The sequence below is a fragment of the Miniopterus natalensis genome, chromosome 2, assembly GCF_054644295.1.
Source record: "Miniopterus natalensis isolate mMinNat1 chromosome 2, mMinNat1.hap1, whole genome shotgun sequence".
NCBI classification, from domain to species: Eukaryota; Metazoa; Chordata; class Mammalia; order Chiroptera; family Miniopteridae; genus Miniopterus; species Miniopterus natalensis.
This window is the reverse complement of record NC_142082.1, coordinates 168,024,893-168,090,653: the sequence shown is the minus strand read 5'-3', so window position 1 is coordinate 168,090,653 and position 65,761 is coordinate 168,024,893. Positions and strand designations below refer to the sequence as shown.

General features: G+C 47.6%; 1 protein-coding gene across 1 annotated transcript; it reads left to right on the top strand.

Moving 5' to 3' along the window:
• Positions 1-34,589: 34,589 nt before the first annotated feature.
• Positions 34,590-64,723, top strand: CD9 (CD9 molecule). Its single transcript, XM_016221882.2, has 8 exons — positions 34,590-34,711; positions 52,617-52,719; positions 59,495-59,592; positions 60,250-60,324; positions 61,965-62,063; positions 62,204-62,293; positions 62,965-63,048; positions 64,186-64,723. Exons 1-8 carry the CDS (start codon positions 34,646-34,648, stop codon positions 64,249-64,251), a joined length of 681 nt encoding a protein of 226 aa, XP_016077368.1. The 5' UTR covers positions 34,590-34,645; the 3' UTR covers positions 64,252-64,723.
• Positions 64,724-65,761: the final 1,038 nt, after the last annotated feature.

The following is a 65,761-nucleotide window of genomic DNA, read 5'->3' as shown; positions in this document are numbered from 1 at the left end:
GGGAATGGGGAAACACAAGGGAGGTGCTTGTGGTTATAAAAGGGCAACAGGAGGGATCTTTGATGGCCACATCTTGATATGGTGGTGGATACACAAACCTACACATATGATAAAATTATACGGAACTAAATGCACACCCACACACACCCACACACACACACAGTGTGTACAAGTAAAACTGGTAAAGTCCAAACAAGACAGGTAATCTTCATCAGCATCGGTTTCATGGTGATGATATTCTGAAACTGTAAAAGATGCAATAGACCTTTCTGTATTGTTTCTTAAAATTGCTTGCAAATTTGTAATTTTCCAAAATTAAAATTTTAATTAAAAATTGCTTTTAAAAAACAATAAGTAAGCTTGATCTGATGTATCTATTTAGAACTCTGCACCTAATAATTAGAGAATGCACATTATTCTCAGGTACATGTAAGATAACAAACAGCCCTGTTTGCTCAGGACTTTCCTGACTTGAGCACTGAAAGCCTTTCATCCCAGGAAATCCCTCAGCCCCAAGCAAGCTGGGCTGGTTACTCACCCTAACATTTATAAAATTGATTATGCACAATTCTCAGCACACTTCAAAGACTAGGTAACATACACACCATATTCAGAGCTATCCCTGCCTACCACTAATAATTGGTGGCTATAACTTGATGTATACAATATATAGGGACATCAGCGTGACATCACAACAGTGGGGCACAGCTTGGCTTAAAGGGAGGGGAAGTAAAGGTGCAAACGCAGGTCTTATTCACAGGGGAGGTTTCCTCATTCTGAGGACCCTAACCCAGGCAGAAGCCTCAGAGCCAGGGTCCTGGAGGTCAGAGTCTCCACCTACTTCATTTTCCACCTCGAGAAAGTAAGTAAACTCTGGCCCTCGCTTTCCCACAAAGTAGTCAGATGTGTGCACATGACTCTGTGTGTGTGTGTGTGTGTGTGTGTGTATTTAAATTTTGAGCCAGTATTAAAAACTTAGGGTATTTTACATTAGAATGTGGATTTCTGGTTTCACTTGGAAGACTGGCAGGTCTTACGTCACTGGGCCACATTCTCACAAAGGAACATCAGCTAGAGATGAGGGTCTTCTGCCTTTGGATGGGCATGTTCTCTCCAATTTGCCAGTCCTTTACACATGTTATTATGTCTCCAACAATGAGGTCCAAAACCTGCTGCCATTTATCATTCTACGTGCCTTGTCATTTTTTTAGGGTACAGAAACATTACTCTGTAGCCACTTCTCTATCTAAAGTGGAAAAAATAAGACACACCAAGAGAGAGCTAAGTTTCAAGAAAAACAAGAGATCATATATTTCTTTGTAGAAGCTGAGAAATTTTCCTTTGCACTTGACTAGCTTCTCTCAGTGGTTCTAACTCAGGGTCTCTCAAATGCTAGCTGGGAACCCAGTCATCTGAAGGCTTGAGTGGGGCTGGAGGCTCTGCTTCCAAGACGTCTCACTCATAGGCTGGTAAGTTGATTCTGCTTGTTGTCAGGAGGTCTTGGTGCCTTGCTGTGTGAACTCTCCATAGGGATACTTGTATGTCCTCATGACATGGTGACCGGCTTCCTCCTGTGCAAGTGATCCAAAAGAAAGCAAAATGAAAGACACAATGTCTTTTATGACTTAGCCTTGGAAGACAAACTCTGTTATTTCCACAATATCCTATTGGTTTCACAAGTTAGCCCTACTCAGCGTTGGAGTAGACTACACAAGGATATGAATCCGGGATACACAACTCATTGGGGTCTATCTTGGAAGCTGGATACTGCATAATTCTATGATGTTTACAGGAGACCTGCCTGAAGTATAAGGACATGGAAATGTTTGAAGTAAAGCTGGGGTGGCTTTACTAATATCAGACAAAATAGATTTTTGAAAAAAAGTATTACTATGGATGGAACATGAGATTAAATAATGATTTCATAATGTTTTATTTACTGAGAAGATATGATTATTATAAACCTTATAAAAAAACTTAATAAAATAGGTCCAAAATATATACAACAAAAGATTAATAGAACTCAGGGAGAAACTGACACATTCATCATTGTACCAGGAGATGTCAACACACCTCTATTATTATTACATCAAGGAGACAAAAAAAATAGAAAAGAGAAAATTTGAACAATACAATTAATAACTTTGATTTATTGGACAGATATAGAATTCATGTAGAAAATCCAAACAATTAAGGATGACACATTTGTAATATTTATAAAAATTGACCAAATACTAAACCATAAAACAAGCCTCAACAAATTTCAAAGGATCAATATCAATGTGTTTCCCAGTATAATGCAATTAATTAGAAGTAAATAACAAAATATAATTATTTTTTAACTCCCATATGCCTGGAAAAATTTAAGTACACTACTTATTAACTCATGGGTCAAAAAAGAAATCATAAAAAATGTAAAATTCAGTCTATTATGTTACAATGCATGTTAAATTTAGAATACCGCTAGTTTAATATGAAAGTCATGTTGGTTCATATGTTTAAGAGCAAGATTTTTACAATTGAAGAAAAAGTCTATATATCTTTTTTAAAGCTGAAAGTGTTTCATATTGACGTCCTTTTGTGCAAAAAGTGGCTGGTTTAGTGACTTCAAGAATTGACTTTTTTTTTCCACTAAGTTAAGGTATCCAGAGAAGCCATAAATGTAGGTCAAAAAGCAATAAAGATACTTCTCTAATCCTATCTCAATGTATAAAAATATATATATTAAGATGTCTATAGGCTCTGGCAGGGTAGCTCAGCTGATTACAGCATCATCCTGATACCCCAAGGTTTTGGGTTCAATCCCTGGTCACAGCACATACAAAAATCAACCAATGAATGCATAGTGAGTGGGACAAGTCAAAATTTCTCTCTCTCTCTGTTTTCCTCTTCCCTTCTATCTCTAAAATCAACCAATCAATAAACAGTCTATATACTAGATCATATTTTTTAGTTTAACGAAACTAGTCACTAGTAGAAACAAATGCTTTCAAGGACCTGTTTCTCAAAGCAGGACTTATAACTCTCAGGATTCAGAGCTGTAAAGAACTGACTTACTCTGGGGCTGATGAAGGAACACTGGCCAAAACTTAATCACATGGGGGGCTGTCAGTGAGACTGGAAATATAATCCTTACCTACATGTCCAGCTAAAAATTACAGTTCTGTTGTTAAAGAAAGAAGGCCAAAATAACTATTAGAGAAGCCTCAGCAGACTGTCGCAAGAAAATGACCCCTAATTCTGACTACAAACGCAATACGACCTGAATGCCGAAACCAGACATGCACAGTTTCAGAGAAGCAAAGCACTGGCCAGACTTGCTCATGAAGACAGAGTAAAAGGTACAAGTAAAAAGTCCTAAACAAAATGTTAGCAACTGAATCCAACAGCACATAAAAAGATAATACAGTATGACCAAGTTTTGCTTATTCCAGAAAGTTAGGAGGGCTTTAACCTTAGAAAATCTGTCATTATGCTGTACCACACCCAGACACATTAAAGAATAAAAATATAAACATCTCCACAGTGGCTGCACCAACTTACACTCTTTCCAAACATGCACAAGGGCTCCCTTTTCTCCACACCCTCACCAAACTTGTTATTTCTTATCTTTTTTACACTAGCCGTTCCAACAGGTGTGAGGCAATGTCTCACGGTGGTTTTGATTTGCATCTCCCTGATGATTAGCGATGCTGAGCATCTTTTCGTGTACCTGTTGGCCATCGGCATGTCTATCTTTGGAAAAACATCTATTCAGCTATTCTGTAATGTAAATCGGTGCAGCAACTATGAAAGACAGTATGAATATTCCTTAAAAAAATTAAAAATAAAAGTACAGTACCATGTGATCCAATAATTTCAGTTCTGGGTATTTATCTGGAAAAAAAATAATAACTTAAAGAGATGTGTGCACCCCCATGTTCACTGCAGCATTACTTACAGTAGCAAAACTATGAAAACAACCTAAGTGTTTATCAGTGGATGAACGGATGAAGATACTGTAATATATTTATATTTTTATATATAAAAAATACTGTGTATATATGATAGAATATTATTCAGCCATGTAAAAGAATAAAATATTGCCATTTGTGACTACATGGATGCACCTTGAAGGTATTATGCTAAGTGAAATAAGTCAGACAGAAAAAGACAAGCACTAAATGATCTCATTTATAAATAGAATCAAAAAACAAAAACGAAAAAAGCTCATAGATACAGAGAGCAGATGGGTGGTTGCCAGAGGTGGGGAGTAGGGTGCAGATGAAATGGGTAAAGGAGGTCAAAAGGTACAAACTTTCAATTATAAAATAAATAAGTCATGAAAATGTAATGTGCAGCATGGCTACTATAGTTAATAATACTGTATTACGTATTTAAAAATTGCTGAGACAGTAAATCTTAAAAGTTCCCATCACAAGAAAAAAATGTCTGTAACTACATATGGTGATGGATGTTAACTAGACTTATTGTGGTAACCATTTTGCAATATATACAAATGTACGACTGAAACTAATATAATGTTGTATGTCAATTATACCTCAATTTAATAAATAAGAGCCTCTCGATAGATGCAGAAAAAGAATTTGACAACAGTCCAGAGCACTCATCATAAAGACTTTTAGCAAACTGGGAATAGAAGAAAACTCTTTAGTCTATCTAAGATTAACTAACAAAAACCTATAAGATACATTATTCTAATGAGGAAATGTAAGATCATTTCCTTTAAAATAAAAAATAAGATAGGATGCCCACTCTTATCACTTCTGCTTAAACTACATTGGAAATCCTGGCCAATGCATCAAGACAAGAAAAATAAAAGTCATAAAAATAAAAAATAAACAAAACTATCATTAATAACATATGATATAATTGTCCCAAAAGTATCTACAGAATGCAACAGAAATTTTGGCAAGTAATCAAATATAAGATGAATATTTAACAATCTGCATTTACATATGCCAGCAACAGAAAATATAATTATAAAAAAAGAAATTCATTTAACATAACTCAGAACTATAAGTACACAACAGATGAACAAAAAGTGCTCAATACATGTAGGGGAAAATGATAAACTATTATTAGAAGACACTAATTACCACCTAAATAATTTGAGAGTTATATCATAGATATTTACATTCAACATCATAACCATGTAAACTAGCACAATCACTATGAACACCATTTGGAACTGTCTTTTGAACTTAAACATTCACATGCCCTACAATCCATAGGCACCAGAAAATGTGTGTAAGAATCATCATAGCATATTATTTGTAATAGAAAAAAAATCTACGTACAATATGATACCATTTTCATAAGACTCCAAAACAAGCAAAAATAAATAATAAGTAAGGTTCTGTGAGCCATTCTAGCAAATTATCAAACCAGAGAAGGGAGGTCGTGGGAACCTCCAATTTATAGCCCCTTGGTCAGAAATACAGGAGGCCTAGGACTTGCAATTGGCATCTGAAGTAGGGGCAATTTTGTGGGGCTAAGCCTTTAACTTGTGGGATCTGATGCTAACAGAATTAAATTGTAGGGCACTCAGCTGGTGTCAGAGAATTGGTTGATGTGGTGGGGGGAACCCACATATTTGGTGTCAGGGTGTTCTGTGAATAGAAGCAGATCACAGTGCATGTTCTCTCTCATTTTATGATTACTGTGTACATCCACAGATAGCATTCCCTTTGCTAAGCTGTCAGCAGGTTAAAGTTGAGGCTATTTCTAACTTCTTTATATTTCCTATGTTAAACTAAAAAGCTTTAACTTCCATGACTAAAGTCCTTTTTAAGTAAGATTTATTGAGCCAAAAACGTTAGCCAAAAGACCAGTCTAAACCACCAGCAGCATGGCCAGGTAGGAAAGACTGCACGTCCTTCACCCCTGAGTTTTGCAAGCGTTTTTATACATCAAGTAGGGGGAAAGGGGAAGAAAGAGGTAGTCTGAAATAATTTACACGAGCTTTAGGCAAAAGGGTGGGAGGAGGTGAAGGGCAGCCTGCTCTGGGATAGCAGCATCTACATAAAGAAACATCCACTCCTGTGGAGTGGATGGTGCCTGGCTAAAATAATCTGCAGAAACAGCCACCTGGAAATTAATCCGAAATTCCAACAGGCAAAACAGGAATGTGAGAAGTCTTTGTTAGCTGGCCCACAGCCATTAACAGACTAACAGTCCTGTCCTTTCTCTCGCTCTTCAACAACTGTAATTTTATTTAGAACTTCTCATGATTTTTTTCTTATCACCTATCAGTGTCCTTAGAACCTTATGCCTAAATATCTCAATAAACATTGATAAAATTTAAACTTTTAAATCTGAAGAAGGAAGACACTTTGAACTATTCATGTCAGTCTCTAACCCTTTAGTTTAAATTAATTTTCAGGACTTTTTAAAGACAGATTTTTATAAAGGACTTGAAAGTTAGGGGAAATTTTTTTAATTATGAGATTTCTTGAAGCAAAAGGAGGAAATAATATGTGTCCATTCAGAGAGATGATTTTTTAAAATCATGATTTATCCATGCCCTAAAATACTGTGGAGACGTCAAAAATAACTAGATCTCTATAGATGACAGAAAAAGTTATCAGACATATTATTAAGTGGAAAAATAAACATGTAAAACATTTACAATGTGATTCTATTTTTATTAAAAAACAAAGCAAAACAAAAAACTATATGCACTTATATAGAGCAGTGAAACTACTCTGTATGATACTATAATGGTAGATATATGTCATTATAAATGTGTCCAAACTCATAGAATATGTGTCCAAACCCAAGGATGAGTCCTAATGTAAATTAAGGGCTCTGGTGATGACGATGTGTCAATGCAAGTTCATCAATTGTAACCATGGAGGCTGAGCATGTGTGAGGACAGGGAGTCCATGGGAAACCTCTGTGCCTTCTGTTCAATTTTGCTGTGATCCTAAAACTGCTCTAAAAAATAACATTTGTTTTTAAAAATTCTTTAAAGATTAAGCCAGAAAAACACCATAAAATTTATATGCATCTGTGTTGTGAGAAAGGTCTAAAAGATATAAACAAAATAATAAACAGTGGTTACCCTGAGGGCTCCATTTCTCAAACTCTAATTTGCATATAAATTACCTGAGGATATTGTTCAAAGTATTGATTTATATTCTGATCAGTAGCTCTGAAGTGGGGCCAAGGATTTTGCATCTCTGACACGACCCCCCCACCCCACCTGCCGCTGCTTGATAAGCTGGAACCGGCTCATGCCGCCTTGCAGGAGCTGACTGGTACAATTTCAGGAATTTTATGAATCAGTTATTCAAAACAGTCATTATTTAAAATTAAGTTATATCCACCTATAATTAAATAAATTACATTTAAAATGGAAAATAACTACTCAGAATTCATCATTTCTTAATTAATTCGCATTATACTATTATCTACGCTCTGGAGGTTCTACATACAGACTGCCGTGTCTGTGTTGTGGAAATACTACATAATGGTTGCTACTGTGTAACTCTTCCCAATTTTGCATTCAGGAATATCACATGGTAGCGTGAAAATGTTGCCATGTGCAGCCATGGTGGGAGTATTTATACCCTGACATCACTACAGATGAGGAGTTTTTCCAGCGAGCTAGTTGTTCAACATGACCAGCACACCTCTGCTCCCCGGCATGTATCCCCAGCGTAGGGCCTGAGATCAATACAAGAAAAGTTTTAAGAGCAAGAGAGGAAAGAATGCAGAACAGGGAGGCTATGAACAATGAGAGCAAAATTTTGCCACACTAGGTTTTTCTGCATCCCTAGTTTGTTACCGGCATGCAGTGCTTAATAAATGTTTGCCAGCTATGTGAACAAATGAACGCTGTGAAGAACCAAGAAGAGTTTCCACTGGAAAACACAGGATGACCCACTTCGCTCCTCACATGGCTGGGAATGAATGAGCTGGGTGTGCACTCCGGGGGCCCCTGGCAGGGGAAGCCCAGGACTGGGCCTCTGGCTTCCTTCCACCTTTCCTGTATGATTCTGGTTCCCGTATCTGGGAGTCAGTATTTACTTAACTCCTCCTCTGGAGTTCAGCAAGAACTATTCAGCAAGAAAAACCCAAGGCTGCCAAACTACTGGCCAAGTAAACAAACAGCCAGGCCTGGAAGTAGACAGTGGGCGCCCCAGCAGACTCCAGCAGCAAAGTTAGGCAAGGGATGGTGGCGGTAGACCAGGACAGGAGTAGAAGGGGGATGCTGGTTATAGTTTGAAAGTAGATCTGATAGCTTCTTTATGGGGTGTGAGAGATAGAGAAGGTCAAGGACGACCTGAGGTTGTGACTTACGTAGCCTAGGTCTGTATTACATCATGCCGTGAAGGCTGGACCTGTGTCTTCTTCCTCACTGTCCTCCCAGGGGCAGAAAGTGGATACAGTGCCCGGCCGACAATAAAGGAGAGAGGAAGTCAGGGGATAGATAAGTAGAGAAGAGAGTACTCATGCCACTGATATCCCCAAACTCCCGCTTTCCCCATCAAGCCTCCTCAGACTCACCCAGAGAGGGCTGGCGTCTCACTGGGCCCTTCTCGAGAAAATTCTCATAGCCGCCTGCCTTCCTTCCCAGCCCCAACTCTCATTCTTGAGCAAAAGCAAACTAGCCTGTTGAGAACTGGTTTACCACTTTTCCTTCACCTTTGGGTCCGCTGTTGCATGCTTAGGGGGCTGTAGATTTGACTGTTGTTACAGATAACCCAAATGACCATGATTTAAATGAGGCAGAGAGCATTTCTCCCTCAGGTACAACCCTGTACATAAGTAGCCCGGGCTGCTACAGCAGCCCCACATGGTAGAGACCGGGCATCATTTATTTTTGCTCTGACATCCCTGGGTGCTGGCCATATCACAGGGTCTCAGACAGCTTATCACCACATTCATGCTCTGGACAGCCAGGAGGAGGAAGGAAAGGGGAGGGGGTGGGGAGGGGGGAGAGCCCTGCCCTTTAAGGACATGCCCAGAATTGTACCCACCCTTTCATTGGCCAGAACTTGGCCATATGGCCACCCTGGCTGCAAAGGAGCCTAGGAAATAGAGACTTTGTTCTGGGAGGTCATGTCTCCAACTAAAATCCAATGACTGTGGAAGAAGGGAAGGAGAGTGCAGCGGACAAGTAACGGTTCTGCCACATGGGCATCCAACGCAGTTTCGTCTGACCCAAATGTCGAGTTCCTGCTCCCTGTGTGAGCCTCTCAGCATAGGGCCCAGCTCAGTTCTTTCCATTTTATACACAGACGTATCCAACATATGAAGCATGTTCACCCATAAAATTGCACTTATCTTCACAATACCCCATGAAGTGTAGGTAGTTTTATCCGACTTTACCTGTGAGGGAACCAGGGCTTAAAAAGTGGGAGAATCTGTGCAGGGTCACAAGGTGATGAACATCTGGGATTTGACCTCAGACCTTCTCACCAAATTCCTTGCTCTCACTCTTCACTAACAGGGCACTTAATGGATAATTACTGTGATGTGAGGGAATTTTCTAGGAAAGACAGCTGCTACAGATACGTGTGAGTTGGTAGAACACAGACAATGCCCATCATTCTTGTTGAAGAAGGAAACCCACCCACCCCTGCATGTCTGTGTGTGACACGGAGTCAGAGGAGACAGAATCGAGCACCAGGATGGGCTCTGGGACCAGCTGGATTCAGCCAAGATCCCCAGGGCAGACCACCTCTTTATCCACGGCAAATCTGGGATTGGTGTCTGTGCTACAAGGTTCTTAAATATTTTTCATAATCACCCTCGTGAGATCTGTTCTTGGTCAGTCCCAAGGTGTCCTGTCATCTTGGAGAAGCTCTCAGCGTTTCAAGATCCACTTCCACAGAAGAAATGAGCCGATCGTACCCCATGAAGCCACCCCCAGCTGGTGAGGAGACAGCTCTAAAGATGCTGGCACAACCAAGATAGGTGACAGCCAAGCTCTTCCCCAGGCTCCCCAGCATCTCTCGTCCCAGCACGCTCCCTCCCATCCGCACAGCCTGCCCATGCGATTTCCACTCCTGAACTAAGCTCCCCACCCGGCCAGCCTGCAGGCCCAGCCACTACACTGGGGCAGGCTTGGAGGAACTGGCAGAAATCACACACCCTTCCAATGTCAGGGCAGAAGGGACTTTAGAGGCCATTCGATCCCGGGTCACAGTGGCCCTGCATGGCAGGGCCTCGATGATCGCACGCGATGTGTGAGGTGCTGCCTAAGGCTCTCTGCGCGCTGCTTTCACCAATTCAGAGGCAAGCGCCTGGCTGTGATCCCAGCTCTGCCACCTCGAGCTGTGTGGCCTCAAACAAATTAGACATCCTCTCTGTGCCTGTCCTCATCAGTAAAATATAGATGATAATGAGAGCCCCACCTTGTAAGGTAGTTGCGATGACGGAATGAGCTGATACAGTTATTCGCAGCAGTGATGTTCTGTAAAGTCGCTGTGAACACCGACTTAGCAAATATTGAGCCATTGCTCCTCGGGAGATACAGGAGGGTGAGGTTCTTGAGAACGGTCACATTTTCATCAACCAAGCAATGCATCGCCTTGTTTTATGTGTGTTTCTGTTGAAAGACACTTTAATATATATTGTTGATTCATTAATATTCATCTCACAGCCAGTAGCACTGTAACCCGCGCCTAAATGAAACTTATCTAACACTTGTATTTTCTCCCTCAGATGATTCACAGCTTTTGTGCACTTAGGAACACTAGACAGCACGCCGGCGCTACACTTGGGGGCCACGTTGAACACTGCAATCGCCAACAAAAAGCCCAACCATGAGAAAAAACGTGGCACAAATAAACCATAAAAGAACAGTATAAGCACGGAAGCGAGAAGGCAGAGAATCGCCACATTTGCCCTCAGCTGGGAACGTGCACAGCAGGTAACTATATTTTTCAGTGTTCTGCACATGTTCTCCAGTGACCACGAATTAATGTTGGGGTTACAAATAAATTTTAGCGAGTAGGAAAATTCACAAATAACCAACAAATAGTGAGAATCAACTGTATGTAGATAGAAGACCCTTAGAACAGTGTGTGTAGGAAGCATTGGATAGGTAGTGTTACTTTATTAGCTCTACAACACCTGCTGAGATAGGCCCGGCATTCCCATTTTCTAAATGAAGAAACTAGATGTCTGAGAGGTTGAAGAAACGGATCCAGGCCACACACCTGGTCAGTGGTGGTGCCAGGGCTTGAACCCAGTGCAGCCTGGCTTAACTATTTCCTGTGCTGCCTAGAACCCCTGGCCCCTGCTCTGCCCATGCGGCCTCTGCGCAGGTGCTCAGGCACTGGTGTGTATACACACAGGGCAGGCCCCTGCACACAAACAGCACACCCTGTGTTTACACAAGAGCTTCCTTTCCCAAACCTCCTCAGCTCTGAGATGCCTTAGCAACAAGAGGTTTCGCAGCTTCCTGCAAGGCCATGGCCTTCCCCCCTTCCGGAGGCAGCCTTCCCACCCTTTTCTGCCCCTTCTGCTTCGGCACTCCTGCCCCCACCAGCCACCAAGGCAGCCTGGCAAAAAGCCTTGGGGCAAGTAGCTGATTGTGGATCCTCTCAACTGGCCTTACCCGACTGAGAACGCAAGTCCCAGGGGAAAGGAGAGCAAAACAGGTTGGTGAGGAGGTAGAGAGGCCCAGTCCAGTGAGCACTTCTCACAGAGTAGGCTGGGCAGACAGAGAGCAGGTGTGCGGGCATGACTGAGTGCCCATCAGAACAGGCGTTGAGAGAGGCCCTGGTGCCCACATCTACCAGGTCTTCAGTAAAGCCAGCATCTGCCTGGACCAGACAGGTAACCCTGCCACCCTCCAAGACCCAGGATTCCGAGTGGGTTTCATGAGCCCTCTGAAATCTAGGAAGATGTGCCACTGTGCAGAAATTTGCATTTCTGTTTATAAGTTACCAGGGGTCAGTAAACATGGCCTGCAGGCCAAACCCAGCCCGTTTGTACATAGCTCATTAGCTAAGAAAGGTTTTTACATTTTTAAAGGGTTGAAGAAAGAGAGAGCGAGGAAGAAGAGGGCAGAAGCCCATGGGTCACCCACAAAGCCTAAATTGTTCACTTTTTGTAGGAAAAGCCTGCCAGACCCTGACCTAGATGTGGAAGCCCTGCACCCACCAACCTCCGGCCTCTGACACTGGGTGTGTTATTTAACCTCTATAAGGCTCAGTTTCCCCATCTGTAAAGTGGAAGCACTAACAGTGCCTATGTCCCAGGGCTGTGAGAATTAAATCAGGTAGAATCCCTGGGCTTCTGCACGTAACAGTGTGTTAGCTGATGGTGGCAGTAGCAGTAGAAGCACAAAGTGTGTGGCGGGAAGACAAGAAAGAGTCGGTCATTTTGACCAACTGACCACCCCCATGTTACAGAGAAGTGGAGAAACTGAATCATGGGGGATGACTCATCTGAGGTCACCCAGCTATAAAGAGGATGTCACCAGGACAGCTTTCCACAGACTCATGAAGATCCTTGGTGCCTCACTCCCATGGCCCCTGTTCATGTCTCCCCAGCCCCTGCTCCCCACATCCTGCCCACCACCCTCTGCACACTTCTGTCTTGGGTCCCTCTTTCACAGGACATTACTTTTTTCAAAAAGCTGATTGACCCCTTCTGTTGTATCAGTTATTTCATAACCTAGTGGTATTTTCATTTAACAGGTAGTTCCTAGACCTCTGGATACCCAAAGGTATTTATCATTAATTGTTTAATGTCGGCCACAGTGACAGGCATCAGGAGCTGATGAAAATCACAGATGCCACTTTCCTTCATTTTGCCAGGTTACTCCCAACACTGGGACCAAAGCCTCTCAGATCAGCTATCCAAATTCAGTCCCCCCTGTTTTGCTCACACTCTGGGACAGACAGGTAAATCGAAGCTCCTGCCTGGGCCATCGAAGCAGCTCTGGGCCACCTGGCCTTCTGAGCCCTCTCAGGCCTACAGTTCATCCCTCACCAGCCTCCTGGTGCTCGAAGGAGGCAGGATCTCTCGGGGCCTGTGAGAGGGCCCAGGCCACTTCCACCTTTTGAAATTACCAGTACATATGTTATAAAATGAAGAAGTGCCCAAACAGGGTTACAAAACTTGTGATCTATGTCAAATATTTACATTGCAAAATTAACACTTTCAAACCTAAAGTATAATGCAATCGAATGATGCTAATCTACAAAATAATTTCAGGATTTATCACAAATATTCATTTCTCCTGAACTCTTAGGCAACATGACCCCGCGTGAGCTAGATAGGAGTTTAAAATTGAGCATATGCCTTCTTCCAGTCCTGCTGATGTGTCTCTGTGTCTGATTACAGCATCAGTTTATTGGAGATGAAATCCATGAAAATAAGACCCAAGCTAAGTGGCGAAGATTCCCTTGCCTGGCTCTCCAGGGAATGCCTAGATGATTTTCCTACTGCCCGGCCATGCTGAGCGGTTGCTCTTGCCCAAACCTGGACCTGGACTCTCCTCTCCTCCATCAAGCCTGCCTCAAAGGCCACCAGCTTCTCCTCCTAACCAGGTATAAAATTCTTTTTTGTTCCAGCAGACCTGTCATCACCTTGTTCCGCCCTCTCTCCCCTCTCTCTGCTTCTAGGAGAGTCACCAATTTCTTCTCCTCCTAGTGCTCAAAAAATAACTTTTTAAGTACAGTATTAGAAAGGGAGAGTAACTTGACAGTGGACAAACACTACCTCAGCCAGGTGATCAAGGTCAACATCAACAGTCATAAGTCATATTGATACAATGGACCCTTGATATGTAATGATAATGGCACTTGACCTCTGCGGTCTTCCTTCCCCAAACCCATAATCACAGTCTAATTATGAGAAAAACATCACACAAACCCGAATTGAGGAACATTCTACAGAATTACTGACCGGTACTCATCAATATTGTCAAGGCCATCAAAAACAAGGAAAGTCTGATGAATTGTTACAGCCAAGGGAGCCTAAGGGAAAATGACAATTAAATGTAATGTGTTATCCAGCGTAGAATCCTGGGACAGAAAAGGGACAGTAGGTTAAAAAAAAAAAAAAAAGAAATCTGAATAAACTTTGGGCTTTACTTAAGAATGCTATATTGATATTGATTTATTAATGGTGTCATATGTACCATACTAAAATAATATGTCAATAATAGGGGAAACGGGGCATAGTGCATTCGGAAGTTCTCTGTACTATCTCTGCAAAACAATTCTGCAAATCTAAAATTATGCAAAATACAAGGCTTATTATTAAAAAATGACTCACTAACGAATGGCGTTTTCATCCTTACCTGCCTCCAAAGCACACAGTGCCAGGCATACACAGAGGGCAGAGTGGCGGAGCAGCTAAGAACACAGACGTCTGCCTCGGGTACGTGAGCTCTGAGACCTGGGCCTGCCACTTACTGCTCTGTGTCCTTGGGGACACTCCCGGACCCCTCTAAGCTTCAATTTTCTTCATATTAACAGGAGGGGGGTGATAACAGTAGCATCTATTTCATGGAACTGTTGACAAGATTAGTGTGCAAAGCTCTTAAACAGTGCCTAAGTCAGAAAAAATTCACTGTCATATTCACATTCTGTGTGGTCAAGAGATAGCATCTGGAAGGGGGGCTGCCCATCATGGGGAGAGCTGCGTGGTCAGAGGCCTTCCCACACCCCTCAAATCCTACCGCAAAGATAGCCACCTCCTCCTGAAAGGATAAAAGCCCACGAAGGGAGGAAGAAGGGGGTGTCTGGAGACCTTGCTCAAGAGCCTCCTTGGAATGCCCGGGGGAAGTACAGGGTGTTGCTGCGACTACTACAAAAGCATCCTGGTCCCCGTGTCCTGACCGGGGCACTGGCGAACACAATGGGCGGAAGAGCAGCTCACAGCCTCCCCTGGCCACTCAGGAGAGCACCCCCACCCCACCAGGAATGCTGGCCGCGCCACCCCCGAAACAAACCGCTGGGGAGCCTGGGCCTCCTGCGCCCCCAGCAGCCAGGCCACGTCAACACCATCTCAGAGTGGCCGGGACAGCAGCGGCCTTGACAACCTGCTTTCCGCTGAGCCCACCCCTCAGCATTTATGGAGCACCTTCTGTGAGCAAGCCCCCGAGGAGCACTTGCTTTCCCGACAGAGGGAGCAGAGACCGTGCTGGGCCTGAACTGGAAGTTGTAAAACTTGAGTGTGAGCTCTCCCACGGTCTCGCCCATTAGCTGGATGGCCTTGAGCAAGTCAACTTCTCACTGCCTCATCTGCTTCCTCCTTCACTGGGAGAAACGGTGCCTGTCTGAAATATCTCACAGCCTGGGGGAAGTCATGGGGATGACTGTGGTGAGCCCCAAAGCACCACAGTTTCATTACTCACCCTACACCTCCCAAGCAGGACTTGCAAGGAGGGCGGCCTTGCACCTCTGAGTCTCCGCGTGTGACGCAGCAAGTGCCCTCAGAAGGCATTTGCTACTCTTCAAAGTACTTGCACACAGAACCCCCAGGTACTTACAGGAGAGGATCAACCCTCTTTGAATGATGAGGAAACTGAGGCCCAAAGCCACCCAACAGGTTGGTGACAAAGCTGGCCCTGGGGCCAGACTCCTCCAGCGTCTCATCTTCTCGGAGAGACGGAGCCTCACTGTTGGTTTCAGCTGAGTTGTGGGGCACAGGATTCCTGAGTCTGCTCCTGGCTGTGGTCTGATCCTTCACTCCTGTGACTCCACTTTCCTCATCTACAGCATGGGGAGAAAAAGCACAAAGGGCATTCGACAGGACTCAGGTATACCTGTTTTATGGAGTGCCTGCTTTGTGTGAGGGACTTTAGCAATGTCTGATGTACATATAAGAGCAAACAAAAAACACCAGTCCCTACCTTTGAGAAGCGTATAATAGAATAACAATAACTAAAATTTGAAGAGCACTTTGCAGGGTATCTCTCCTTTTCTCAGTTTCCTTCACAATGATAAGCAGGTGTCACTGGCACTATTTTACAAACACGGCCTTGAGGTGGGAGGAGCTGGGCTAAGTGGAGAATTGTGGGGCCGAGTCCCATTACACTTGGCACCTGTGGCACTGTCTCTAAAAAAAAAACAGAATATAAGACAAATTTTGATGATGATGTTTTACTTAGGACTCTCTCAGCTACAAGTAACAACAACAACAAAAACCAGAACCCAAACATGAGCTCACATAAATGAAAAGTCCAGGGGAAGGGCTGGCCTGACTTCCAGTATAGCCCAACTGGGGTTTACACTACCACAAAGACCTGGTTTCTCTCCATTTCTCAGCTCAGCTTGATCTCCTCCCTGAGCTGATGTCTTCTCAGGCCACATGTGATGACAAAACAGAGACCATGGTTCATGGCTGGTTGGTGGTCCAAGCCCATCTAGGAGGAGCCCCTGTCTCTCCCGCAGAAACCTCAGCTGAAGTCTCATTGGCTCTGGTTCTGAAGACAGTGGCTCTGGCCAGTAGGGCTGACTCACAGAGCCGGATCAATCCCACCCAACCACAAGGGCGGGGCGGGGGGGGTTATGTTTCTAAAAGAAATTTGAGGTACTATTTTACTGAAAGAGTGAATGGATGCTAGGTGGCTTGACTATGCACATGTGTAAAAATGAATTAAACTCTGTAATCTGCCTTGTCTGGATCCAGTGGCTTTATCTCTGATTCTCTGAACCTCCCCTTAATGGGTAGCAATTTCGCCCTGTTAGTATCAAAACCACAACCTCTGAGGGTACCTGTTTTCAAAATAAAAGAAAAGTGAAAACATCACAGTCCGAAATATCAGATTTTATGGCTTGTTATGTGGCAATTGTTGACCAATACTTTCTGTCTTCTAAGCAGGGTACTGGGGGGCAGAGGGATCCATCCTTCCCTTCTGCTCACTTCCTCCATCTACCCAATGTCACCCCAACTTGACAGTTCCACTCAGAAATGCCTCTCAGCTCTGGTCCCTCCTCTCCATCCCAACTGCCACTTCTGCGATGCCACCCATCAACAGTTTCTTGACCAGCATCCCTGCCTCCGTCTCTCCTCACTCCAGGCTACACCATTGCCAGGCTGCTTTCCCCACCAAATGCTGACTAAGCCACACCCCTGCTGCATTAGGCAGGCTTCCAGAGAGAAACAGAGGCAACACCCTAAGTGGTTTTCTAAAGAGCTTAATGCAGGGCTAAGTGAACAGACAAGGGGTGGAGAAGCATCCAGGGACTAGGAGGACAGGAAGCTCTACCTCCCTAGGCCTGAGGGGCAAAGAAGAAACCTTGTCACCAGAGCCAAGGAGAGCTAAAGCCACAGGAAGGGGCACCTGGCAGAAGCTGTAGCCACAAAGGGACCACTGGCTGGAATGTGATGGGGGCAGGAAAAGGGAACAAATGTAATCCAACCAGAGGGCCAGAGAGCCTGTGTGAAGCAGTGTATGGAGGTCAGAGGAGGGTAGAGAATGGGTGGGCTCACAGGGAGGGGGAAAACAGAAAATAACCAGCACCCCACATGAAGCCTACATTTACTCCTCTCGCTCTCAGGAGCAAGCCCAAATTCTCAAGCCTGGTATTCCAGGCACTCTGGCCACACTCTCTCCCTGTGGCCTCAGACCCCCTCAGTTGCGTCTCATTGCCCCCATACCCAAGCCCATTACCCCAGACCAATGTAGCCCTTTCACAGCTTCCCACCTTGCCAAGTGCTAGTTCCTCTGCTCCTATTATGCTTTCCCCATTCCCCATCCCCTCCCCTTCTCTACATGTCAAGCTCCTGGTCATCCTCCAAGACCTTTCTCTGATGGCACCTCCTTCATGGAGCTTTCACCATGGCCCACACTCAGACTGTCTTCTCTGTCCCCACTGTCACCTACACAGACCCCATCAGAGCAGCCGTGGCCTTGCTCTGGGACAGTTTACTTGTCTGTCTCCCTGTGCAGACAGCAAGCTCCTTGTGGTTGGGGGATTAGGACTATCACCTCTCCATCCTTGGCCTAACCACAGTATCAGGCACATAGTCAGGACATAAATATTCATTGAATCTCTGAATAAAAGATGAGGAAAGGTCTTTTGTTTTCTTCTAATCTCCCCCTATATTTTTGCTCCCACAACTCCAAAGCAGGATAGGGCAGAAATAAAGAGAAGGAGAAATGTATACCCCAATATCGACCTGGACTTTTCTCTCCCAGTCCAGTTCCAGGCTCTGCCTCACACACTACGGGGAGCCTTTCTTCATGGCCTTTCTATTACTGGACAAAGGCTGGGTTTGAGTTGAGAGGACCTAAGGAAAAGCCCTTATTCACTGGGCCCCTGCCCGCCCCCAGACCATTAGTGATGCCTCAGCAGCTCCGCAGGATTTTCTGCAATAGCGCCCATCCCACCCAGGAGAGGCCCTGGCCAGCTGGCGAGGCCACAAGGGGGACTCTATTGCCCTTGCTTCTTATAAGTACAGGCGTCTTGTCAAAGCATCTCTGGCCAGGCCCAAGGGCTCAAGGCTCATTCCTTCCTCTTTCCTTCATGTATTCATTCATTCCTCCAGCGCCTCCAGAGGGCCAAGCACTGAGGACCCAGCAGTGGATACGCACAGTGGCTTGCTGAACCTATAGTCTTGTGGGGGAGGCAGATACTAAACAAGAAATAACAGTGATGAGACCACAGAGGAGAGAAGGGGAAGGAGGCAAGGGAAGGAAGGAGCAACCGAGAGAACCAATGAGATACAAGAAAGCCCGAGCAGAAGAGTCTCCACGAATCAGCTCCCCTCTTCTAATCTGAATTTCAGAAATGGAGGGACCTGGAGAGGAAGCATTAATGAACCAGGAGAGATATTATACAATAGTCACCCCCACTATTATCCATGGTTTGCCTTCTGTCATTTCTGGTTACCTGCAGTCAATCACGGTACAAAAATATTAAATTTTCCCAACCATTGACATCACTTGCTCTTCGTGTGTGTGTGTGTGTGTGTGTGTGTGTGTGTGTGTGTGTGTGTGTGTGTGTGTTAAAATATACGTAACAAAAAAGTACCATTTTGCCCGGCCGGGCGTGGCTCAGCGGTTGAGCGTCGACCTGGGATCCAGGGGATGGGGTTTGATTCTCGGTCAGGGCACATGCCCGGGTTGCGGGCTCGATCAATGACTCTCTCATCATTGATGTTTCTATCTCTCTCTCTCCCTCTCCTTTCCTCTCTCTGAAATCAATAAAGATATTTTTTTTTAATTTAAAAATTATTATTAAAAAAAAAAAGTACCATTTCAATCGTTTTTAGGCATAGAGTTCAATGGCATTACGCACATTCACAAGGCTGTGCAACCATCACCACTGCCCGTCTCCAGAACTTTTTTATCGCCCCAAACTGAACCTCTGCACCCATTAAACACTAACTCTCGGTTCCCCTCCCCTCCCAGCCTCTGGTAACCAGTGTTCTGCTTTCTGTCTCTGTGGAGTTGACTATTCTAAGTACCTCATAAGTGGAGTCATACAATATGTGTTCTTTTGTGTCTGGCTTATTGCACTTAGCAAATATCCTCAAAATGGATCCATGTTCGCATGCGATCTTTTTATAAAGACACCATCAGACTGGATTAGGAGCCCACTCTGCTCCAGTCTGACCTTATTTTAACTTGACTAATTAGATCTGCAATGACCCGATTTTCAACTGAAATCACATTCTGAGGTATTGGGGGTTATAACTGCAACATATGGGTTTGGGGGACACCGCTCAACCTGTAACAGAAGTGACCAAGACAGAGACGGGAGATACCGAAAAGGCAGCGCTGGTGGACAGGGTGGGAAGGGTGGGGGAGCCAGCCTTGTTTTGTTGACCCCTAACTCTGCTGTACTCCCGGCAGGAACACTTATCTGGTACATTTCCCCAGCCTGGCTGACTCACTGGACAGGAAGGGAAGGGTGGGAAGGGCTGCCGCCGAGCCGGGGACCCCTCACCTCTAGCCAGGCCTCGTATGGCCTCTTGGAGAGCCCCTGCACACCAGCCCTCCCCACTCTTTGTATCCTGCCTGACTAGCAGGTGGCCACTCAGCCCTCAGAGGGAAGTCAAGTGGGCTCCCCTCTCCCCTCTCTCTTGACAATGCCCTTATCGGGCGCCCAGCTGTCCTGGTTGAGAGGCTTCCGCTGCAAGTCATTCATCTGTCCACACATATGAGCACTCACTTCCCTTTCAACAAATAAAAATTAGCACTCACTGTGGGCCCGAGCTATAGGCCCTGGAGATACAACAGCAGACAAAAGGAACAGCCATTGCCCCCATGAAGTGTACATTCAAGTGGAAGGAGACAAAGACCAAAAAAATCAATGTACACTTTGTCAGGTGGTGGTAGTGGCAATGGAGGGAGCCAAGCAGGGGATGGGGCTGGGCTGTGTCATATGTAAAGTCAAGAAGCCATCAGTGAGGGTAGGTGTTTCCACTGGAGCAGAGGTCCCAAACAAGGAAGAATCCTGGGGGAGAGGGACCCAGGCTGAGAACAGCAGGTGCCCAGACCAGAAGGGGAGTCTGCCTGTTGATTTCAAGAAACATCCAAGAGCCCAGGTATGTGTGTTGGGGTAGGAAGCACAGGGGCCTTATATGGTAGACCCTAAGGAATCTGAGTTTTATCCTGAGGAAGTGGGGACAAAAAAGAAATGAGCACAAAATGTCCCATGCCCTCAAGGAACTTCTAATCTAGTTTTAGAAGTAGAGCAGTCCCCAGAAGGAGCTATCAGTGGAATTCATGCTAAAGGTGCTTGGAACCCAGTGGACCTCAGAAATGAATGTACTTTCGCTGCCATGCCCAGGGAAACACTGCAGGTCTCAGTTTAGAAGCCTGGGTTCCTGTGTCACTGTTGGCTTAAGATCCTTTGTCCCAAAAGGAGTTGTTTGTTTACCTTACGTTTAAATTGAGAGGGAAAGTATAGTAATCTCTTGGTTAACCACTTTGGCTTCAGATAACAGGCTGATCGAGCCACAGCCAACCTCATGTCACAGAAGGGAGCATAGTGTGTGTGTGTGTGTGTGTGTGTGTGTGTGTGTGTGTGTGTGTGTGTTGTGCATGCGCACAGAGATGCATAAACACACCCTCCCCCGCAGGCCTTGCAGGCCCAGAAGCCAATAATGTCTCCCTTCCACCATCTTCCCTTGTCCCCTGCAGCTGTTGGTTTTCCTGGAACCGTTGCTCTCTGCTGGAGGGAAGGACAGGGGGTGGGTACAGGAGATGGGAACAGCAAGTACCCACTTGTGAAAAAGGAATGGAAACACCTATCTTTCAGGATCACGGTGGGCCCTTCGGAGAGCGTTTGTGGCAGAAACATGTGTGTACAAGCAAACAGGGTAATGGGAGGGGGTGGAAATGTGGACAGAGCCAATGTAAATGTTGTGAGCTGAGCCATTTCTGCGGCTCTGAGGATTTGAGAAAACAATTTGCAGATCTGGACAAGTTCATGTGGAGAGGGGTGCAGTGTGATGGACGGAGCCAGAGCTAAAAATAAGGCAGCATTTCTATGTGTAGCAAAAGCATTAGCATCTGTGGGTCTGTGTGGTGACAGAGGAGAGTCCCAGCCCACCACCAGGCACTATGAGGCCAGAGAAGCAGGGCGGGGGGCTGTGCCTTGGTCTTCAGCAGTGAGAGGGGATAGTACTTTCCCCACAGAGGAGAGAGTGTGCCCCAGCTGGGAAGCCAAAGTGGAAAGAAGGTCTGAAGTTGGGCAGGGAAAGACCAAAGACTAAGACTGTCCCGTACTCGAGGGGGGGGGGGGCAGCCTCCAAACCTCCTCCCTGAGAAGCAGTAAGGACCTCAGAAAGTGTGGCCCAGAGCAGGAGGGAAGGGAAGTGTTGTGTGTTCACCATGTGTGGGATGCTTTCCCCAGGGTCCCACAAAATCCTGAAAGGTAGGCGTTTTCATTCCTTCTTCACAGATTTTGAAAACAGGGTTCAAAAAAGACACATAATATCTGGGCCACCTAGCCAAGTAAGTGGCAGAGCTGAGACTGGACCCCACGTCTCTGTCCTTCAAGTCTATACTCCTGCCACCCCTCACTCATCTAAAAGGCAGAAGGACTGCCACTGGGAAGGGAAAGCAGACTCATTCCATGTGGCCCCAGAGGGCAGAACAAAGACAGGGGTGGGCTGGGGAGAACCTCTCCAACATCCAGAACTACCCAATGGTAAAGCGTCCGGCCTTAGAAGGGAGTGAGCTCATGCAAAGCTGGCTGTTGGGGACATTGAGGGGATCCTGGAGATCCCCATCACTCTGAGATGCTATGCTGTGTGGGAACAGCACAGGAGCCTGCCAGGGTCCAGCTGCACCCTTGACTCACCCTTAGCACCGCAAGGAGAAACCTCAGCTTTGGAAAGAGTGAGAGAGCAGTCCCTTGACAGCTGCCTGTTAATGGATCAATCACTCGGGCAGTATGAAACCCCAAACACCCGGCGCAAAGACGTCTGAACAGAGCCCTGCCCTCACTCTGCAGACCCTTGCCCAGGGAAGTGGGGCTTGCACACTGAAGGAAACAAGCTCAGAGATGAGAGGGGGTGTTTGCTGCAGAAACAAGGGCTGATGGAAGCTGATGAGACCTACAGAACCCAGGGAAAGCTCCTTGTTATGATAATAATAATGTTAGTGGTATTATTAACAGCTGTCTTTTTTTTTTTTTTAGCATTCACTATATGCCAGGAATGTTTTATATGGATTATATGGTTTAATCCTCAGAGTGACCCTATTAGACAGGTGCTCTTATTGACTTTTTACAGACAAGGAGACAGGCTCAGAGAAGTAACATAACTCACCAAAAATTGCATAGCTAATATGTGGTAGAGCCAGGACTCACGCCCAGATCTGTCAGGCTCCAGGCCCCTAAGGAATTAATGCTTCTGCAGTCTCTGGCCTGGTACAGAAATATATTCAAGATATAACATGGTCAATTTCCATTGCTTCTGTAACAAATTGCCACAAGCTTGAACACACATTTATTATATTACATTTCTATAGTTCAGAGATCTGACATGAGTCTCACAGACTAAAATCAATGTGTCAGCAAGACTGCCTTCCTTTCCCGAGGCTCCAGGGGAAATGCATTTCCTTGCCTTTTTCAGCTTCTAGAAGCTGCCCTCATGCCTTGGCTTGTGATCCCTTCCTTCAGCTTTGAAGCCAGCATGTCTCTCGTCTCTCCAACCTTTAGTCACTCTCGCCTCTGACCACAGCCAGGTAAGATTCTCTGATCTTAAGGATCCACGTGATGAGACTGGTCCTCCTGGATAATTCAGGATAACCTCCCCATGCTAAATCCTTAATCTTAATCACATCTGCAAAGTCCCTTTTGCCACATAAAGCAACAAATTCACAGGGTCCAGGGATTAAGATGTGAACACTGGGGGGAGGGGGGGATTATTCTGCCTACCGTATATAATAAAGGAGGGAAAGCAAGTGCACCAGTAGCAAGGTGCTAAAAAAGGGAGGGAGAAGTAATAATACGTTGGTATTTGCATAGAGGAGGGTATAGTATTGGTTACTGGGGAACTAGACTGACAGGGACAAGGCTTATGGAGATTCTTTTATTGTTATTATGGAAGTGTTCACATACACAATAGTAGAGAGAATAGAATAGTGATCCCTTACGCCTGTCACTCAGTATCAACCGTTACCATCATTTTGCCTTGCCAGTTTTATTTATCTCCTCATATTTGGAAGAGGCTGAGAAATGTAAAACAAATCCCAGACATCATATCATTCTAGCCGTAAAAAAATTCAGTATGTATCTCTAAGAGATAGGTGTTTTTATTCAAAAATGTACCACAATGCCATCATCACACCTAATAAAATTAGCAACAGTTTCTTTTGTTTGTTTGTTTGTTAATCATCACCCAGGGATACTTTTTTCCCATTGCTTTTTAGAGAGAGTGGGAGGGAGAGACAGAGATAGGGACATCGATGTGAGAGAGACACATGGGTTGGTTCCTCCCGCACGCACCTCGACCAGGCCCAGGGACGGAGCCTGCAACCGAGGTGCCCTCAGCAAGAATGGAAATGGAACCTTCAGTCCTCAGGCTGACGCTCTAACCCCGGAGCAACCGGTTCGGGCTAGCAACTGTTTTCTTGATATCACCTAATACTCTGTCCATATTTAAATTTCCCTAACTGCCCGCAAAACTTTTTTTAAACAATTGGTCTATTGGAATTAGGACCCAAACAAGGCCCACATGTTGCACTTTGTTGCTATGTCTCCTAAATCTCTCTTAATCTATAACAATTTCCAGGAGGGACACATTCGCTCTCTACCCTTTCATATCTTTATTCTCAATCATGAAAATGAATGATCTACATAAAAATTAAACTTAGAGGAAAATACATGGAGAGTTAGCCTTCCCAAGGGCCCCAAAGGGTGGTGGGTGAGGGAAAGAACGTCAAGCAGTGGGGACTCAGGAGAGAGGATGGTGGTGGTGGTGGGAGGCCCCACCAAGTTCCAGATAGCGGACAGAGTCAGGGAGCCCAGGGGTTGGCAATCCCGGGGGTTTCCTGGGCTGTGTGGCAGAGGTGAGTGAAAGGGTGGTGGGGATGCCAGCAACAATCTAGCCTGGAGCAGCCTGAGGAAAGTCCCAAAAGCCAAGGATGTTATCGTTCTAAACGTGTAAGGCAGTGAGAACCAAAGGAAATGCACTGCCCACCAAACAGAGCCAAATGTTACACCAAAGCGCACCCACACTGAACAAGAGAAGAAAGTGGGTACAGGTAAAACACAAAGGATGGGGGGAGCCGATGACACTGGAAATTGGGAGGCCTGAGTTCTGGTTCTCACTCTGCCACCAGCCACCTGCACTGTCCCATGAAAGTCACCTGCAGCCACATTCGCTTAAGTAACCATGGCTGGGAGAGGGAGAGTGAGTAATACTGTACATCAGCTTTTGCTTGGATTTGCATAAAGAAGGGTGCATAAAAACCAAAGGACAGGCCTGGCTGGTTCCGTTCAGTGGTTAGAGCATCGGCCCATGGACTGAAGGGTCCCAGGTTCGATTCCAGCCAAGGGCATGTACCTCCGTTGCAGGCTCAATCCCCAGCCTCGGTCGGAGCCCGTGCAAGAGGCAACTAATCAATGTGTCTCTCTCACATCGATGTTTCTCTCCCTCTCTCTCTCTCTCTCTCTCTCTCTCTGTCTCTCCCTCTCTCCCTCCCACTCTCTCTGAAAAAGCAATGGAAAAATATCCTTGGGTGAGAATTAAAAAATAAAATTAAAAAAACAAAAACAAATGATAGTTCAATGAGGTCCTGAGTATGGAAGGGGGAGTGGCAATCCTCCCCACTTAATATTGTTGACAGCCAGATCCTCAAGCCCCACTCCTACCATGTTCCCCACATTACCCCTGACCTAAAAGGCAGTTTGCTGCAGGCTGAATAGGAGTTTGCTGAGAACAGGAAAGTTACTGAAGATAAAGAGAATGACAGGGTCAAAGGCAGAGAGACAGGAACAAGCTAAGTGAGCTCAGAGAATTGAAAGGAACACAAATTGGGATCTTGGGTTGGATTCTGGAACAGGAAAAGGACATTAGTGGAAAAACTGGTGAATTCTGAATACAATCTGCAGTTTAGTTAACAATACTGTGCTATTGTTGCTGCTGGCGGCTTAGTTTTGAAGGTTATATTAGGGGTAAGATGTACTGTCTTTGCAACTTTTCTGTAAAACGAAAATTATTCCAAAATAAAGAAGTTATTAAGGAACAGAGAAAAGGCAAAAAAGAATAGGGCAAAATCGCTACAGCATTTAAGATGCCAGAAGGGGGGAAACAGGTGACAGAAGTCGGCAGAGGTCAGATTACCAGGGGCCTCCTGTGCCGCACAACGCGGTCTGGACTTCATCTATCTGCGGGCAATGTTCTCCCTCTGAATCCTCCCCAGGGGCCCCAGGTAGACATCAGAGACAGGTCCTTACTTTCGGGTTCATCTTAACTATACCTGGCCTGTCGATATCCGCCTGAACCCCCACACTAAGTTCCCAGGTCGCACACGCGCACTTTCCGTCTAGGAGGAGCCTGTGTCCAGCCCGATTCTCCTCCCAAATCCAGAGTCACCACCAGAGCAGAAATCAGTAGCCGCCCCCACTCCACGTGGTGCTTCAGTTTCCCCATTTGAACAACGGAGACAGTAAGACTATCGACCTCATAGGGCTGTTAGCAGGTTAAATGAATTTACAAATAGCAGAACAGCATCCGGCCTGTCATCTGCGCCCACCCAAGTGTTAAGTCCTTGGACTTATGTTTTCATTGTCTCCAGAGTACCTACTACGGATACTACAGGAACTGATCATGTAGTTGGGGAGATTTTTTTTTAAAGGTGCATGAAATGTGAAATTACTCTCTAGGAAAACATCTGATCAGAGTCTAGCGGGTGATTCAGAAAGAAATTGCTACAGGAGTGCTGCGAGGGAGGGTCAGAGGAGACTGGGAGGGCCGAGGGTGCCGGGGATGGTGGGAACGGAGCTGGCCTCAGGGAACAGTAGGCAGCGTACAGGGCAAGGAGAGGACCGTGGGCAGGAGCTGGGGCTGGGGAAAGGGGAGGTGGGAGCCGGGCGTGGACGTGGGGATACATGTAGTATTCCAATGGAGGGAACAACACAAGGGTTGGGGGCGCTGACCTCATGCAGTCAAAAATCCAAGTATAATTTTTGACTCCCTGAAAACTTAACTATAGTTGTCCCTTGGTAGCCAAGGGTGATGGGTTCCAGGATCTTCCACAGATACCAAAACCACAGATGCTCAAGTTCTTGTAAACAGTAACAAACAGAACAACTTTAAAACAGAGGAACTGCCTTGGGCATCTTATACCTCAAATCTTTGGAATGTTAAAGACAGGGCAAAAGCAGCTTTGGACTGGGCCTAAGCAACCTTGTTTTCTGGGAGAGAAAAAAACTATTTGCAAAGACAACAAGAAAGCAGTTATTATGACTACTGGTACTGGACTGAAAGTTAAAAACATTGTTTAAAATCAACATCTGTATATGATGTTATCTGCACCAAGAGGAATGCCTTCCTTCTATTGATGTCACTGTTCCCCTTCCCCTTCTCATAAATACAATAACAGAAACAGAGCAACTTTATGCCTTCGGTGTGGCCCCAATAGCTATTCTTATTGATCTCAATAAATGCCTGTTCCCTCTCACTCTGAAAAGCCTTTTGATTTTTTAGGTTAGCATCCCTTACGCAAAATGACATGGAACAATGCATATGGTTGGCCCTCCACATCTGTGAACTCCCAACCATGGAATGAAAATACTGTTTTTGATCCACAGCTGGTTGAATCCACAGATGTAAAACCCAAGGATATGGAAGGCTGACTATATATTTATTGGAAAGAAAAAATAAATAAAAATGCGCCTGCGCAGTTCAAACCCATGTTCTTCAAGGGTCAACTGTATAGGTTAAGACAAGAGAGCAGAGGGCCCTTAAGATGATCTTAGAATTCGGATGTTGGCTTTCATACATCCCACAAGTACTTGTGCACCTGCTGTGCTTTGGGCACTGCTCAAGGCACTAGGGGCAGGTGACTACTAAGAAAATTTTCCACTCTGTTAGACAGTGATAAGTGCTGTGGTAAACAATGTAGAAGTAAAGGGAGCTGGAAGGATTTTGAGCAGGTGAAATGAGTAGAAAAGAGCTAAGAAAAGCTTTAGGAGTTATGACTAGAGGATGAGGTTGTAGATGTAAAAAGGGGCTCTATGGAAAGTAACCTCACAGGGTGATCTGATCACAAATTCCTAACTGGGAAGGTCATGGTGGGTAGTCACACCCCGGGCATGTAACTTCTTTAGTAAGAGGTTTATCTTCATCTTAAGCAAGTTCCTGTCCATTTTTTCTGTGCATCTAGATTAACACACCTTTGAAATAACCACCCTCAAAAAGCCACACAGCCCTAGCCGGTTTGGCACAGTGGTTAGAGTGTCGACCCTCGAATTGAAGGGGAGCCAACCAATTGATGTATCTCTCTCACATCGATGACTCTCCCTATCTCTCCCCTTTCCACTCTCTCTGAAAAGCAACAGAAAAAAATCCTTGGGTGAGAATTAAAAAAAAAAAAAACACATAATCTTGTATAACTATGTTGTAATCCAATCCCCACCTTGCTTTTTCCCACCCCCATGTAACCTTCCTTACAGTCTCTCTTTAATTTCAAACGCATAAAAGAAGCTGCAAACTATTATTCAAGGGAGACTGTATCTCAGTCTGTTGTGATTTTGCTTCCAGGTATACCCTCTTTTGGGCTCAAATAAATTTTTATTAAAATTCTCTACAGGTTTGAACATTTCTCAGGTCAACAATATAAATATCAGTTATTTACAACATCTCTCTGCTCCCAATCTTCTAAAGAAAACAGATCCTAAGAGAACTATGATTTGTTTTGCTAAGTTGAGGTGGGAGGAGGTGAAGGCTATAAACTGGAAATGCCAAGTGAGGGCTACATTGCTCCACACGGAGAGGAGAGCAGGGGCCAGAGGCTGGCAGGGGCTGGGCTGGGGGCAGGAGACAAGGCAAGAGTGGCTGCGGCAGAATAGAAGTTTGAAAAAAGAGATCCATAAAGGAATGATGTTCTCTGGCATGGAAGCTGTCACACCTCATCCACCTCTCCATGACGTCTTCACAAACCCCACACTGTACATCGGTGGTCTCCACGTTGACTATGTGCATTGAGTGCTGCTAGGGAGAAACCTCAAAAGTCTAAATTCAGGGCCAGTTCCAAAGAACTGACATGTAGCCTCATTCATATTCATAAGAGCTTTAATAGGAGAAACTTATATACACGGGCAAAGCAGCCGCCTGCTCCCAGTGGTGGCTGCTGGGAAGAAATTTATACCCTCCCAAGATAGGGTCTCTTCTTTACAGGGCATTAAAAATAAAAAGCATATGGTAGGGAGTCACATAGACCACCAGAAGGAACAATACATTTCTAAGTTAACAGATAACATCAGGCAGTTATCCACACTGTGAATTCGTTAACCTCCTTTCTGGAGCCTGAGGTTTATCTTTCTGGGCAGTCAGCTAAACCTGAGGCTAGAGAGAGTTTAAACAGTCACAGAAGGTTGAAGAGAAAGGGCAACACTTCCCAGATGCCTTCACCGCTAGAGAAATATTGCATCTCTGAGCTCCCCTTCAAAGGCAATGAAAAGAAGTGATGGGTGAGAGTAGAGCAGCCCAAGTCCAATGCCCTGACGAGATGGTCAGTCTTGTGGTGTGTGCAGGTGAATGACAGGGAGACCAGAGGGAGGGCAGGACAGTTGTTTGAGCTGAGGAAGAGTTTCAAAGACATGGTCCCATCTTGGGTGGAGGCAGGAGGAATGAAAGCTGAGAACCCAACAGGGGGCTGGAATCAGAAGACCTGAGATCTGATCTTTACCCTGCCACTAAATCACTATCTCCTGCTTCTTTGTCTTTAAATTGGACAGCCTCTGTGGTACCTCCCAGCAGTGACAGGAGAGAGATGAGAAAGCAAGAACCACATGCTCTAAGCAGGTGTGGGATCTGAAGAGGAGTCTGATGTGAGGTTTCAGTGCTGACTGATAGGAGAGGGGAAAGGCTAAGCAGAAAGGAAGTCGGCTTCTGGGGTAGAGAGGCTCTCTGAGAAAATAAATTCTGATCTTGACATTTATTTTTAGATAAATATGTTAGTTTCCTATTGCTTCTGTAACAAATGACCACAAATGTGGTGGCTTAAAATAACATATTATTTTATAGCTTCTGAAGGTCAGGGGTCTAAAGTCATCAGGGCACGTTTGTTCCTTCTGGCAGCTATAGGGAGAATCTGTTTCCTTGCCGTTCCCAGCTTCTGGAAGCTGCCTGCATTCCTTGGCATGTGGCCTCACATCACTCCGATCTCTGCTTCCATCCTCACATCTTCTCTGGCTCTGACCCTCCTGCTTCTTCTTATAAGGACGCTTGTAATGACATTGGGCCCACAAGTATGATCCAGGATAACATCCCATCTCAGGATCCTTAACCTGATCACATGTACAAAACCCCTTTTAGTATGTAAGGTAACACTTTCACAGATTTGGGGGATTAGGATGTGGGCATATTTGCAGGGGGGCATTAAAGTAGAAATGCCCAACAGGTCTGCAGATATCATGAAAAGTCTAGGGAGAGGTCAGCTCAAAAGAGAAATGATGGGAGGCAGAGGGGATGAGTGCTCAGTGAGAGAGCTGAGAGGGGGAGGGGCACACAGGACAGAAGACTAGAGCCTGAGGAAGACCCACTCCCTTGCAGTTTTTCTACACACATTTACAGAGGGCCTACTCTGGGCCAGCAAGGGACTGGATGCTATGGAGAACTCAGAAACTAATCAAATGTAGCCCTTGCCGGGTAACTCAGGTGGTTAGACATTGTACCAATGCTCCAAGGTTGCGGGTTCAATCCCTGCCTGGTCAGAGCACATACAAGAATCAAGAATCAACCAATAAATAAGTGGAACAAGAAATCCATGTTTCTCCCTCTCTCTCTCTTCCTCTCTCTCTCTAAAATCAATCAATAAATAAAATTTTAAAAGTGAATCAAATGCAAGTGTAATCTGAAGGAGCTCACCAACAAATTATGCGCACACAAAAGAACACGATGGAGGTCAATGAGTCACGTGTGATAGCGTGAACAAGGTATGGAGGAAAAGACTGGAGTGAAGAAACCCTTCATGAAGTAGTAGCATTTGACTTCAGTAAGAGGAGCAGTAAACAAGTTTCTAGCCCTAGCCAGTTTTGCTCAGTGATTAGAGCCTGTAAACTGAAGGTCCCTTGTTTGATTCCGGCCAGGGGCACATACCTCGATTGCAGGCTGATTCCCAGCCTCAGTTGGGGTGCATATGGGAGGCAACCAATCAGTGTGTCTCTCTCCCATCGATGTTTCTCTCTCTCTCTCCCCCTTCCACTCTCTGAAAAGCAATGGAAAAAATATCCTTGGGTGAGGATTTAAAAAAAGTTTCTAGCCTTAGAGAGGTGGCTCAGTTGGTTGGAGCATCATCCAGTACACCAAAAGGTTTCAGGTTCGACTCCCAGTTGGGGCATGTATGGGAGGCAACCAATCTCTCTCTCTCTCTCTCTCTCTCTCTCTTTCTCTCCATCTCCCTCCCTTCCTCTCACTACAAATCAATATACATTTCCTCAGGTGAAGATTAAAAACAAAAAAGAAGTTTCTAGAAGTAAAGGGAATGAACCAAGGGAGTGCGCCAGAGACACTGAAGGAGAAGTGTCTGGAAAGAAGGGATGGCCAGCAGGGTCAAATGCTATAGCAGCATTAAGGAGAAAACAAGCCTCCAAATGGCCACGGGTGTGGTGGCTGGGAGGGCCTTAGCAACCAGTGAGAGCGTGGGTCCTGCCTGTTGCCTCCCACAGCTTAAGGCATGAGCAATTCCAGGGATGTGGGGGTGAGGGGTCATCAGCTCACCAGGCCCCTGCAATTTCAAATCTTACCACGAGGGGGGGCACAAGAGCCGGCACAAGAGCCAAAGTGGACCCTCATCCTCAACCAGGGTTTTTTCCAGAAACAGGATCCCTGAGGAAAGAGAAAGTTTCCCCACTCCAGCACCACAAAGCCTGGAAGGCCTCATGTCTCCATGTGATCTCTGACTCAGGGGCTTACCCAGATTTTCCCCTTCCAGCTAAAGCAAACCATATTTTTTCCATCTCTCTTTTTCCTGGTTGCCTGTAAAATTAAACAGCCTGTAACAAATAAATACACTTTGGCCCAGAGGCTTACTGCACTGTAGAATGTCAGAATGGAGAGGACATCTGATCCAAAATGCTCATGATACAGGTGAGGAGACTGAGGCCTAGAGAGAGCAAGCGACTTGTCCAAAATAAACAAAAGGGTCAGACCAAGAACAGAGCTTAGAGCTGCTCACCCACACTACATGGACCTCTTTGATTGTATGTCATTTGGCATTTAACTATAACCACCACCACCCCAATCGTTTCTTGAGTGTAAATAATAATAGTAATAGTAACAACAGCCAACATTCCTTCGGCATTTCTGGGGCAGGCACTGTATTAAGCCCTGCTGTGGATTATCTATTCATTACTCAAAATTGCCCTAAGAAGTAGTTTCTATTACAAACTTAAAGGTTTACTAAATTCCTCCTAACTGTGCTTGTTAACGGAGAGGAGTGGTGGAGTAGAATATAAAGAGATAAAATATTTTCTTTCCTTAGACCTGTTCTCCCAAAATGGGTGAACTCTGACTGTCCAGCACAATCGGACATTGTCTGCTTTTTTACTACCCACGTGCCTCACATACTTCCATACCCCAACCATCCTCAGTGAACACTGGATTGGGTAAAGCATTGCCAAAATTCCTCTGCTTGGCTGCTCTTGGCACTGGACAACATTTAAGGGAACCCCATTTTCTCCACACCTTCCTCCTTCTCCTTTGTTCCCAGTGGCACCCACTAATGGTCGCTTCCAGGCACAGCCTGTGGCGCCCGTGGTTTCATGCTCTGTGCCTTTACACAAGTTACCTCTGCCTTGAATTCCCTCCTGGGCTTCTCTGCTGACCTGCCCTCCAGAGTTAGTTGCTACAGTATTCCCTGCACTGGGAAACCTCACTCCAGACTCAGGCAGAGCTGGGGACACAACCTGTGTCTTTACCTGTTCCTAGGCAACATCACCCCAGCAGATTCCAGGGGCTACCCACGTAGGGTAGAGGTCAGTTCGTCTCAGCGTATCCTACAGTAGGTGAAACACAGCAGGCACTCAAGAAACGCTACAATAAGCACCAGTGGACAGAGTTCTCCACAGTCTGCTTCCTGCTGCTCCTACTCCAATGTCCCTTGTCCCCTCTTCTGGTTTTGCCACATTCTCTGGTCTCACCCCATTGCCCCACTTTAGTTCACTTCTCTTTGTTTCTCACCTGAACCATTCAACAGCCTCCTAACTGATCTCCACTCAGTCCTCAGCTCCCCTTTCATCTCCTGCTGCTTCCCTGGAATCACCAGATTGCAGGTCCCCAGGTACAACACCTCAACTTTCAGTCTAATTCACCAAGGCTCTGAGCCGAGGCCAGGACATACAAACAATGGTCCTTCCCCTCAAGGGGACAACCAACTGCCCTCCTGCCCCTCCTGCCCACCCCCACCCAGCTACCTAAGGTATAGGTAGGGATTGAACTAAATCACGCAGCCCCTTAAACCTTTTAATGGCCCCTCACCTCAAAATGCAGAGTCCAGGACCAGGAGGCTCCTCTGCACCCTACCCCTCACTAGGTCCCCAGGCTCACCTCACCATATACCTCCCCACACTGTGAGCTCCAGCCACGACCCCAGACAGCCCCAGCCCAGACCCCAGGCTTCGCCCGAGATTCTCTGGGTCTGCAACAACTTTCCCTGTGGTTCTGCAGCACTGCTTCCAAGTCTGGTTCAGAGGCGTCCTCCTTTTAGCTCCCTTAGCCCCACTCCCACCATCTCCCTGCCTCCCTCCCCCCTTTCTCTCTCTCTTTCTGGCAGATGACATTTTTGCTTGTTGGTATTTTCTGGTGTTTCTGTAACGAGCACGTTTTGCTTTTGTAATTAAAAAAAAAACATTAAAGGAAACTTCATTTTGAAAAAATACAAAGGGGTTTGGGGACTTTAAAAGAAGGAGGAATCTCCTCTCTTTGGTGCAAAAGATGGGGAAAAACTGTTTAAGGAGCCACAGAATTTCTACAAGCGAATAGGGGAGGGACCGTCGGCCTGAAGGTGCAGGCAGAGTGGGGGGCAGGTAGGGCAGAGTGCTCCTTACAGATGCAAGATGAGGAATTTCGACTTAGGTCACTGAATGTGGGGAGCCAGAAGGCTTTTGTGCAGGGCAGATACGTGCTCAGAACTCGGCATCCCGAGCGTGAAAGGGGTAGCACCGGGCAAAGTTCTAAGGGCAGGAGCCCGGGTGACGCGGAGGAGAGGCAGGAGCCGAAGCCCAGCTACAAACTCTCTCTTCCCCTCTGGCGCAGCTAAACCGCAAGGCCAGGAAGCGCCCGACTGCCGGCCCTCTGCCACATCACTCCTCGGCGATGGGCATTTTGAGAATTACTTCCATAGGCCGCCGACCTATCTTCCTACCTGGACTACAAGCTTCTGATCCCTCCCGCTCCACAAGCAGGTGAGGGAAGGTCTGCAGGGAGCCGCGCCTTGGAGAAATAAAGCCTGGCGGCTTCCCCTCCGGATCGAGGACGGAACAAGAAGCGCCCTCGGCGCGCGGGCACCGGCCTCGCGTCAGGGGCGTCTCCCCCGACGGCCTGACCCGGGAAGGTCTCCCAAAGCAGAGGCTGGGGCGGGAAGGCCGAAACCTACGCGGCGAGAGCCGGGGGCGGGGCTTCGGTGTACCCCAGGTGAAGGCCGCAGGGGGTGGCGGGCGGGAAGGCGGCTGGGGAGGAAGAGAGAGGACCGCGGAGGAAGCGGACGGGGTAGCCGGTGGCGAGCGGGCGGCGCGGAGACAACGCCGCGGGGGGGGGTGTGAATCGGCGGGGGGGGGGGGTGTTGCAGGAGCACAGTTGGGGCGGGAATCCCCGGAACCTGGGCGGGGGCGGGCCGCAGGGCGGGGGCGGGGGCGGGGCGGGGGGGCCGGGGCGGGGGGCGGGGGCGGGGGCCGGGCACATGCGCACAGCGGCCGGCCGCGCGCCGAAGGAGTGGTACTTTTATTTAAAAGTGCAGCCCGGAGGCCCGCCCGCAGCCGCAGCGCCTCGGTCCGACCCCGTCCCGCAGCAGCGCAGCCCAGCCTGACTAGCCTTCGCCATGCCGGTCAAAGGAGGCACCAAGTGCATCAAATACCTGCTCTTCGGCTTTAACTTCGTCTTCTGGGTGAGCAGGCGCGGCCGCCGCGCGCTCCTCTTCGGGGCCCCCCGTCGGCCCAGGGGACCCTATCGGTGGTCCAGGCTGTCGGTAGCTGGCACTGCCCGCCGGGCAGACTCGGGGCAGAGGAGAAAGGGCACTGCGGCCACCAGCTGGCTGCTCGGCTGGGTCCGGAGACGGGCGGGGCGGGCACGTTCGTAGGGGGCTCAGCGGAGCCGGGCAGGCGAGGGGACGCGGGGGCCGGGAGCTGGGGCGCGGAGACCGGCCCCCGGCCCTGCTTCGCCAAGGGTGTGGGCTGGGGGTTGTGTCCGCCCCTCCGAGTGCGGGGGGGCGAGTAGCTCAGAGAAACGGAGCACCCCTGTCCTGGGAACTCAAGACCCTGCCCAGCGAAGACCTAGGCGGGCAGTGCGGCTCGCGGCCGGGGTGGGGTCCCACGAGCGGGGGAGTCGCCAGGAGGGGAGGAAGCGCACGCTCTAAGGGTCTTGGGGGCGCGGGGAAGCTCCGCCAAGAGCTCTTGGCACTTTTACGCCGGAGAGGAAGGGGCGCGCCGGCCGTGGGCGCCCGGACCGGGTCGCAGAGTTGGAGCCGAGGCCCCCCCCGCGGAGAGCCGCCCGCAGCCGCCCCACCCCCGCACTCTCTCAAACTTTGGTTCTGAGCCGCCGTGAGAAAGGCCGAGCTCCCTCGAAACTACCTGAAAGACTAGCTTGTCTTGATTTTTTTTTTTTTTCCCCCACGGGCGATAAGTATCTTAACTGGGGAGAATTCTGGGAGAGTTGGGGAGAGAAGGGACAGATGCCCGTGGGCGCTTTTAGTGGGATGAGCCTGCGTTTCTCCATTTCCGGGAGAGAGGAGGTGCTGGCCCCAGGGTCTCCAGCCTCGCCCTCCCCCACCCCACCCCCACCCCCACCCCGCCCGCTGAGCGGCGAGGCGGGGCCGAGAGCACCTTTACCTGCCAGGGACACCCGGTCAGCAGCTGCAGGTGCGGTGCGCTCCGCCTCTGCCACGGGAAGCCTGAGAGAGGCAGCAGAAAAGGGGAGTGTCCCTTCCACACCTTCCCTTGGGGAGTTAAGGGACCACCCAGAGTCAGAGAGAGGAATAGGTCCTGAGGGCCACATCCCCGCACACAGATGAACAGTATTTACTCCTCTGCAGTCAGGAAGGAGTTTGGAAAGGCAGCCCCTCTGCTGCTCTCAAGAGAGATGTCTGTAAATACAAGGGCATGCCACTAGAGGCTTATAACAAAAAATGTACTTATTACCCTGGAGCTGGCCCCTGGGGACCCCACGAACCTGGGAAAAATCTCCTGCGGTTTAATCCTCTCTCTGGAGCTGACCAGGTAAGAGACTGAACTGTCCTTGCAAGAGGCACCACGCCTAACACAGGCACTAGTGTGGATGGCACATAGATGTGCCCTTGCCCAACCCTCACGGGCTGTAAGGAGACCCTCCTGCGGTGGGCACCTCCCCTTCTTGGTGTTCCCTGCAGCCAGCCTGCTCGCTGCCAGGCTTGGCTCCCTCCTCTCACCAACTCCTGGCTTCGGAGAATGTCAAAAGGCGTGCAGGCCTTGCCCCACCCCGCCCTTGTTCTTTCGGCAGTTTCTTGGCCCCTCCCTAGCACAGCCTCTCCCCAGCCCGTCTGCTGCTTAGCCCTCAGCCATCCTAGGCTGCATCAGGGCTTGGCGCTGGGGGGAACCACTGACTACCAGTATGCCTCTGCACCCCCATCTGCCTGATGGGAGGCTCCCAGGGCCAGTTGGGTACCTGCTCAGCCCCCTCCTGTCTCCAACCTGCCACCCCATCCATATTCAGAGCTGCCCCTGCCTGGGCTAGGTGCGGCTGGTCAGCTATGTCCTGAAACAGAAATGACTCGCTCTGGTAATGTTTGGGTTTAGAACTGGGAATGACTTTAGAGATTATCCAGTCCAGCTCTCTTATTCACAGTGAGAAAGCAGAGAACCGGAGACAGGGTGATTTGCCTAGGACCACAGAGACAGAGCCAATACTACAACCCCTGGGTCCCTTATTCTAGTCCTTTCTTTCCTCCAACTCCATCACAAAACCAACAAGGGGGACCTGGTAAGGGGGGAGGGGGGTGCAGCAGCAGTAGCTACATTTTTCTGAATTAATTATTATTCAGTAGTATCAAGGTCCCTGTAGAGATGAAGTCGTCATCCCCTAGGGGATGATGGAATAAAGGAATACTACGATTCATTTGTGAAGCATTTTATAGTCTGCAAGTTCAAGCCGTCATGATATAACCAGAGCAAGAAGCATTAGCCCCATTTTACTGATGAGCAGGAAACTAGTCCCCAGAGAGGTTAAGTGACTTATCCAGGGTCATGTGGCAGGATAGCATCAGAAAGCACATCTGGTTGGCTTCAAATCCAGTGCACTTTCCATCCCAACCTTTCATACCTAACTGAGTGGGAATGGAAGAAGGGTGGGAACAAGCTCCCAAGCATCTTTTACGGGAAGCTTTGATCTAAGGGAACTGCTTGGATTGTTATGATGTCAGCACTTACCTTTCTTTCTTGAGACAAGGAATTTATAAACTTGGAATTGGGAACCTGATGTGGGTCTTGGAAAGCAGGAGTTTTGAGGCTGGGGGCCTCCAGCACGTCCTGGTCAGAGGAGGCTGAGAAGGGTGGTCTAGGAGGGATCCAGAGAGAAGAGCACCTCAGTGGCAGTGGGATGATTGGGGTGGGTAGGCATTGGAGTGTGCCTTTTCCCCGGCTCCTGCTTTCATCCCTGTGGGACCCGCAGTGACTGCTGAGCCTGTGATGCCAGCTCTCCCCCAAGCTGGGCCTCTGATGCACACAGCCAAACTAGCAATTGGTCTGTTCTTCCAATGTCCCCCCAAACCCTAACTTCCCAGCTATGTTTCAGTTGTTTCTAGACCTCCCTGTCTACCTGCCCCACCCCCCAAAAAGGTTGAGAGTGAAAACATTTTACTGGTGTCAGAGTGGTGAACTCTCAAGCTGTAAGTGGGGGACCAAGGCTAGGGACAGGTAAGGGACCTGTCTTCCTGGTCTATTCCCCACCACCTCCCCCCAAATCCTAGGCCTGCACTGAGAGGGCTGAGTTCCTAACTCCCACCTCCCTCTGCCCCTTTGTTCACTGCCTTTTACCCCTTACCCTCAGTCACTGATGGAAATAGCAGGGGACATCTCTTTCCCAAGAAATAGTGTTGCCTTGGACCTAATGGAGGCTTCTTAGAAGCATAGGCAGAGACCTGGATGGAAATTCAGAGACTGGGTGTTAGTCCACCTGTGTCCCCAACACACTTTGAAATCTTGGGCAGGTCGTTTTTGTGCTCCAGACCTCAGTTTCCTCATCTGTAAAACCAATGGGTTGGAGAAAATGGTTTCAAAGGGCCCCTCCAAGCTCAGCCTATGAAACCAGCCCCTTCCCCACTGCCTAAAGCAATAGGACTTTCCCACACAACCCAAAGTGGAGTCAGGAAATGGAGTCTACAATGAGCACCAGGCTTGTCCTCCAAGCTTGGCTTGTCCTCAGAGCTGGGGACCTTTACCTCTGGGGCCTGATTTTTACGTCTCATTCCTGTTAACCTCACAGTTCCCTCTGCTTCCCTCAGTGGGGTCTCTCTGGAGTTCTGTTTTCATTGCCCTCAGCCATTGTGGTAGTACCATCTAGTGGTCAGAGCACCAGCTCTGGATTGGTTTTACCTATCACCAGATAGAGCTGGTGCCTCCCCCAAGGGGGTGGAGGTGAAATGAGAGAGTGTGTGTGATGCTCTTACTAGATGCAGAGTGAACTTCCCGTAGTTATTGTTGCTTGCAGTTGAAAGTAGATTGAGGCTGTGGGGAGGGTGGAAGCAATTCCCTAAAAAGTGTGGAAGTGTAGTCCTGACCTCTGTGGCTCCGTTGGCTGAGCATCATCCCATGCACCGAGAGGTTGATGGTTCGATTCCCCATCAGGGCATGTGCCTGGGTTGCGGGCTAGACCTCTCTCTCCCCCATTCCCTCTAAAAATCAATTTTGAAAAAAATTTTTTTTAAGTGTGGAAGTGTAGACCACGGGTTAGCCAGGAGCACACTCCCAATCCACACGCATTCCTCCAGCTCTGGAATGGTCAATGACTCCATTTCATGTGCGGCTACCTGTTTGGAGGCGGCCCACTTCTGGAAATAAAACTGTATGGCAGAAATTCTGGATCTGGGCAGGGTGTGGATAGTGGGGGGAGGGGGTTGTGGCAAAGCCTGCTGCTTTTCCCAGAAACTTGCCTTCGGTGTTGGGCCGAGCAAGCAGCTGGGCTGCTGAGTAAAATGGCTTCTTGATTTTGGCACCCAGACAGCCCGGAGCTCGGGAAAGCCGGCTGTTTGTACTAAGGCTGGCAGCTTTGGGGAGAGGAGAGGTGAGGCGAGGCCAGGTGTGTGCATGTGCTAAAGAAAATCAGACTTCTCCCCTGCCCAGGATCTTGCTGGCTTCCCCCACTTTTTCACAATGGTTGCGAACAACAAATAATCTGACTCCTGACTTTTAGGGGGGTGTTGGAGAGGATTCTTCTACACACACTCTACCCTTTTCTAAGCAGCCCATGGGCACCGTTCCAGGCTTTATTCTTTTGTACTCAAAGGAAGCAGCTGCTATTTAAGGTCCGAATTTGGAACTGCTCTGATAGCAACCCTATGGAGGGCCGCCCTTGCCAGAGCACCTACTGTGCTAACTGACTCTTCTGTGGCCATAGACCTCACAAATGAGCCTTCTAACGTGCGCAGACCTTACAAATGAGCCTTCTCCTTTGCGCTGGATGTGAATCTTCTCTCTCACTCGCGGAGTGGTGTGTCCCGGGCTTGATTTGTCTCTTTGTTTTCATGTTCCATTTCATTTCATGAGGAGGAGTGGCTTTTGGAATTGGTAGCGCAGTCCCGAACTTAATAATACCTTGGACTTACAAAAGCACCTTTTTTCTAAAGAGCACAAACTTTGACAGCCTTTTTCAGGTGTGTCTGGCTGTGACGGTAAGGGAACTGAGGCCACCATTCCCATGGCTTCTGTGGTCCTGTTGCCTGCTTGGTGGCTGCTTGTTCTAGATCCACCTGTGTTGAGTTGGGGAAAGGAGAGTGGAGCAGTTTCAGGAGGTTGCGTATTTATGTTCTGTGCTCCTCCTCCTGGGTTGGGGTCAATGGGACTTTATGAGGACCTGCCACTGGTCTTTTCAACCAAAGCCGTCACAGAAGAGGAATGACTGTATTGTTTTGGGGTTGAAAATCTGGGTAAGGGCCTATTGTACCCATCTTCTCAACTACCCAGAGCTGTCCTTTGCAACTGAGAGAACTCAGGAGACAAAAAGGGCTAATCTTAATACACTTTTTAAATTTATGGTTTTGAAGTCTGACTGCAGATCACTTGCCTGTTTCGTTCCGTGGAAAAAGTAATGCTGGTCCAGGGACATTTTCAGTTTCCACCAAGTGATGGCATACAGCTGTGGAAAGCAGCATCCTGTCTCCAGATGAGATAATTTTATGATAATTACATCCATCCAGTAATTCCTCTTCTCCCCACAAAAAATACTTAGTTCTGGATTTTTAAGTACTGTATGCTGTCATCCTAGACTGGTGGACCTTACCCTTTTTAGGGAATTCCATGCAATCAATGGGAGCTGCCTCCAGAAACATGTTATGCCCATTTCATTTTTTTTTTTGCTTTTTTTCTGGAGGCTCGTGGACCTCAGATTATACACACCCTGTATTAGGTTTTCTCCCTTGGTGTCCAGACAACCCCTGCTCTGCTTGAATCCCATGTTTCTGCCATGAGAAGCCTGTTGCTTCACCACTCTCTGGGGACTGCATGGGGGCCTCATGGGAGGACTTTGAGAAACACATTAGAGAGTCCTGAGTGCCCCTGGTGATGAAGGGCAGCCCAGACTGGAGAGCCAGCCTCCGCACCCATCTTTGCGCTGACTCTCAGCTTAATCATTGCCCAAGGAGTGGCTTTGACTCTCGATTAATTTAACGAGTGTTTTGCATTTCTGTCCACATGAAGAATCCAACTTTATGAGCTTCCAGCCAGGTTTTGCTTCTTGGGTTAGGGTTTCCCATAGTGTGGGTGATTTGTTTTGTTTGGGAAGAGTGGAGTTCTCTTTCCCTCCTCCTTCCCACCAAATGGAGACTAGAAGAAGCCTCTGCCGTCCTTCCCTGACCTTGCCCCTGAGGATGTTGGAAAGAAAGAAGTGTCTCCAGGGGGTCGTTTGGGGACTTGGACTCCTGAGGAGATAACAGGGGCCAGATTTATATGATTCCAGAAAGGTTTAAAGACTGTTGGCTTGGAGAAAAATCAGAAACCTGGGTTTTTAGGGTCCTTCTTGTTCAGTCTTCTTGCTAAACATTGTGCAGAGGAGCAGGAACACTGGCTCTCGTTGGCTCTGTTAGGAAAGTAACCCTACAAAGCTTACCCAGCGTACGTCAAGATTGCAGTGAACACCTCAGGCCCAGGCAGGCCGATGGCCTGTGACTTCTACCAAGCCCCTGCCTCCTAACTGCTCAGGAGGCAGCCCCTTGCTTGCCCTCTAGTCTGAGCTACATGTCAGTGGCCGCTTCATGGACCACAGCCTCATCTGTGGCATGGTGGCCAGTGGGCAGCTACAACAGTGTCTGCACTTGCCAGGCCTGCAGTAGCAGCGAAGCTAGAATGAGAAGAAAATGTGCCGAGTTACTCCAGAGAATCTGTTTCCCAGACCAGTGCTTTTGTCCATGATGATTTTCTGGCCAGTGCTACAAGGGTGTGGCGAAGCTCCCAGGCCAGAGGCCAACAATAGAAAGTGCAGGCTTGCCCTGGCTGGTTTTCTCAGTGGTTAGAGTGTTGGCCCTTAGGCTAAACGGTCATGGGTTCGATACTCAGTCAAGGACACATACCTGGGTTGCAGGTTTGATACCCGGCCCTGTACTGAGTCCGGGCAAGAGGCAGCCAATCGATGTATCTCTCTCACATTAATGTTTCTTTCTCTCCCTCCCCCCCCCCATTTCCCTCCTTACCTTCTACTCTCTCTAAAAATCAGTGGAAAAAATATCCTTGGGTAAGGATTAACAAAAGAAAGTGCAGGCTTTCTCTCTCGATTCTGTCCACCTGCGGCTCCCGCAGAGAGAGACCAGGCTCTGTAAGCATCTGCAGGCCACATGGCGTTTGCAGGTGCCTTCCTGTTGGTGAGAAAGTAGAGCCCTCTGTTCTTGCAGGTGGGCTATCATAGGGCCTTTAAGGATAGAAGATGGCACTCTTGATATGGGATCAGGTGGGGCTGTGAGGGAGAAAGGACAAAAGTGAAAAAAATCTGGCTCTCAAAATTCACAAAACAGATCAAAAAGACAAACAGTTTAGCAAAATGATTGAAAATTTGGGTTTTGCACTCAGGCTATTTGAGGTTCAAGTTTTAACTCAGCCACTTATTTGCCATGTGATCTCAGACAAGCTACCTAACTTCTGTGCTCAAGTTTTTCTCATCTAAAAAGTGGAAGTTAATATTACCAACCTGGTGGGTCTATGCAGAAATTAATATAAGAGAAGCACTTTGAGTGGGATGTGGGACATAGCAAATTTTGGGGTGCTTGCTATCTCATAATTAAGAGACCTAGAATGAAGACAGGGACCATGGCAGAGCAATAAGGCAGGTAACAGGTTAGACACAGCAGTTTAGGAACCTTGACTCTTGTCCCCTTGCTCACTTGGTACTCAGAATGTCCTAGGATGTGAGAGGAGGGCCATTTGCCAACATTGCCAATCCATGCACCATGTGGCATTGCTTGGAATGTATAAAGGAAGGGGCATTTTCCACTACTCAGGGCTATGCAAGCAACTGGTAACCGGTTCCAGGGGTGGAATGAGAGCTGGTTGGTCCACATGGCTAAGGTGCATAAGAGAGAGAGAGAGAGAGAGAGAGAGAGAGAGTGATTGACAGACATCTTAGTGAAGTGTGTGCAATGGAGAACAAATGAGTGGTGTTCTGGGATTTAAAGCAAAACATCCCCCAAACAGTCCCCCACATCAGATCATTTTGGTTAAGACCAGAATGCATGCTTTCAGCAGAAAATGGATTTATGGGCTGGCTAGTGTATACTACACGTCTGGCAAGCAGGCAGTGGAAACTTGAAATGAGATTTCTTGTTTAGAAAGAGGTTACCTTGAGCACAGGCCTTACCTCCCAATCCCTCAGCCCCAAGCTACTTAACACCATCACTTCATATTAGCTGAGGATTTTCTCCTCTCTCAGGCAGAATAAGGGCTCTGGTTTTTAAATCAGGCTGACTTTGTTCTTGGAATGGAGAATTTCTCAACACTTGAACTTATTTAGACCAGATCTCTCCCTAATTTCCATAAAAGTGTGCTGAGAAAAAGTTTACAAGGCCCATCATCCTCTGCCACACCCCAGAGAGGAGATCAAGCTACCTCCTTTCCACCAGGGATGAGGCACACAGAAGGAGAGAGCTGACAGCTAAATCGCTGCAGACCTGCTCTGTGACCCTGGGCAAGTTACTTTACCTCTCTGAGCCTCTTTTCCTCATCTCAAACTGGCATGATCATAACTACCTCAAAGGGTATCAGGCAGTCCCACCACCACTCTTAGGTTCCAAAGGGGTTGTCACAGCCTTACAGTAGAACTCGTCTTCTAGTATTCCTCTTTTCCCTGGGAAATCTCTCACTTGCTCCTACTGGGAATGTGCCCATTATTCCTGTACTAGCCTGAGCCCAGGCTTAAATGTTCAAACACAGTTGCCCAAAAGAGTGAGGCATAGGGAGAGAATGACACCCACAGGCTGTAGCTATTAAGCCACCATCACCCCTCCCTCAACACCCCACCAAGTGCACTAGAATCCCCAGAGAGGGAGGCCGTGGGGTCAGGGGCAGGCTGAGGGTGTGCTTAGGACTCCAGCAGTGCAGGCAAGCCCAAGGAATTGGGGGGCAAGTACGTACTTTTTTGAATTTGTGTATACTAATTTTATAATTTTTTTTAATGTTGAATTATCTAGGTGGTAAGGTAGGTGCCATAATCTTCTCAAGGGTTCAGGGCACTGATCTGGACACAAGAGACAGAGGTTGGTTTCCCCAAGGACCTGGCTTCTGGCTTCTGGGGAATGATTGGACTTTTTATTGTTGCTGACCTCCCAACCTGCCATGATGTGTAAAGGAGCAACACATAGTCACACACACACACACGCGCTGGTTGTTGGGGAAGGAGAAAGCTGACTTGTTAGAAATGAAGATTCCTGGAAGCAAATTGGTGACTCCTGCAGCTATACTTTCCTCATTTGCACAATGAAGGTACTAGTACAACCAAAGTTTTAGGATCATCAGGAGGAGTAATGGGGTATTTCATGTAAAGCTGTTATCGTTTGATGCCTGGCTCATAACAAGAGCTCAGATGTCAGCTTCTGCAGCTGTTGTGGAGTTACTATCATAATACCTCTCAAAACTTTTCAGAGATTGAGGTTGTCCTAAAGTTTAGGGCCTCAACATTCACACTCACCCATAGCTTATTGCTCCAGTCCTGTAAAGCCGCACCGCACAGGATTGCTCAACGCTGAAATTTTACCACTAGGTTTCATTCTTTTCAGAAGACAAATTAGAGGATTTGTCGTTCTGTCTACAAAATGCCCATTTCAGAGATTTCCCAGTCTGGGAAAGGTAGGTGAGGAGAGGTTCCAGGTTTGCACTTTGCTGGAAATGGCCCCATAAGGCTGCCCAGTGGGTAGTGGCTCCCCTTTGGAGTCTAACTGGGAATTTAACAACAGGAATCAAAAGAAGAAATCTATTCTGCTTCCAGACCAAGAAAAGTGGCCTCAGCACCTTTCCTTCAATTCATTGGTGCTTCCCAAAGGGGATGGATCCCTCTTATCTAGAACTTTCTTGACCCTTGAAGCAGGTGTCAAGATATCAACCAGGATATTACTAACTTTAGTTTTATTGAGTTGAAAAGCCCCAGAAATCACGATTCTGGGGCAGAGCCAGTTACCATTGCTTCTATGTGGACACCATAGGAAGAAAATAGAAGAAGGGAGAGCTGGCCCGAAAGGGTGCATTGTCCTTGGCACCCAGTGACTGTGGGCTTGAAACCACCACCTCCCAGACTCAACAGAGGGAGAAAGGGAAACCCAATAGAGAAGTTAGTGGTTGGGACCCCCTCTGCCTCTTGCCTGCCCCTCGGCTGGGGTTGACGCCCTGAATCTGAATCACCTCACTGCAGCAGGCAGATTAAGGATTAGGTCAGCATTTTGCCAAATTCAGAACGTCCGGACCACTCTCTTTTTTCTCAAGAAAAGTTCTTAGGATTTCCCATTCTTCCCCTTCACCTGGCAGCACAGTGCCCAGAAGAGTAGCTGAGCTGTCCACATGGTCCACTGTGAGGCTCTGGCTCCTGCTGGCTGGGTCTTTTTCAGTGAATTGTTGTTGAACCTCTCAGAGCCTGTTTCATCTATAAAATAAGAGTGATTAGAGGATTAGATAAGATAATATATGTAAATCACCTCCTATTATGTGGGACACACACAGATAATAATTGCTACTATTATTATATTGTTTATTTCCCTTTCCCTAGAGTCTGGAGGGGTTGCTAATGGACAGAAAAGCTTGCCAGAAGTTAGGTTAACACTAAAACTAAATAACCTACAAAGTCATTTACCATCAGCCTCTGCGTGTAGTCTTTAAATTTTTTTTCTTTAGAATTTAGGATGGTTTGGGGAAGAGGCCACTCCCATACATGACCTGGCATAGGGAGAACACAGGCTGCAGAAATCAGGGCAAAGTTTTTACCAAGGGGTCCTGCGTCAGACGTTGCAGGAGTCATTTTGGCTTCTTGGAGAGGAGCATTTGCAGGACTGAACCTGTGTGATGAATGTACTTTTAGAAGCCAAATGCAGGTTCTAACTTGAACCATTTACTATGACTTCCCAGACTCAGTGGGTTCAAGGTGGAGTTGTCCACCCAGTGTCTGTCTTGCTTCCTCCCTGCTTAACTGTCCTGTATCCTCCCCCTTCACTGTCACCGTGCAGCAGTTCAAGGTGGGCCTTAGTCTGAGTCATGGCTTTATAGTGCTAGGCAGGGCCTTTGAGCCACACTCTCCAGATTCCCCAGTGTAAAGTGGGATGGTGAAATTCTGCTTCCTGCTGGCCTGAGCCTGTGAGCTCTCCCTGACACACACAGGACCCTTGAGCCCAGAGAAAGCTCACACCCCCACCCCAGGGCCGCCTGCCCTTCTGCACTGGCACTTAGAAAGCTGGTCTCTGGGTTCAGAACCCCCAGAGAGAGCTTTTTCATGTCTTCCCAATTGTTCTGTGTTTATATGAAGACCTAGAGCAGTGGTTGTCAAACTTGAGCAAGCATCAGGATCATCCGGGGGTATTTGTTAAAACAGATTGATGCCCCCCCACACACACTCAACTTTCTCCTTGAATAAGTCTGGGATGGGGACAGCTAATTTGCATGTCTAACAAGTTCCCAGGTGCTGCTGCTGCAGCTGGTCTGGAGACCACACTAGAGGACCACTGGCCTACAAAAAAGTTCCCCAGTGGCCTTTGAGGATTCTAGTTTCTGTAGATTTGCACCCTGCCCTAAAGTGGGGAGCTCAGTAGAAGCCCCAAGAGCAGAAGTTGCCTAGAGGGACAAAATGACCCAGGAAGATCATACTCACTGGGGGACTTGTTCTCCAGAATCGTGATTTCTGGGGCTTTTCAACTCAATAAAACTAAAGTTAGTAGTATTCCTGGTTGATATCTTCAAATGTTGCTGTGAACTAACAGTTTACTTGTGATCCTTGATGAAAGCAAACCATGGCAGTTTTGCTACTGAATAGAGTGGAGTTTGGTTTTTGTGGTTGCTTTACTGTGTGGTAGGACTGGATAAGGGAGGACTCTGAGGACTCCTGCCCAAGTGGCTTTGCCCTTCCTAAGACGACCGCTCCTGCCTTCATTTGGGGGAGGAGTTGGGGGAGGATATGGGAGGGAATTAGAAGAGGCGGTGGGGCTTGGGCGCCTGGGCGCCTGTTTGTTCTTGCTGGCAGTGCCGGGCCCAGCCTCCTGACAGTGAATCAGCCCATCCAAGGCTTGGCATTCAGTGGTGAGCCAGGGTTGCCATGGAGATGGGTGAGGCCCGGAGCCCACAGGTCTGGGTGGCCTGACTTGTTTTTAACTGTTGAAGCCTGTGTGAACATAGAGGCCCTCGTCTCCGCTTCTGAGGCTTTCTTAGAGCTTGACTGGTATTTTGGGCCCAGAAAAGGCTGGTAAGGGAAACTTACATCCTCGTAATTCAGTCTCTTGCTGACTTCTGGGCACTGTGGGCAACCACGCTGAGAGGTCTCCTAAGTCCAGTACATTAAAAACAAGCAAACAAAACAAAAAAAACCCGAGGCTGATACCTATCTTACTGAAGGAAGTAAAGAGGTAAAATCCCCTCCCTCTCTGTGACCTGCTCCTTTAATAACTCCTTTCTGTAGGGTCCATTCAGCCACAGAAAGCAGTCCATGATCCAAGGAAGGACAGAGGCCTCTAGTCTTAGCCAACAATCTCTCTTTAACCTCCCTTCCCCACTTTCCTTTGGCCGTTCCCATCTGATCCTTGCAGAGCTCTGGAGACCACGTCTGGGTGTGAAGAAAGTAAATTTATCTACCTCCCCCACCACACAACACTCACTGGCTCTCACAGAAACCAGAAAATAGAACCCCAGTGTCCTAAATTGCCTCGTTCCCGCCCAGCCACCTCCTCAGATCACAGGAGGACACACAACTGACGTCCGCCAAGTGCCATGAATTGCCTCACTGTCGTCTCGTGTCTTTCTCAAGGGTCATTATGATCGTTGTCATCATTTTTTCTCCCAGAATCCGGCTGGCTATAGCACTTCCCAGTTTTCAGAGTGTTTGGTATGCATTGCCTCGTTGAATCCTCACCTTCAGCCTAGGTCAAAGGCAGGACAGATATCCTACAATATATTTTTTTAATAAATGAGAATGCTAAGGTTCAAAGAAGCTAAGGAAAGTGTTTAGTGACATACATGTGGCAGTGCCAGAATTAGCCCCGAGTCCACACCCTTTGACTAGCACAGCTCCTCTCGACAGGCTTGTGCAGCAGAGTCACCTGAATCACCTGGGAACCTAGACTCCCTGGGATGGAGCTGAGGTGGGTGCGTGTTAGACTTCCCCCGTGTGATTCTGACATTCACCCTGTGTAAACCAGGCCCTGGGTGACACAGGCATGCAAGTGACAGGTAATGGAGTCAAGGTCACCTGCCCCTTACTGAAAAATTTTGCAGCATCTCTTTGACCACAGGTTCACCAAATAGCCATGGCTTTTTCAGGAGGACAATGGGACATAAAAAAGAAAGTGCTCCCATCTTCCCGACCCCATACTGTCACCACTGCCCACCTCCGACCCCTCCCAAAGTGGCAGCTGTGACCACAAGTCTGAAGCCGGCCTCACAGAGAAACCACTGTGGAGAAGGAGCTGCTCTCCACTCGCTGAGCTTTCTGAGACAGCTGGAGAGAGAGCGCGTAATGAGTATTTTGTCCTTTTAAAAAAAAAAATTGTGACCAGTCAGGTCATATTACAGAGGAAAGAAGGGACCTAGAGGGAAGGGTGGGGTTCTCACCAAGACCACCCAATTCATTTGCCACGAGAGGAATTTTCGCTGAAGTGGGATTTGCCTTGCAGGCAGACACGCTTCTTTCCGCCTGAGGCGCGGGATACAGACACACACGCACACAGAAACATCTCATCGGCCAGCTGCTCTCCGCCTTGTCACCCCCTCATCGTTCTGCACGTTTGCTTTAAGCGTTTCCATCAGTAGGGCCACCTCTTTGTAAATAGCTCCTCAGGTTCTAACTGGAACCAGTTTTGCAGACTTGGGCGTGGGGTCCACAGCAGCCAGGTGCCCCTAAGCGGCATTACTCTTTGATTTGTTTTCAACCCTCCTTTGGAACTGGAGGCGTTTCCTCTAACTCCAGGTGTGTTTTAACGTGCGATTTCTGGGCCTGTCGCTGTAGCGAGATTGTGGTGTGACTCACTGAGATCCTGGTCTTTGCGTGGGTGCCGTCAGCGCACTGTTTACGGTGGCAAGAGAGGAGACCAGGAAACTGCTCACTGTGGGCCTGCCCTTGGGGAAGTGCTGAGTTTCCTGCTTCCGGAAGCTGCCATGGGCCCCAGGCAACAGGGTTACCTGTGTTTCATGATCATCTAACTGGGGTCTTGCGAGGGGGAGTGGGGAACAGCAGGTCAGGGACTTTTTATAAACCCTCACTTTCAAAAGACTTTATGTGGACTTGCCCCTAAATCTCGTTGTGACATTCACCACCTACCCTTGTGGATTTTCCTCAGTGTTCTCTCCGGGCAAGCTATTGTTCTTTGTAGTTTCTGGCCTTTCTTGTGAGATATTAGAAGGCAAGTCTGTATGAAAAGCCAGATGAGAAAGGAGGCTTGTCCAAGGGGAGAGGACCAGGATAGGAAATTCCAGTAGTTTTCAGAGATTCTCTTTCATCGAAGTGATTGTTTATTTGTGGAATAATTATTTACTAATGACTGTTTTGTCCAAAGGATGGGGCAGGGGAGCTACGGAAATGAGTAAGTGGCCCTGCCCTCAAGGAGCATAAGCTCTTAGTTAGAGACGTGAAACCAGCACTCGCATGAGAAGGGAGAGTTTGGGGTGCTGCAGAGAACAAATATGGAACTTGAAGGATTGCACTTACCTTGAGAGGAGACCAAGGACATCTTGGTGGAGAAACAACAGGCCTAGGTGGTCAGGAGGAGGGACTTGCATGAGCAGAGGCAGGAGCACACGAGACGTGTTTGGGAAACTGAGTGATCCTATCCACGGAGCAGGTGAGGAGGAGGCAGAGGTGTGAAGGCTATCGTGCTGCTGAGAGATCAGACAGTGTGAAGACAGAGCAAAAGCCTTCAGAGCTGTCCGCAGCCTTTCAGAGTGAGGTTGAAGGAAGAGAGGCTTTGTTTTCTGTTTTAGGATAGGCAGACATCTGTGTTGGCAAAAGATGAAACAGGGGCAGAGACAGAGTGCAGAGGCAGGAAAAAGGTGGATTAATGGAGCAGGTTTTTGAAGGAGACAGGAAGCCTTGAAAGAGGCTCCACCTTTTTTTTTTTTTTTTTTTTTAGAGAGGGGAAGAGAGAGAGAGAAACATCATTGTGAGAGAGAAACATGGGTCTGCTGCCTCCTGCACACCCCCTACTAGGGATCAAGCCCACAAGCCAGGCATGTACCCTGACTGGGAATCAAACCAGTGACCTTTTGGTACATGGGATGATGCTCATCCAAGTGAGCCACACTGTCCAGGGCAAGGCCCCCCTTGTTTATATCAGATATATATACACTTTTAGTTCCAGGATCCTCTCCACAATAACACATGACAGTTGTCATGTCTCTCATCTCTAGTCTATGCCAGTTTCTGCCTTTCCTTATTTTTCATGACTTTGACTATGTTAAGAAGTTCTGGTCAAGTATTTCATAGAATGTCGTCAATTTGGTTTGTGTCGTGTTTTTCTCATGGCCCATCTCCTAAGAAGAAAATGAATTCTTTGAAGAAATGAAGAAACTTTCCAGTAAAACAATAGGGAAAAACTATCCTTTTTCTTCCTGCACTATCAAATGGATGAGACCACTTGTAGCCCAAAGACAAAGGAGTTTTTCTCAGCAAAACCAGAATGTTTCCCTTTGGCTGTAATTAGAAATGAGAGGTAATCAGACAAGAGCAGGGCCTGAGTCTGGGAGTAGAGGCACTGGACTTTTGACTTCTGTCCCCACCAGACCAGTTGGTGATCTTGGGCAGGTCTCTGTCCCTTTCGAGGGCTCTATGAGCAGGGAATTGTCTAACTGAGTATCTGCATCAAACCTGCTCAGATCCTGCAGTGATGGGTGAGAGTAAAGTAGCAGCCATGGCAACTGTATGGCCAACATTCCTGCCACATGTCCGTTATTAACCTGGGAGGGGACCATCAACTTCTTGGCCTCGCGCGGCCGGGCATGGCTCAGCGGTTGAGCGTCGACCTGGGATCCAGGCGATCAGGGTTTGATTCCTGGTCAGAGCACATACCCCGGTTGCGGGCTCGATCAATGACTCTCTCATCATTGATGTTTCTCTCTCTCTCTCTCCCTCTCCTTTCCTCTCTCTGAAATCAATAAAGATATATTTTAAAAAAACAAACTTCTTGGCCTCCAGACCCTGTTTTCTTATTTTATGGAGCCCCTTAATCATTGACTGGATGCCCTTTTTTAAAGGTCATCGGGCTTTTTTTGTTATTGCTGGTCCCTTCCCACTTGGTTTCTTCCAGTGTTCAAGTAGCTGGGGGTGAGAGCCAGGTAGGAGGCTGGGGAGCCCTTCTGCGCCACACCAAAAAGTGCGTCCTCCTCAGAAGTCCTCTGCACTCCTTAAATAGTGCTGCCCCCACCACTATGGAAGCCATTACTAAGTGGTGCCAGTTATACCCATTTCATGGCCCTGTGACCCCCAGCCATCGTGACCCAGCCAACTGAAGCAATTTCTCCAATAGTATTACAGAAAATGGGGCAGCTAATGACTTACACAGCATCTCCTCAGGCCAATTAACTCAGTGATCCAGTCAAAAAAGTCAGCAGGGCTCATTCCTCTGGTGAACCAGGTGCGACCAGTCCTGCCCCTGACCTCCCTTCCCCCCGTCTTACGGCGAGGTTTTAGGTCTGAGACAGATCTATTACCGCTTCTTCCATTTCTCCGGAGCCAGCTGTGTTTCCTTCCCCAATTCTGCTCCGAGAGCAGACAACCAAGGTTCCTGAAGAGCAGGGCTCTGGCATAGGGCATCTCTATTGAGAAGGGAGGGCTGGCGAAACCTGGTGCCTGGGCGTTGGCCCAGAGCCCACCCCCTCAGGCGTCCAGCTGGCTGGTACACTGCAGCCTGAGTCACTCCCCAGCAAGCCCTGGTACGAGCATGAGAGATGGAGCTCAGCTGGCCCTGGGGGTGAGGAGAGGGCTTGGCAGGAGGCCATCTCCACAGGCATCTAGTTCAATGGCACCAGGCCAGGATTTGGCACCTCAGTTTGGTTCTTTATTGGGAAAGTCTGCCCAATATGGTCCAGTATCTGAACTTGCCCACCTATGAAATAGGATTTGCATAAGATTGGAAGATTACTTGGAAGTTGCTTGTCTGATGTTTATAAGGATCACTCTTGAGGAAGCAGGTACCTAAAAGGTCAGCTTGTAAGGTTTCCCTGTGTGGAAAGGGAAAGGACCAAATGTGGGCAAGCTAGGGGGGACTCTGAGGTCTAATAGGAATCAAAGTTGCCCTTCTTGGTGCATGGGTGTGCCCTTTGAGCAATTTTTTTCTTTTATTGTATAGTATATACACAAAGTAGAGCATAAAACATGAACAGTTTAAAGAATAACTATGAAGTGAATATCAATGTCCCCACCACCCAAGTCAAAAGCTAGAATATTGCCAGTACCCCAAAGCCCCCCAAGTGCTCTTCCCTTGTGAAAAATTCCTCCCTCCTACTACAGGTCATCACCACTTGACTTTATAATAATCATTTCCTTTTCTTTTCCCTTTGTCATCTATATATACCCTCAACAGTAGAGTAGTATTTAACTATATGGAGTCATATCAATTGTATTTTGTGGTTCTTCATTTGTTTAATATCATGAGATGCGCTCATAGTATTGCATATTGATATTGTCGGTTCATTTCCACTGCTGTATAATATTCCATTGTCCATATAAAGTAACCATTCTACTGCTGTATTGCTAGTAGGTAATTATTTTTTCCAAGCTTACTGATATTTTTAGCAAATGGATTGATCCCCAACTCCCATCCCCAGGCTACTGCTACTTCAGGTATATGGGTGAGGGGCAGAGACCAAGTGTGGTCTCATCTTCGACTCTCAGGGCCCATGCTCTCCCTGGCAGCCAGAATTAATGCCAACATCCTGTATTTCTTGCAGCTTACCGGGATTGCAGTCCTTTCCATTGGACTATGGCTCCGATTCGACTCTCAGACCAAGAGCATCTTCGAGCAAGAAAACACTCATTCCAGCTTCTACACAGGTGAGCATGGGGAAACTTGGTTCTTCCTCCCACTGTGGAGGAAGGGACTTGGCCTTGGGAAAGACGTTTGCTCTGGCCACATCGGCCAGTCATGTCCCTTTAAGCCTTGCTTTTGTGTAGTTGTGCACATGAATTTGCATTTGACTGATGTGGTTTCTTTTTTCCTGCTGACTAAGTCTGGCCTTTTGAGTATTCTCTGATGTGAAGTTGGCTCCACCAAAGTTGCTGCCACTCTTGAGAGTTTAAGAACCTCTGTTCTGGTCCACAACCCCCTCTTCATTTCATGTCTTCTCAAGCTTAATCATCTCCTGAACTCAAAAAACTTTGTCCTGGGGAATCCACAGTGCCAGGAAAAGGAGAGATCACTCCTCCCCACTGTTCAGATAGGGGCTCTGAGACCCAAAGGACCTGCCTCCTGGGTAAGAACAGTGAAAATTAGTAAGAGACACACTAGAAGAGACACCAGCCCTCTGGACCCCCGGTGCTGGTGCAAAGGCCAAGTGCTTCTGCTTTAGGGAAAAGCTTTCCAATTTAAGCAAGAATTGACTTAGCAGGTTTCTTTGTACACACAGGCTCCTTAGCATTTTTCTAGCATCATTCTGTCACTTTTCACCGCTGTATCACCACATAAATGCCTCCCTAAAACGAGTGGGAGCACCAAGGCCTGTCAAACGCAGTTGCCGGTGTTCTGGGCCGACACAGAATCTGCAGCTCTCCTTTCTGCCTGGTTTAGGAATAGGAAACATTTCATTTTCGAGAAACAAAAGCAACCCCTATTTTTAGGATGGTGGTTGTCATGTCATTAGGCTCAGTGTAAGTTTGGTCACTTCCTTCCCGCCCACCAAAGAAGTTATTTTTAAAAAAAGATGAAGAAAACTGTCTGAAGAGACTTATCGCCCAGACCTTCAGGAAGAATGGGGCAGCTACCCGTGTGCAGACCCCCTTCCCACCTCCAGGGGCCAGCCTTGGACAGGTCCGCCAAGCCCGCTTGGTTCCATGGCCCCTGGGCTCTGTGGATGGTTTCCCTACTTTTATTTTTTATTATTATTATTATTTTAATCCTCACCTGAGGATATTTTTTCCATCACTTTTCGGAGAGAGTAGGGCGAAGGCAAGCAGGGCGGGGGGGGGGGGTGAGGAAACAGCGATGTGAGAGAAATATATCGACTGGTTGCCTCCCACTACGCCCCGACCGGGAGTGGGCAGCGAACCTGCAACCAAGGTACTTGCCCTTGACCTGGAATCGAACTGGAGACCCTTCGGTGCACAAGCTGACTCTATAATCATTGAGCCACACTGGCCAGGGTGGTTTTCCTGCTTTTATTATTTTTCATTGTTGTCCTTAGTTGGGGTTTTTTTAGGGTGTGCCTCCGTATTGTGAGAAAAAAAGTGAAAGGAAGAAAAGCACAACGCATGGGGTTTTTTTAAAACTGTGCACAGAGTTTTTAGGGAGCAGGTCTTCATAGTGCCCTGACTTGTTTTAGCAACAGCTTGCTTTTTGTGAGTCTGCAGCAGCCCTGGAATGCTGCCTGCGGAGCTGGAGGGCGGGGGTGGGGTGGGGGTGCTGAGGGGAGACCATGAGCACTCGGTGTCCTGTCACCTCATGTCACACCAGGGAGCTGGGAACCATCTGCAGGAAGACCAGGAAGAGCAGATTTGCTGGAGGAATGTGGAGGCCAGGCATCCATTCCAAGCAGATGTCCTAAGGAGAGCCCCCCGGCATCTCCCATTGTTCTCTGCAGGGGTTCCTGGCTCCCATACTCCCCCAATAGCCCCTTCTCTGGGTGTCATCACTGTCTCATACATACTGTCTCATACAGGGCACTATGGAGACCTGCTCCCTAAAAACGTAATCCTGGGAACTCTTTACGAGACATGGAGTGATTCCCATCTCATTGATGAAGAAACCAAGGCCTACAGAGTTAAATAACCTGTCCATGCGCATACCCTCCAAAGACAGGGCTAGTCTTTTACCCAGTCCTGTGAAAGTTGCTGCTTATATTACCTGTGCTAGATTGTGAGTAGGCCTCCCCTATGCAGGAATGGAAAATATCTACACTGACTGGACATGTCCCAGGGGTGGGGGCAGGGCAGGGGCCCTTTTGGCCTTTGACTTTGCCCAAATTATAGTTGGAGGAGAGAAACCCCAAGTGTCGGTGGCCCCAGCCAGCAGGTGACAGACAGGTGGGAAAGTCATGTGGAGTGGCAGGACAGTGATAAGCACATTGTTTGGGGAGCCAGGATCTGCCTCTGGGAACCTGACAGGATTCAGGTATCCAAGGTCATTGCAGGCCCTCCCCACCTCCAGCCCCCCCATGGCCAGTGGCCCTACCTTTAGTGACTAGGATAGGGATTTGAAGACACAATCCCAAAGAGACATAGCAGTCCCTAGTTGGGGGCCAGTGGCCACTGCCACCTTAAGCTCTAACAGAGGAAATGGACCCTTTGCAATTGGACCCCCTGCCTGGGAAAGGGCTCAGCTTTGAAGACTTTGTTCAGTTTGCAGAAGCCCAGGGAACTGAGGATGACAAAAGTGACACTAGAACATCAGTCAGCTGGGTGGCCAGTTGGGTCTAGCTGTTTCCTGCCCTTCACTGAGTGCTTTGAGAAACTGAACAGTTGTCATCCAGGGACAAAGGGCTGAGGAGGCTTCATACACTGTGTCCCCTTCCCACTTGGACTGTGACACTAGCCTTGACCCATCACCCCTCTTCGAGCAGAGTGCCAGCTCCACCCTGGTCGCTATTCCCAACATCAGGAGGTGACCATCCCTTTCGCGAGGGCAGTAACCATCTGTAGGGCAACCCACAGGCCAGCCTGAACATGCAGCTGACCCATCAGGAAACCTGAAGGATCACAGCTTTCAAAGTAGAGAAAGAACGCATAGCCAGACCGAGAAGCGAGTGTAAAAGAAACTTGCCAACATTCAGAACAGTCCATAGTGAAGCAGAACAGCTGACAGACAGCCTTATATGGGCCTTCTCTGCAGTTCAGGCCCTGGGAGATTCGGCCTGTCAGCAGTATCCATAATCCCAGGCTGCAAACACACTGGGGAACTTCATTTTCTTGGTCTCAGGCCAGCAGCCCTTCTTAACTCCTTGATGTCCTCCCAGAACATAGCCTCTGGATGAGGGTATATGGGAGGTGGGGGGGTGTGAACTAGAGGCCATAGATATCCACACTCCCAAGGACCGTCCCCCTTCTATGACATGGTGCCTGACGATTTCCAGGACATACAGCATTGCCTGCAGTCAGCTGACTTCCCTGTTTCCAGCTTGTGACCTGGGGCAGCTTGTTTTGTTGGTCTGTGCCTCGTCTTCCCCATCCTGAAACTGGCAGAAAATACACACCCACACCTCTCTGAGGCAGAGAAGTCCATGCTTGGCACATGGGGTTGACGGTGGTGCTCATTAATGAGAACGGTCATCAGTGGGGTGGAGAGGGAACAAGAGACCCGTTGGGAGCAGAGTTAGGTTTCCTGGTAACCCTAACTCTTATGTTATGTTATGTTATGTTATGTTATGTTATGTTATGTTATGTTATGTTATGTTATGTTTGTTATGTTGGAGATAATAAACTATTCTAAGCAAGTGGAGGTCAGAAGCTCTGCTGGGTTTTGCTCTCCACACAAATAGGTGTGGTGAATGCTTTTTGCAAGATGGGGTTGAGGTGGTGACAGAGGCTGGCGTGTCCTCCCCAGCCAAAGCTGAAAGTCCCGATAAACAGGTGAAAAAGAATGCCCTGTTTCTGGTGTAAGGGACACTCTGGTACCTGCCACTGCTACACCAAGGGCTTTTTAAAAAACTAGCTATAATGTCAGCCTAAAATAGGCAGAATAAACAGCCCTTAAGCAAATTAATACAGTAATCCTAGAGAAGGCTTCGTGACGAATAACTTTTTCCATGAGTCAGACAGAAAGCCCACATTCACTTGTTTTGTAAATGGGAACGCTTTGTCATCCGCCATGGCCAGCCCTTGCTAACGAGCTGGGTAGAGGATAGGAGGAGCTTTGTAAGGGGAACCCCTGGATGGATGGTCCTTTTAACAGCAGCCCACTCCCGTGGCTTCCAGGGGGCGTCTTGCAGATGAGCTGTCCTGTAGCTGCTGCTAAAATCCCCGTAAGCAGCTGCATGGGAGCTGGAGGGGAGGAAGCCCAAACACCCCAGATCTGCAGCTGCTTGAGCAGGATCTAAAGCCAGCAGCGCCCTTTGCCCTCCTAAAGTCTCCATTCACAAAGCCCGAGAGTGACTATCTCATATTAACTGGGGCCCATTAGGAGGATTCTCTCTCTCTCTCCCTCTCTCTCTCTCTTTCTCTCTCTCTCTCTGCCTCTTTAAACTGGAAATGCTCTTTCCCATCACAGCTCCCTGATGCTGCCCACCCAACCCCCTGACTTCTGCCAGGGTCTCCAGGCTTACCAACTCAGATATGGACTTAGAGAAGACGTGTCAGTCTGTTCATTCCCACTCAATGGGTTTCGTGTGCTTGTAAATCCTTTTGATCTCTTAATACCCCCTATTTATTCAGCCCCCTCTATGGAGCTCAAAGGAGTGACTCATCCTTCATAGTCTTTTCCCAATGAGATGGAGAGAAACTGGGCCTTGTCACTGTGCACTGGTGTCCCCATGTCAGAGCCCTCCTCCACGGAGCCTAGGCGTGGGGCTGCACTGCCTCTCTGAGTGTAGCCTGGGGCCCCACAGTATGGGATTGCCTGGGAGGATGGGACTTGACTCAAGGACAAGCTGCATTTGTCCCCTTGCCCAGTCTGGGCCAGGCATGCACGGGAACAATACCCATATTCATACAACATAGGGGTTTGCCAGTAAAACCACGTGACTTGACATCACGACAGATGTGAGGGAAAGAGAGAAGAGACACAAATGCTCTCTTGTGTGCACTGTGCTCCATGCTGCCCGTGAGCTTCAGGCTGCGTGGTTTGTTGCCTGCAAAGCCTTGACCCCATAGTAGGGGTACAGATGTGTGCCAATGAAATCACTGACACCTGCCAAGGATTCTCACTGCAGTATCCTGTTGTGCATTGTGTGGAAATACCATAGATTCTCTCACTTTCAGCCCCTACTTCAGGAAAGTTGCCCTGGTCCCACTTAGCAGGGAGGGATCAGCAAGTATATAAAAATTTAGCACTGTGGTTAATAATTATCACTCATCCTTTGCATTTTTAAGATTAACAGTAGCTTGCATTTGTTGTGCACGTTTTGATGACATGTCACTTAATTCTCACAACCACCTCGTGGTGGACAGTTACCATCCCCGTTTTACAGATAGAAAAATGTTGCAGAGCCCAGCCTGCGTGGCTCAGCGGTTGAGCCTCAACCTAGGATCCAGGAGATCGCAGTTCGATTTCCAGTCAGGGCACATGCCCGGGTTTCGGGCTCGATCCCCAGCAGGGGGCACACAGGAGGCAGCTAATCAATGACTCATCATTGATGTTTCTCTCTCTCCCTCTCCCTTCCTCTCTCTCTGAAATCAATAAAAATATCTATTTTTTTTTAATGCCACTTGATTGAAAAAAAAAGAAAGAAAGGTGTTGCACAGAGAGATTAAATGGCTTTCCCAGTGTGACGGTGCTGGCTTTTAAACCCAGGTGTTCTGGGCTTCAGAACTGCTGCTCTCAGGAGCCCCTTCTGAGGGTGGGTAAAACATGCCTGGAAGATAGGGAGGCTCAGGACTTCTCTGCCCATTTTTCCATGGGGCCTGCATGTTGGGGGAGCCATGGAAGGGAGTGTTCCCTGCAGAACAGCTGTGACTTCTCCAGAATATAACTGCAAGATGCACCCCTCTAGGCATTACCTGGGGGTGACTAGGGCTAGTATACTCCACGGTGTCCCCTGTCCCAGGAATGTGTCTTTTGTTGGGCATAGTCAGAAATTGTAGAAGTCACTGCCCTTCCCACCGCCGCCTCTCCGTTGGTCACTAAAAGTGAGGGCATAGAAACAGTGTCACTCACCCCTCCCTTAACAAGATGATCTATCCTTTCACCCTTACTAGAGTTACTGATTGCAACTGCAAGATCTCTTTAGTGTGCTATAGTGGGGGATCTTTTTCAGTTATCTAGCAGCCAACCTCTCATTTTACTGATAAGGAAATTGAGGCCAAGTCTTACCCAAGATCACACAGAACTTAGTAGCAGAGTTAGGACCAAATCAAAACTCTCCTGATGCCAGGCCTATCTTCTTTGCACTAGGCCTATCCACGTTTGTCAACATGTGCCCTTGGGTGTTACTAACTGCACATGCCTCGCTGCCACCCACAGCAGCTGTCCCTTCTGGGAAGCAGGCAAAGCTGACAGCCTGAGTGTTCACAGCCCCTTGCTGCTGAAAGCTAGCTCTGAGTCTCTTCTGTCAAGTAGAGACTCATCAGAGTCCCAGGAATTTACCCCGAGTTTGGAGGGTCTGTTTTAATGGGCATGAGTGGATTAATCTAGCTGGAAACAGGTGACAGACTAAACCAGTTTGTGTCCTGAGTAGAATCTGGGGGTTCCCGAGGATATTCTTTGTCCCAGTTCAGGGGGAATAGGCACCTTCCAGGAAGGCTGAGGGTGAGGTAGGAGTGAGGACTTGATGTGAGGGGTCCTAGAAGAGAGACTAGTGGGAAGGAGACCTGAGAGCAAAGGTGGAGGGGCCGCTTTTTAAGGAGGAGGCACTTCTTCCCTGAGTTAAGGCAGCACAGTCATATAGGGGGAAGGAACTGCAGGAAACAGCTGGGCCACCACACGAATGTCTCCATGTCTTGTCTGTCCTCTCTCTCCCCTCAGGAGTTTATATTCTGATTGGAGCCGGTGCCCTCATGATGCTGGTGGGTTTCCTGGGCTGCTGTGGGGCTGTGCAAGAGTCCCAGTGCATGCTGGGATTGGTGAGTATCCCTTCTGTGTTCCCTGCACTCACTCTGGGGCCCCCTTCCCCCAAGATCCCATAGAACAAGTAGGGTGGGATGAGGTGAACAGGGTACCCCAAGGGCTGAGCTGTCCTCAGCCCCACCCGCCCAGGGCCCCTCCGCTCTGGGCCACCCCAGCTCCTGGGCAGGCAGCCGTCTTGCCCTCTTCCCCTGTGGTGATGCCTCCCTCTGCCTCTCTGGAGTCTATCTTATCACTTCCCTCAGGTGACTAAATGCCAGGACTTTGTTTTTCCTTTTTTTGAGGGCCACGCTTGCTTTTTTCCCCCGAATCCACAGGTACCTTTGCCTTCTCTTGTTTCAAAAATGTGTTACAATTTTCCTCAAACTCCAGAGTGTGCTCACTTTATTTCCTCAAGTCTCTGTGGTTTTTGTGAGTGAGCAATGGTATTTTATATCGCTGACTCCTAATTAACTCCTTAGAAATACCCAGTCCTTTCCGTCTACAGCTTTCGCTCCTCGCCTGGGCTTAACTCTCACAGTTACGCGAACCTCTCCATTCGTGTCCCCAGATGCCCGGTTCCCAGAGGGTTTCCATTCCTCCTTGTTCTCCAGCACACCCTTTGATTTTTCTGTCGCCTAGGATTGTTCCTCACCCCACCCCTTTTTGCCTTCTAGTTCTTTGTCTTCCTCTTGGTGATATTTGCCCTTGAAATAGCTGCGGCCATCTGGGGATATTCGCACAAAGATGAGGTAGGTTTTTTTTCTGTGAGACCTCTTGGGGCCTCCGGGGACATGGGTTTGGGAGTTTGTGGAGGGAAGTGATGAGAGTGGAAGGGTGTCCTGGCTGGGCACTTTATCAGCTTTCACCAGGCCTCTTGTTTCACCACGTTCCCCCATGCCCCTAGAACACGAGCTTCCCCAGGGCAGGGAATATAAGCGTTTATACTACTCTGGGCGGGTATTGTGCCAACCACTGCTTCCAGTTCCCCGAACAGTGCTGGCACATAGTAGGTGTTCAGCAAATAATCCTTGGGTCTGTGTATCTGTGCGTGTGTCTCACACCTCAGCAGCCCCTCCCCAACTCCCCTGGAGAGACTGCTTAAAGAAGCACGGCTTCTGGGCTGGAAGCCCTTCCTCATTCGCCTAGTCTATAAATCTGAGCCAAGTGCCGTGCAGGGTCTGGAGATGCACAGACTGTTGTCCTCACTTTAAGGACCTTTGCCACCTAGTGTGGCAGAAAGACATGCATTAAATAAGTGTCGTAGAAGTCACTTACATCCAAAAGTCCCATGGGTTTGAAAGGATTGGCTGGGAAAGAGGGATCTCTGGCTTCATGGAGAAGAGAGCATTGACCTGAACCTTGAATGAGAAATAAGATTTCAGGAGGAAAGTTGGTGGGAGACAGCGTACTTCCCGGCAAAGAAAGGGTCTGAATAGAGCTCAGCTTGGGCTCCATGGGGAGACCAAAGAGTGATGGGCCAGGATGGGCCATATCAGACAATGTTTTAGGAAGGGCTGTTTGTCATGTTTAGCAGGAGGGAGGAAAGAAGAGAAACACTAGATGCAGGAGCCCTGTTTTAAATTTAAAAAAAAAAAAAAAAGATTTAATTATTCAGATGTAGAAGTTTCAGTCATGGAAATAGGAGGGGATAATTATGAAAGATACTGAAGGAGAAATGCTGGATGTTGGTCAGTTTATTGATGTTGTAAGGGGGGGGGGGGCGCATTAAGTTAGGACACACACAGTTCCAGGAGGATGATAGTATATCCTTTATTTTATAATAGCTAATACATATTCCAAATTTACTTTGTACCAAGAAATAGTCATTGGGTTTAGGACCCACCTCCTATATTTCCCTGAGTTCTCCTTTCCATCCACCAACCAAGACACCTGAGCATTGAGTAATGTGCATGACACATTGAGATTTTCACAATAAGCTCTCAGGCAGGGATTAATAGCATCATCCTAAAGATGCGGGAAGTGATGTGCAGAGGGGCTTGGTTCATTTGCCAAAAGTCACACAGCCTTGAGTGAAGAAAGAAAGAAGATGAAAGCCTTAGGAACTAACCAAATCAGGAGTGATTTTTTTTTTTTTTATTATTTACATTGAGGAGACTCCATTTTGTGCGTAGATAGAAGGGAAGGAGCCAAGCAGAGCTGAAGGGACCAACCGTAGGTGCAGGAGGAGGGAAGATGGCAGGAGCAGGTTCCGAGAGAATGGGGAAGAGCGCAAGGGGCCCAGAGATGCCGAGGGGTAGCAGGGCGGGGCAGGCCAGTCTGCTCGGTAACATTTCCTGGGCACAGGGATTTGTCGACTGAATATAAAGACGACAGAACAGGTCATCTTTGCTCATTTGTTCTGCTGCTCTCTCCTCTCTGTCCATCACAGGTGATTAAGGAGCTCCAGGAATTTTACAGGGACACCTACTCCAAGCTGAAGTCCAAGGACGAGCCCCAGCGGGAAACACTGAAAGCCATTCACTATGCGGTATGTGTTATTTGCAGAGACTCCAACCAGTCCCCAGAACGTGTGCACAGGGGCACTTGCTTTACCAGACCAGTGCATCTCTATTTCAGTCACTTCTTTGGTTGTTTCTCTTACCTCCATCCCTGCCCTTCTCTCTGCAGTTGAATTGCTGTGGCGTGGCTGGGGGAATAGAGCAGTTCATCTCGGACATCTGCCCCAAAAAGGATCTAACCGCAGTCATTGAAGTGAAGGTAAATTGAAGAGCAAGATTTTGTCCCCCTGCCCACTTGCTCTGGGCAAATCCCACAAGGGTAGAAGTGAAAGTAGCCCTCCCGTGCCAGGAGGGCAGGTAGCCAAGCGCTTTATAAATACTTCTTCCACCTGTAAGATCCCAGGGTGGCCACCTCATTTCTCCCCTGCCCTGGAGCCTCTGTGTTCTCAAGGACAGCAAAACAAAGGCCAGACCAGGAAAACAGCAAAGTGTTCTAGCTGCCTGTGGTGATTTGGCACCTGAAACTGCCCAGTGCTGCCCCTGCGTTCTGCCTCCCCCAGCATTCAAGGCATCAAGGACAGGTGTGCTCAGAGTCCCGGACATTTGCTTTGTAAATGGCTCAAGATTGTAAGCTAGAGCTAATGTCCAAACTTCAGAATGATGACATGTAACCCAGACAAGAAACAGACCCAAAGCAGGGACTTACCAATCTTTCTTCTGTGATTTCTCACCCAATTATTTGGGACCCACCTCCTGTATCTCTCTTGGTTCTCCTTTCCATCCACCAACCAAGACACATGAGCACTCCTGTTCCCTCCCCTTTCTCTGGGACCACTAGTGCTCTGGGTGTGAAACGGATGCTGTGGGAGGAAGGAGGTGTGCCCAGAGCAGGCACCGTGCATGACCAGGGTCTTGGTTTGTCCCCCTAAGCCCTGCCCTGAGGCCATCAAAGAGGTCTTCCACAACAAGTTCCACATCATCGGAGCTGTGGGCATCGGGATTGCCGTGGTGATGGTGAGTGTCCAGGATCGGGGGACGGTTCTCTTAGTAGTTAACATTGATTAAATGTGTGCTCTAGCCAGGCACTGTGTTAAATGCTATACACATTTATCAACTGGTTGAATCCTCGCCATGCCTATGAGGTGGGCACTCTTAGCATTCCCATTTTAGAGGCTAGGGAATGGAGAGACAGAGAAGTTGAGTAAAGTTGATCAAAGTCTCTGAGCTTGTGAGTGAAGCATCTGGGAGTTGAACTCGATGTGTCTCCAGAACCCATTCTCTTAACCATTAAGGGGTAAATGTAAGGTGGTCCAAAGCTGCTGGTCCACGGACCGTGCATGGATGTAGGATCACACGAGGACCTGGGTCACCTCAGACCTGTTAATTATCCTGGGATAATCTTCAAAACATGTTTTCATCATACACCTGCTCTTCTTTTTCCCAGGAAAGTAGTTCAGTAAAAGCTACATGGATGTGAATTGTTTCACCTCCCCCTGTAGTCTGAAAGGCATCCAGGTTGGACAGCCAAAAGAAAGCTTGAAAGCGTCAAATAATATGCTCTCTAGTAATCAGCTCCCAGAATCCATCAAGGGTCAACGAGGTCCCCTGGGGTCTCCCCCTCTTTCCCCAATAGGGAGTGATGAGAACTCTGCAGGGGGCCTGACCCTCCTCTGCCCCTCACAAGACTACCCCAAAAGCAAGAATTGCTTCCTTTCTTAGTGGTTATTCGTACCTCTCATCTGCATCTAAGTAAAGCTTGGAGTAGCTTTCAGTAAAAGAGATAACAATACCTTTTAAAATAGAATATAAAACACACAAATACACAGAGGTGGAAGCGAAAGTTCCAGCCTGTGTGGGCTATTGGAATATTTGAATTTCAGCATTCATTTTAGCTCTGAGTTTTTGTCTCACCCTGAAAGTTCTACAGGGAAGTTGCTTGTGGGGTTTGCATTAGCAAGTAGCTGCAGACTCTCAGAATCCTACCAGTCGGTGACCCTCCCATTATCTAGCCTACGATTCTCCTGCTTTGACATTTTTACCCATTTGGCCTCCCAGTCACCACTCTCCTGGTCCTTTGTCTTGGCCTGAATGACTCAATGTCTTTCCCTCAGCAAAGCCAACCTGTTCCTCCTGTTCCTTCCTGTCTTCTAGGTGTTTGGCATGATCTTCAGTTTAGTCCTGTGCTGTACTATCCGCAGGAACCGAGAGATGGTCTAGAGTCAGCTTGCACTCCTGAGCAGGAAAGCTCACCCCTGAAGCTTGTTGGTTACTTCCCTGGGGTCTTATTTTTGTTGTTTTGTTGTTGTTTTTCCTTTTTGACACTAACTTTTAGTATTCATTCTGCATTTCTAAACAAAGAAAAAGTTATTCTGTGTGTATCTTTTTAATGCTTTATTCAATATTCATAGTTGAGAGATTGAGGGATTTGGTTTGCTTTTGGTTTATAATTTTTGGTTGTTTGTTTTTGCTTATTATGGTAGGCAGAAATCCTGCAATGAAAGGTACTATATTTGCTAGACTCTAGACAAAAGATATTGTACATAAAGAGAATTTTTTTTGTCTTTAAATAGATTTTTAAAAGTGTCTATCAAACTTAATCAGATTGTAACTTATGTTGAAGACAATTTGATACATAATAAAAGATTATGACAATATCCTGGACTGGTGGTGGGGTTTTGTGGCTCCCTTTATTTTTTTTTTTTAGAGCTATGTATTTCTCAGATGTCTTTTACCTGCTATTTGCTTTAATTGCATTTATATGAGAAGTAGGTTGGAAGGTTGGTTTTCCTACTTTACTAATGAAGAAATCCAGGTGAGGTGAAGGGATTGTGACCCAAGTTCACATACTGTTAATAGAGTCAACGCACTAGAACCCCAACCAGGACTCACAGCAGTGTGTTGTGTGTTGGGGATACAGCAGAAACTGCGGGCGCCATGATGTCAGGGACTTTGTTTTATTCACTGTGCACCTAGTATCTGGTGCATAGTAGCTGCTCATTATTTGTTATCAAGTAATATTTGTTGGTTGATAAATGAGCACGTACCCATCAGGGTTTAACCCAAGAAGCAGAATATGAAATATTATGGAGAGAGAGAGAGAATTTGCTACAAGGATTTGACTTTACACAATCATTGGAGCTCACTAAGCAGTCTCTGTAAGACAGTTGTCTTTGCGTCTGACACGAGCCTGAGGCTCACAGGGCAGACAGGAAGGACAGATGAGTGTGAATTGGGGGAAGAGGGCAAGAAGAAGCCGGAAATCACAAGCACAAGCCCACCAAGACGACAAATCTGTGTAGGCTCTTGTTCCTCTGATGTCAGTGGTGTGTGTCCTGCAGAGACCGGGAATCTGTAGTATGGCCAGGGGTTGGAGAAGCTGAAGTGAGCCCCCCAAAAGCAACAATTTGTGTGAGCTGCAAAATGGCTGCTGCTTCATTTCCCTCCTCCAGACCTCCCACAAGGATCTCCTGCATCTCCTCCTGCTCCACTCTAACCAGAAGCATTCAGGAAGGGGCGTGCTGGGAAGGGTAGTTCAGCTTGACCAGGTCGACCACTCACTAAGCCACCAGTGTGGGAGACGTGGCCCTGCTCAGAATGTCTGCAATCTAGTGGGCAGTTCAAACTTAGGCAATTACCACAGGGAGATGAACACTTCGAGAGGATAAGTACAGAGGCATACAAAGCCTGTTTTTATTTTCCACCCCTTGATTCAGTTTGAGTTCTTTCT

Coding starts and splice junctions, on each gene's coding strand:
- CD9 (XM_016221882.2), top strand. CDS start 34,646: ATGCCGGTCAAAGGAGGCACCAAGTGCATCAAATACCTGCTCTTCGGC. Junction 60,325..61,964: donor GATATTCGCACAAAGATGAG/GTAGGTTTTTTT, acceptor TGTCCATCACAG/GTGATTAAGGAGCTCCAGGA. Junction 62,294..62,964: donor CCGCAGTCATTGAAGTGAAG/GTAAATTGAAGA, acceptor TGTCCCCCTAAG/CCCTGCCCTGAGGCCATCAA.